Here is a 72089-nt window from a genome sequence, read left to right on the forward strand (position 1 = left end):
ACATCTATTTATTTAATTCCATAAATAGCATCCACTTTTTCTTCTCATCCCTGTCCTTCGCACTCACTTTCTTCCTCCCCTTGCTTGGAAAAAATTAGATGTGTCGCTCGCTAGCTATAAGCTAATTTACTGTTTTACAGTGTTCACTGTGACATTCGCTACGCCAACTAGCGGTGGGATAATTGAAACTAGGGATGTCCGATAATGGCTTTTTGCCGATATCCGATATTCCGATATTGTCTAACTCTTTAATTACCGATACCGATATAAACCGATACCGATATCAACCGATATATTCAGTCGTGGAATCAACACATTATTATGCCTAATTTGGACAACCAGGTATGGTGAAGATAAGGTACTTTAAAAAAATAAAAAAAATAAAAAAATAAGATAAATAAATTAAAAACATTTTCTTGAATAAAAAAGAAAGTAAAACAATATATAAACAGTTACATAGAAACTAGTAATTAATGAAAATTAGCAAAATTAACTGTTAAAGGTTAGTACTATTAGTGGACCAGCAGCACGCACAATCATGTGTGCTTACGGACTGTATCCCTTGCAGACTGTATTGATATATATTGATATATAATGTAGGAACCAGAATATTAATAACAGAAAGAAACAACCCTTTTGTGTGAATGAGTGTGAATGAGTGTAAATGAGGGAGGAAGGTTTTTTGGGTTAGTGCACTAATTGTAAGTGTATCTTGTGTTTTTTATGTTGATTTAATACAAAAATTAAAAAAACGATACTGATAATAAAAAAACGATGCCGATAATTTCCGATATTACATTTTAACGCATTTATCGGCCGATAATATCGGCAGGCCGATATTATCGGACATCTCTAATTGAAACCCTTTTTTTTTTTGTTAAAGTCAATATTTTCAGCCACCTGTTGTGTTCCCTTTCCTGCATGGATGATACTTTCAAGAAACACACTTTTTTTTTATCTCCATGGAGGCGATGATTGGTGATTTAAAAGTAGCTAAAACACTGCCGACTGCGGGTGGACCTTAGCCGCTAGCTAACTTTGTTTTAAAGCACCTGTTACAGAGCGGCACTTCAGCGTTTAAAGCTTCACCTTTTCCGTTAGTTTTGAAGCCAAAATATGTCAATTCTCCCTCTTTTGTTAAAAAGTTATAGTACCAATGATTGTCACACACACACTAGGTGTGGCGAAATTATTCTCTGCATTTGACCAATCACCCTTGGTCACCCCCTAGGAGGTGAGGGGAGCAGTGAGCAGCAGCGTTGGCCGCGCCCGGGAATCATTTTTGGTGATTCAACCCCCAATTCCAACCCTTGATGCTGAGTGTCAAGCAGGGAGGTAATGGGTCCCATTTTTATAGTCTTTGGTATGACTCGGCCGGGGTTTGAACTCACAATAATTACTCAAAATAATTTCGCCACACCTAGTGTGTGTGTGACAATCATTGGTACTTTAACTTTTAACTTTAACCTAACCATCTCAGGGCAGACACTAGGCCACTGAGTGTCTCTACACCGTAATGCTTGTAAGTGCTCCGTGCGTGTGCTTTGCCGAACATGACTCTTTGCTCGTTTAACCAGCGTGTCGTCATGTCCAGAAAAAACTTTATTAGTACTTTATTAGTATCAGTATATCGTACAACCCTAGTGGCCACAATAATTTATGTTACTAAATGAAGCTCATGATGGGGTAAGTGAAAATACGACTTTTTATATCAAACCAAAAAACAGGAAAATTAGATTTTTATGTTAAATAACGGATGGCCACGACATTCACGGTGTCAGGCTTGTCCCTGACAGTTTGGTTATGTTTTAGTTTTTCCTCTGTTTGTTTTATTTCCTGTCAGCGCTCTTATTTTGGTTCAGTTTCCTACTTGTCTCCCCGAGCGCTGTTTCCCCTCAGCTACTGCTGATCGGCACCTGGCCACACCTGGTGTCAATCAGCCGGCTGCTATTTAGACCTGCCTTGCCCTCCAGTGTAGGCTGGAGTATTGTCGTTGTAGCTGTAAGCTACTATCTGTAAACTGTATCCTGTATCCTGTAGCTGTTTGCAGCTTGCTGTCTTTTTGTTCCTCGTTTCCTGTTCCCTGTTTCCAGTTTGTGTTTTTTCTTGATTTTTGGACATGAAATCATGTTTTCCTGCACCAAGCCTGCCGTCTCTGCATCTTGGGGTTCGTCACCAACACCTCGTGACACACGGACCATTTGATACTGGTTTATATTAACGAATGTGCTGTTTTAGACAGCAATATTGTTCAATTAAGAACACTTATTACGTATGTCGACCTTTTGTAAATGACTTGACTAAAATACAAGAAAAGACCAACCTTGTCTGCAAATTGGAGGACGTTTAGATGTTAACTGACTGTCTAGCTTTGGACAAGTAAGCACTCTGCAGGACTGCTTGTATCAGAGATTATATCAGAGAATTTAGATGCCATCATGCCAGCCAATACAATCACATTTTTGTTCTGATATCGCATTGATATCAGTATCAGATGGGGACACTCCTATTATTAACTGTGCTGTCTTACTTTCGTATTCCTGTCTTTCCCTGTTAGATCATAATAATATGTTAACACAATGCAAGAAGTGAACAAATGATTGATTGATTGATTGAATTATTTATTTCAAACCTGCACAGTACAACAACACACTTTTTTTTTTTTTAAACATTTTGGCAGGGACATTTATGCAAGGCTTGAAAAGGGGTTGGATGAAGCAGATGCTTATAATATCCCAACCCCTCTCACTCATTCCACATTTAACAAACAATATAATACAAGAACAATACTATACAAACAAAAACAAGAAAAGCTCCTGTACACTAACAATACAATAGTACCACAGTTAGTATGAGACAAGACAAGACGAGACAAAACACACACACACACACATACACACACACACAGGCCCAAACACTCTCTGACCATACACTCTCCCATCGCTCTGTGCTGATGGCATCACTCTCTTTCCTCCTCGTACTTCTTCAGTACTTCTTTTTTAAACAGTCTTTTAAATTGAATCATGTTAGAACAGGTTTTTAACTCGTCCCCTAAGTTGTTCCACAGACTGACTCCACGCACTGAAATGCACATTGATTTTAAAGTTGTTCTAAATTTAGGAAAATACAATTTGTTGTTTCCTCTTAGACTGTAACTATGGTGAGCATCTCTATCCTGGAATAGGTTCTGTATATTGGATGGTAGAGAGTTTTGGGATGCCCTAAACATAATTTGAGCAGTTTTAAAATTGATCACATCGTGCAGTTTAAGTTGCTTTAACTCCATGAATAGTGGATTTGAATGATGTAAGTAGTGAACATTGGACACAATCCTAATGGCCTTTTTCTGCAGAGTGACTAAAGGCTGTAGATGGGATTTATAACAATTTCCCCAGACTTCAACACAATAGTTTGGATATGACATAATAAATGAATGATACAATAAAAGCAGAGCATTGGTGTTCAATAAATGACATGATCTCCTCATCATTCCAACACATTTAGCAACTTTTGTCCTTAGGTAACTTATATGAGGCTTCCATGATATATTTGCATCTATTACCACTCCTAAGAATGAATTTTGTTGAACATATTCTATTGGTATATCATCAATAACAATCCTGATGGGTATTTCACTTTTGCGATTGTTAAAGAGCATGATTTTGGTCTTCTTTCAAGTGTCCTTAACATTATCAATAGTAGCCTCTCTTCTGGAATAGTTCCAGTAGAGTTTAAACATGCAGTGGTACGACCTCTACTTAAAAAACCCAGCCTCGACCCCTCTCTCCTCTCTAACTTCAGACCTATCTCTAATCTTCCATACATTTCCAAAATATTAGAGAAGGTTGTCTACAGTCAGTTGTTGCCCTTCTTAGAGGATAATGGTATCACTGAGCTGTTCCAGTCCGGTTTTAAAGCCCTCCACAGCACAGAGTCAGCGCTTCTAAAAGTTTTTAACGATGTCCTCCTGTCCACTGATTCTGGTAAATATGTTGTCCTGGTGCTTTTAGATCTGTCTGCTGCGTTCGACACCGTCGACCACGCCACCTTAATCACTCGTCTTGAGAACTGTGTGGGCATTAAGGGCGCCGCCCTCAACTGGTTCCGGTCGTACCTAACCGACAGGAGTTTTTGTGTAAAAGTAGACAGTTTTATGTCGTCCACAGCTCCTTTACCACATGGGGTCCCCCAGGGCTCAATCCTTGCCCCAATTTTATTTGCACTTTACCTTCTCCCCCTTGGTTCTATTTTTAGGAAGTACAGTATTGCATTTCATTTTTATGCCGATGATTGCCAGATTTATTTTCCCATGGCACAAAATAACACGGTTCAACGTCTTATTGACTGCCTGCACGACATCAAAGTCTGGCTTTCAGCTAACTTCCTGAGCCTAAATGAAGATAAAACAGAAGTTATGTTGTTCGGTCCAAGTCGCTCTCCCTCCCCCAACGTTGACCTCGGCACTCTGACCCCGTATCTCAGCGACTCTGTCACAAACCTGGGGGTAAAGTTTGACTCAGATTTTAAATTCGAAAAACAAATCAGCAGCGTCGTTCAAAAAAGCTTTTATCAATTACGCCAAATAGCGAAAGTGAAACCGCTTCTATCAAGACATGATCTTGAGAAATTAATCCACGCTTTTATCTCGACTCGTCTTGACTACTGCAATGCCCTGTATGTTGGCATTAGCCAGGCCTCCCTCGCCCGCCTGCAGCTCGTGCAGAACTCTGCTGCTCGTCTGCTAACACAGACCCGCAGACGTGAGCACATCACCCCTATTTTAGCGTCCCTTCACTGGCTCCCTGTGCGTTACCGAATACATTTTAAACTCCTTTTATTTGTTTTTAAATGTCTAAACAACCTCGCGCCAACCTATCTCTCCGACCTCCTTCAGCCTTACTGCCCCACCCGATCCTTAAGATCAGCCGATCAGCTGCTGTTGACGGTCCCTGACACAAGGCTGAAGCTTAGAGGTGACAGAGCTTTTGCCGTTGCTGCTCCCAAGCTCTGGAACGACCTACCCCTGAGTGTTAGACAAGCCTCCTCTCTTCCTGTTTTTAAATCTCTCTTAAAAACATACTTTTATTCCATGGCTTTTAACACTGAGTGATATCCATCCTGCAATGGCGCCCCATAATACACCTGCTGTGATCCTGTTTTTATGTTTTTTATGTTTTTATTAATTCTATTTTATTTATTTATTTTTTATCGTGTTCTGTTTGTATTGTGTTGTGTTTGCTCGGTACTCGTTTTATCTTTTAACCTGTTCATTGTACAGCACTTTGGCTACCCCTGTGGTAAATTTTAAATGTGCTCTATAAATAAAGTTGATTTGATTTGATTTGATTCTTTAAATTCAGAGACAATTTGTTGGTATTAAACCAAGTTTTTAACTTGATCATCTCCTCAGTTACAGAGGCCAGAAGTTACTTCAGGTCGTCACCTGCACATGTAATGGTTGTATCGTCAGCAAAGAGGATGAACTTCAGCAGTGTTGATACTTTACATATTTCATTGATATACATTATAAATAGTGTGGGTCCCAGTATCGACCCCTGGGGGACTCCACAGGTTATGTTCATGAATGTAGATTGATGTTGGTCGATCTGAACAATCTGCTGTCTCTCATTCAAGTAGCTCTTCAGCCATTTCCCTGCCACTCCCCTTATGCCATAGTTTTCCAGTTTATTTACCAAAATCTGGTGGTCAATGGTATCGAAAGCCTTTTGCAGGTCAATAAAAATTCCTAAAACAAATTTGTTTTTCTCGATACCATTAGTAATGTTCTCTATTAGATCACTTAAGGCTAATGAAGTTGACCTATTTTGTCGGAACCCATATTGACAATCGGATAATAATGTGTGCTTTTCAATGAAGCCACGAAGTCTATTATCAAATAATTTTTCCAATATTTTTGACAACTGTGGCAGAAGGGAGACGGGCCGGTAATTTGTGAAGTGGTGTTTGTCTCCAGATTTGAAGATGGGGATGACTTTTGAGAGTTTCATTTGTGAAGGAAATTGTCCAAGTTGAAAAGATAAATTGCAGATGTATGTGAATGGTTTGATGATTTCTTCCGCTACATTCCGGACCGTCCTCATGTCAAGGTCATAAATGTCACGTGATGTTTTGTTCTTGCTTTTCTGAATAATCTCTAAGACTTCCTTTTCGACAGTCGGAGTAAGGAACATCGAGTAAGGATTTTTTCCAATAAGTTCCATGGGCTGTTCATCATTAATTGGGATTTTTTTTGCCAGCTCAGGGCCAACTTTAACAAAAAACATATTGAAGCTGTCCGCAATCATCTTCTTGTCACTTATGATTTGGTCGTTCTCAACAAAAAACTCCGGATAACAAGGACTGTTTGAACCATGCCCAATAATTGTATTTAATACCTTCCAAATTCCCTTTATATCATTTTTCTTTTGGATTAATAGTTTGGTGGTGTATTCTTTTCTGCTTGCTCTTAATATGCTGGTTAATTTATTTTTATATGTTTTGTACTTTTGTTCTGTTTCTATGGTTTGATGCCTAAAAAAAGTCCTATATAAATAATTTTTCTTTTTGCAAGCATTCGCAAGCCCTTTAGTTATTCATGGAGTTTTTGTGGAGTTAGTTATAGTGCATTTTTTGATGGGGCAGTGTGTATCATAAAGTGAGAAAAAAATGTCATGAAATAAATTATAAGCTGCATTTATATCTGACGTTTGAAAAACAGAATCCCAGTTGTGTTTCGCTAAATCATTCTTTAGTGCTGTTAATGATCTTTCTGTTGTGGCTCTACGATAATATTCACTATTTACAGGTTTGGATGTTTTGCAGTTAATATTGTAAACCATGAACACGGGTAAATGATCACTGACGTCACTCACTAACAAGCCTCCAGTTACAGTCTGATCTACAATGTTACAAAATATGTTGTCAATAAGTGTGGTGCTGTGTGTTGTGATTCTTGTGGGTCGTGTGATAAGTGGGAATAAGCCCATGGAGAACATGGTGTCAATAAATTCTGCTGTGTGTTTGTGTTTATTAGGATTCAAAAGGTTGATATTAAAGTCACCACATACTATATATTTTTTGTTTCTCTTAAATAATTTTTCCATCCATTCATTAAATATTTTTAAGTCGGATCCTGGTGTTCTATAAATGCAGCTTACAATAATGTGTTTCCTATTTGAAAATGACAATTCCACAGTGACGCATTCGAAGAGTTCCTCAACAGTTAAACACATATCATTTACAATACTACAGCTGATATTTTTGTCCACATACAGAGCCACACCTCCTCCTCTCTTATTTTTACGGTTGGTGCAAAACATTTCATACCCATTTAATTCAAACTCATTACTTGTATTCTCATTCATCCATGTCTCTGAAATACCTATAATATTAAATGGAGATTTGAATTGCTTCAAATAGTCCTGGATATCATCAAAATGAGAGTATAGACTCCTGCTATTAAAATGTACTAGAGATATGTTATTATCTTGCATAAATGTTTTATCAAATGTGACGTCAGTATAATATAAACAATCATTGTTGGTGTTTTGAGGAGCATTTCTATCTGGATCCATTTCGCTCATAAATCTTTGTGATTTGTAGTTGATGTGGTCTGAGAAACTGATCGATTCCAAATTGTGGGAGTTTATCAAATCATCATTCTCCTCTATTTCAGAGGAGAATTCACTATCAGAACTATCCATATAGTGTTATTTCAAAAACATGAAAAGAAGAAGAGGGTGTGTGATCATGGTCAGATAAATCATTCCTCTGTTCATGTAACATGAACAAGAGAAGAGGGCATATGGTCAAGGACTGTGGGCCACAGACACACAACACAAAAATGCACACAACTGGACCATTCAAGCAAACACATAAACAATCTCTCATCCACACACACACAAACATACACTCGTACACTGCAGGCAATAAAATAAACATGGAAAACAAAAAAACAAAACGAAACAAAAAGCTCCCCCCAAGAGCTACTAAATATCCAATTGCAAAAGTAAAAAACTAAAGAAGTAATATTAACAAAAATATACACACAAACATATACATACACATACACATACACATACACATACATATACATATATATACATACACATATACATACATATACACATACATATATATATATATATATATATATATATACATACATATATACATACACATGCACATCATACATGCATGAGGTGTGGCAAGTATCACATATTTAATATGGAACAACTTCAAAATGCAAAAATAGTTTCCTAAATAATTCCCATTCATCACACCATTTGCATAGTTAGGTTCGGATATCAAAATAGAAACAAATAAAAATAAAACTCATATATCTTCTGTGTACAAAATAATATTGTGGTTTAGTGAAAAACAGAAAAAAGAAAATCAGTCACGTGGCAACATGACGCGTCAACAACCCAGGAAGTAAACAGATCCATGCCTGTCTCCAGCGCAGAAGCACTGCGATGAAAAAGTTTCATTGAAGAAAAATCTAACAAAAATAGTCTTACCAGGTGTTGTATGTCCATGTCTCTGTGTGAGTACCCCCAAGTTCAGTGGAGTTTACAAGGCTGCGGAGATGAACTTTTCAGCCTCTGCTGGATTGTCAAAAAAGTGTTGTTGGGAGCCTTTGGAGAGTTTGATAGTTGCTGGATAAATGAGAAAGGCTTCAAAACCAGCTTTTCGATTGCTGTACATTGTGGAGTAGCAGGGTCGTCTCAGCTTGGCCGTCGCGTCACTGTAGTCCGGGGCAAAGCGAACGGAGTTACCGGAGAGCCGAAGAGGAACTTTCCGAGCCTCCTTCAGGATGCGGTCCCTATCCGTGTACCTCAGACATTTCACAATAATCGCCCTGGGACGGGGAGATTGTCGCGGGGGGCCAATGCGATGAGCCCGCATGAGCTCCGGAGGATTGGCAGCCAAGGCAGGGAACCACTTGGGGATGTTGGCGGACAGGTAAGACAGCGCGTTATTTCCTTCTTCGCCTTCTTTGATGTTGATGATTCTAATGTTATCCCTCCTGCTTCTGTCCTCGAGATCTATCATTTTTTTCTCAATCTTCGTGAGCATGCTAGTGAAATTGAGCACAGCGTCCTCATTGCTCTGGACACGTGTTTCAATAGAAGACACTTCATTGAGGACAGATTCTATATCGGATCAGGAAGAGAGTACCGTATTTTTCAGACTACAAGTCGCAGTTTTTTTCATAGTTTGGCCGGGGGGTGCGACTTATCCTCAGGAGCGACTTATGTGTGAAATTATTAACACATTACCGTAAAATATAAAATAATATTATTTAGCTCATTCACGTAAGAGACTAGATGTATAAGATTTCATGGGATTTAGCGATTAGGAGTGACAGATTGTTTGGTAAACGTATAGCATGTTCTATATGTTATAGTTATTTGAATGACTCTTACCATAATATGTTACGTTAACATACCAGGCACGTTCTCAGTTGGTTATTTATGCATCATGTAACGTACACTTATTCAGCCTGTTGATCACTATTCTTTATTTATTTTAAATTGCCTTTCAAATGTCTATTCTTGGTGTTGGGTTTTATCAAATAAATATCCCCAAAAAATGTGACTTATACTCCAGTGCGACTTATATATGTTTGTTTTTTTCTTTATCATGCATTTTCGGTAGGTGCGACTTATACTCCAGTGCGACTTATACTCCAAAAATTACGGTAAATCAAATGTGCTTCTTCCTCCTTCTTTTTGGGCATGTTGCATTGTGTGAGTGTAACTTTGTTAAGCGTGTTTCAAATAAAGTCAAAAGACTTATATGTGCTTCAAGAGAAATACTCCACCAATTTTCTTTTCTTTACTTCCCTTCCTACAGAATATTCATGAGGAATATGTGTTGAAAGGGCAGAGTGTAGATTATCAACCAATGTTAGTTAATTAGTCAACATTTTGCAGGCACTGCAGGCAAGACTTCTGACATAATTCCTCGGGATTAGTTGTATAGATATAGAATATGGAACATTGCTAGATAGAATTTCCTACTGGGGTGTAACACCAAACTGTACAAATAATTTACCAATGATATGTTTTATTATAATTTCCAGCGATGTTATGGTGTGGCATCCTCTTAGGCTTGTGGTGTGTGTTGTCTTTCATCTGCAGTGATGAACCTACAACCACACAAACACAGTGCGACTCATCTATAGCATGTTTCACACACGTCTCTCTTACAATGCAAACAAGCATAGGTTATATGTGCACAAACACCAACAACATAGCTGATCTCACTGCTTCTATAGTGTTATCAGTGAGGAATGTACGGTGGCTGATAAGGCAGCAACGTCCAAACGCTCCAAAACAGAAATGATCCAAGACCAAAAACACACAAATGCAAAGGAAAAATGCTGCAAATGTCAAAAACACACACAAAGAAAAAATGCTCATGTAACAAAACAGTCACTTTAAGATTGCGTGGGCTTTTTTAGTGACTGTTGCGGCCTAACATGGCTGAATTCGCAACAGCTTTTTCAGAAAGTTTTGGCGAAAGTTGCAATGTTTTGAGGTTTAAATTTTTTAATAACACTGAATCAACTTTTTGTTTTAAGTAATTCTTGACCTCAAAAAGCACAGAATTTTAACACAAATTGTAAAACAAGTACTGTATTGATGTTTTACTTGTTGTACAGCACACAGATAAAATAAGATACCAGATGGCAGTAAAAACACTTACTCAAAGCGCATTGTCAAATTATTGTACTGTTTTAATTCATCATATCAATAACAGTAGTAATTGATAAAAAATTACAGAAAAAAACACTATCTATGGCAGGGTCCGCAACCCAAAATGTTGAAAGAGACATATTAGACCAAAAATACAAGAAAACAATCTGTCTGGAGATGCAAACATTTTATATTAGCTATAATAGCCTACTATCAAAATGACTATGTGTCGCAGGTTGACGCACATCTTTGTTGACAAAAAAGGTGAAATGTAATATTTATTATACACATTGTTACAACATTAGAAAACATTACTAAAACGGAGGCTTCTCAGAGGGTGAGATAACTCCTAGAAAAATCATGTCTTAGAATGGCCAAAGGTAAAGATGCGTGTGTCCAAGCTAAAGGAAACAGCAGGCTGTCCTCTTCTAATGGATTTATTACAATCTTTGCCAGCTGAGTAACGTTTGCTGTGGTCTGGAACAACATGGCACACAAACAGAACAAAATCAGAAATGCAGCCAATGTCACATACAGACAATGTATGTAACATGCAAATATAGATTAAATACACGGAGTACATATGTAAAATAAATTAAATGATCTCAAATATACCTACAAACGAGGCGTAATGATGCAATATGTACATACAGCTAGCCTATACAGCATCGAATAGCTTGCAGTCATGCACTGACCAAATATGCCTAATTCTCACTCCAACAAGCCAAAAAAAACCCTAACAAAGCTCACTTTTGTGCATTCACGCACAGCATAAAAAGTTTGGTGGACAAAATGAGACAAAGAAGGAGTGGCATAAAACACGTATTTCTGTGGCAGTGTAGACAAACTTCAGTGAGTTCAAGGACAGCCGAAAATAGTAGGACAAAACGGCCAAATACTCTAATCAGTGAAGCGTATAACATAAACAGTGGGATTTCTAACAATTAGGAGGGTTTGTGTCATGTTTGTCCTCCTAGAGAAACCATCTTAAAACAAAAAGTATATTTTTTCCATCATCTTTTTCCATTTGAATCCATTTTTAAAAAAGCTACAGGGAGACACAAGGATAGCGCTAAAGAGCCGCAGGTTTCCAACCCCCAACCTAAGGCTTACTTATTGGCCGCTGTCTGCTCTGTCGTCCACAAGTTGCAGACATTCTCCGTGTATGTTTTACGCTTGATAAATGTTTGTCGATCTTAAACATTAATTTCTGTTCCAACACATTTATCCCTGCACGTTGAGAGCATTTGTGAACTGTTGAGAGCGATCTATACCGCTAATTTTTGCTGGTAAATGAAAGACAATAAGAGATTATAATCACACTTCAACATCTCTGTCACGTAAATGCAGCCTGTTAGCATTGCAAATGAAAATATGTTCCTAATTGTCTTACCCTGGATAAATGAATATTAAATATATAAATACATGTAAACTAGAAAGTAAACGTTTGTATACTACATTACCCAGAAGGCTTAGTGTCCCCGACAGGAGCAGGAAGTAGGTCTGGGCTACGCAATGGGACGAAAATTGTGCTGTTTGATCGATAAAGTGTGGATATATTGTTACACCTTGTTCCTGCTTTGTCCACACAAGAAACAAAGCGTGTTCAAGCGCCGCTCACAGACACATTTGATTGGTGAAAATGATGATATTGTGAGATTTGATGTCAGTTGTGTGATTGATCGAGATGGCTGAAAAAAACGTGGCGATTTCAACTCCCAATGGTAAAATGCAATAGTTTATTATGTGCAATATTGGACGCTTACTGAAAAAATACACTTTAACTAAGGCACCATTTTGTCACCATTTTTTCAATTTCAAAAATGTTTATGTTGCTAGAATTACCCCTGTGCATTGAAAATATGACATAATTTGATCATTTCTGTACCGATTTTCAGGATTTCCTTTACGTCGAAACATGTGCTAATAATACACAACATTTCACCAGTGAAATGTTATTCCCGTATTTCACCTGTATACTGTACGACACAGTACGCTATGACATAGTATGCAAGCGTATGCAGCACAATGTGCATTCTTGTTCTTTCAGTTTTCGTGTCTTCTACAACCAAAACGCCCTGACAGTTTTGCCACCACGAGCTTAGTTCCAAAGTTTGTGTTCCATTTACCAATTAAGATCTAAGGCTAACCTGGCTACCTTTGAGCTTGTTTGCCGTGGGCCAGTATAGATTAGTATTCATAAATTGTTTGGCCTGGAAGTGGAAGTAAAGACCGTCTATCGTTGGTCTAATCTCACCTTAAAGACCACTATTACTTTCTTCGCCATGAGCATCTCTTCTTCTTACAGATGCTCTGTCAGCTATAAGAGAAAGGACCGAGAAGACAACTTGAATCAAAGCATTAGTGCATTTCCAAACGTAATCCACAAGAACCCAGACCTATTTGTGCTTTTTGTGGGGATATACCACAAACCAGGTGGAACAAATACATCATACTACTAATTCATGTCAAAGACGTGTTAGAACATTTAAAGAGATCGATAAGTAATTCCCCATAACCGGTCACACCTACCAATAAAATATTTGTTATTATTACCCCAAATGGGCTTTGGCTTTTTCTTCTGTGAGCTTTCAAGATCATCATGTTGTACGTCATCAGACTTCTTGTAGTAATATTGCTGATCAGGGGGGCCAAACCTCTAAATCCAAACAGGAATAGAGTTAGACGCCGTGTACTGTAGGACTAGTATCAGTCTAGTCAAACAAGTAAGTGCACCTTGTCGGGCCACATGAAGCTAATGAAAAGAATGATGGGAAGTCCAACGATGAAGACGTAGACCGCCCAGAGCCAGGGACGCTGATGGGTGGCCAAAAAGAGACTCTCGATGACGCCGGGCTGAAACAAGCAACTTGCAATTAGCATAAGCATAAAGTCAAATTAATATTTTTTTTGAAAAATGTATATTGGAATTTGCTGTGTACAAAAATATAAGCATAGGGACTGATTAGGCCTTCTGTAATTGGCTGTTTGATTACAGACTCAGTATATTTCCATGCACTAAACTCCGGTGTTGTGTCAAATTTGGCTGCTTTTTCATAAAAAGCTACCAATGGCGTAACTCAACAGTGAGGTCTGTTGAATTACGCTACTACGAATTGTGTTTTACACGCGTGCTGCTTAGCAGTCGGGCACGACTCGTTGTAGGTCGGCGGTGCAAACGCAACCTTTGTTTTCACTGAAATTAATATTCCTGTTCAAATGGTGATTCGAATAAAAATGTAAGCTAACATTGTTTGCCTCAATGGGCACTTTCTCTTGCTGTATTTTGTCTACTTGTTTGCTGGTCAGAAGGTACAATTAAAGAAACATCATTTAAAATGAGTACCGCATTTTTCGGAGTATAAGTCGCACCGGAGTATAAGTCGCACCTGCCGAAAATGCATAATAAAGAAGGAAAAAAACATATATACGTAAGTCGCACTGGATTATAAGTCGCATTTTTTGGGGAAATGTATTTGATAAAACCCAACACCAAGAATAGACATTTGAAAGGCAATTTGAAATAAATAAAGAATAGTGAACAACAGGCTGAATAAGTGTACGTTATATGACGCATAAATAACCAACTGAGAACGTGCCTCGTATGTTAACGTAACATATTATGGTAAGAGTCATTCAAATAACTATAACATATAGAACATGCTATACGTTTACCAAACAATCTGTCACTCCTAATCGCTAAATCCCATGAAATCTTATATGTCTAATCTCTTACGTGAATGAGCTAAATAATATTATTTGATATTTTACGGTAATGTGTTAATAATTTCACACATAAGTCGCTCCTGAGTATAAGTCGCACCCCCGGCCAAACTATGAAAAAAACTGTGACTTGTAGTCCGAAAAATACGGTACTCATTTGTACATGAAGCATGCGAGGCAAGATCACAGTGTAACAATATCAATTTAATATTACAATTATTTCCTGCTACTGCCTCGGATTTAAATCGTTTGGTTTTGCCCTAAAGTCCTCCTGTGTCCAGGGACTTATTTCCTGAGTTTGTAGCAAAAACAACAAAAGATTAGAAAATCAATTTAACCACTGTTGTATCGACCTGTACTGATACTATACTTGATATCGTTACTGTCGATATTTTTATTGACCCGCCTACCTTTGTTTACATTCAAGAGCTCTAGCTTAGTAAGTAAGTAAGTAAGTACATTTTATTTAAAAAGCGCTTTTCACAGATAAAATCACAAAGCGCTGTACCAAACATAGGTGAAGTAAAACAACAATTTAATTTAAAACAACAGGGGCAACATCATAAAACGGATACAAAATGGATTAAAAATGATAGTTAAAAGGTGCATTAACTAAAAGCTTTACTGAAAAGAGAAATTTTCAAAAGTTTCAACACAGTGAAGATCACGGAGGAATTGGTGCAAACTGTTCCAGAGTCTGGGAGCTACAGCCTGAAATGCCAGGTCTCCACGGGTTTTAAAACGAGTTTTTGGGATCTTTAGAAGACACTGGCCTGAAGACCGGAGGCTGCATACAACTGTATTAGGCTAGCATATAGCGGTTAGCGTAACCTTGTGCTGTGGAGGAGCATTTAAAGTGTGTTGAGGAAGCGTTTGTTAATTTTGTTCGTTCATATGTTATCAACATACATTATCACATAATAACGATAGTATTAGAAGCTCTATCATCGGACCGTTTCATCCATCCATCCATCCGTTTTCTATCACTTGTCCCTTTTGTATGGTTTATATATTGTCTATATCGTGCATCACTAAATAACGAATTGATAACGATGTTTGTGCAGATGTTTTGAATGAATGAGATCAAGGCAGGGCTACTTCATGTGGTCTACCAGTATTCATTCTTTAATATTTATTTATTGTTGTCTACTGACTAACTGACTGAAGAAACATATATTTTTTTAGTCTTTATTAATTCCATTGTGTATAAAGAACGTTTTAGTATGAAAATCTGGATGTTTATAAGTTTATCTTCATTGAGCTTTTTTTTTTAAAATATTGACTTATTCAATAACACTTAAACTTGTTGGTGTGATGCTATGTTTTAAGTAAGGACATCTTGATCCCATATTTATATCAGATATCGGTCTGATATTTCCAGAAAAAAACAAGTGTCCGATGATACCAGCGTGAAATCTCTGATACAAGCTCCGGTACAAGCAGTTCTGCAGAATGTTTGCTTGTGCTTAGCTGGACAGCCATCCATCTATCCATTTTCTAATGCTTGTCCCTTTTGGGGTTGGGAGGGGCACAATGTTTTCATTTCATTTCATTTATTAAACAGGAACTATTAAAAGCAACAGTTGTGTTAAAGTGAATAGGGCCTGACTCAGTTAAAAACTGGTTTACAGCAGGTTCCTTCTCTGCAGCACAAAAAGAAAAATACAATCAAAACAAGACGCACACAAAGAGTAAAGCAACAAGTGACATCATGCTTGCTTCACATCTACACAGAGTTCAGACCAGGTCTGTCGGTACTCACAGGAGAAACTGTCCAACAGAAATCTTTTTGAATTGTGAAAAAGTATGTCTTGTCCTTATTTGGAAAAGAATGCTGTTCCACTCTTGTATCAGACAATTCCCGAAAATTGTTTTTAAAAGCCGGGACAAGGAGAAGTTCCTGAGAGCGTCCCAGCAGAAAGTACAACCTGGACAAGTTGGCTGGTTAACATCAAATGTCCATCAATAAGCACACAGGGTTGGTATTTTCTTGTATTTTAGTCAAGTAGGCTGTAGGCTACTAGGAGCTGGCCGCTACACAACAGCTAAGCACACAATATCAAAAACAAGCTAGACATAAATTGAACAATTTTGCAGTCCAGAACAGCCCATTTGTCAATATAAACAGGTATACCATAATTGGAGTTTCATATTACTTACACATACAAAGTCTCCGAAGCAGAGGCGTATCAGAAAGTACCCAGTAACAAACGTGTCCACATCATTCCACTTAAAGCGTCATGACCTGTGCTTAATAAATGATTGTGGCCACTAGGTGTTGCCCAAACAATTACTACTCCAAAGACAGAATTCAGCATCAAAGGCCATTCCAGATGGTTAATAATAGATAGGTTAGCAGGTTTTCATATTTAACATTGTTCTGTGACTACTTTCACGCTTTTTAACATTCCACACTACCAAATAAAAAAGTGTAGGATTCTTGCTGATATTGTTTCGGATCAATATGGGTACCCCCAGTTTTAAGTGTAGTATAGTAACTGTTAGTGGTATAAATAAAACCGTTTTTTAATTAATAAAAACTTTGATGACACATATTATGCATAATCGTGTTGCAGTTTTGTTGAGACTGTTCCTTTTAGAATAGGTTACACTAAAAAAAAGCCAAAGAAAAAGCAAAGCACCTTCCTTTTATGCTGGCTGAACTGTGCACGGATGTGATGATTTCCTGGGGCGCATGAACTCTAACGTCACATGTGGCACATCCTGCCATCAGATTGTGCAGCAAGTGTAGACTTTCTGCTGCACAACACAACAAAACACAATTTTAAGCAGGTTTTACCGGTTCTGCCGCAGACACTGATGCCACGCCGGCTGCCATCAACGCAAGGCTTAGCGCCATTTCTGAAACACACATGCAAGCACACACATACTTATGCACTGTACACTCTTTTCTACTCAGAAGAGCACAAACAGAGGAATTACAACATTTGAGCAATAATACTCATTTCTAAATGGCTGGCGAACACACCACTGCACCAGGATTTATTAACACAGCGAATGAAATCATCAAAAAAATAATAATGTCATGTAAACGTATTTAATAATGTTGAACGATACACAAACCTCCAGCTAGGTGGCAGCAGTGCTCCAATTACCGTATTTTTCGGAGTATAAGTCGCACCGGAGTATAAGTCGCATCTGCCGAAAATGCATAATAAAAAAGGAAAAAAACATATATAAGTCACACTGGAGCCCAAACTATGAAAAAAACTGCGACTTATAGTCCGAAAAATACGGTAATCAACAGGCTGAGCAGAAAACATGAAAAAGTAAACAATCCTTGGTTTTAGTGAATATGGGCGTTAAAATGGATATATCATATCTTTAAGTAGAACAAGCTCTTTATGGAGAAAATCGGCAACTAGCTTGACACAAATACAGTAGATAAATAAATATGATCATCTTATCAATAGCTTTCAATCGGGGGGCTTAATGGGACTGTTTTCAACGCATTAGCTTTGTGTGTCGTTATCTAATGATAGCGATTTGGCTAACTAACGTTGATTGATTGATTGATTGTTGAGGCATTTATTAGTAGATTGCACAGTACGGTACATATTCCGTACAATTGACCACTGAATGGTAACACCCGAATAAGTTTTTCAACTTGTCCACTTAAATTGATTCATGATACATATATATACTATCAGATATACACTATCATCATAATGCAGTCATCACACAAGATAATCATCAGAGTATATACATTGCATTATTTACATTATTTACAATCTGGGGTGTGGGATGTGGAGGGGGGGGGGGGGGGGGTGTAGGTTTGGTTGTTATCATCACTTCAGTCATCAACAATTGCATCATCAGAGAAATGGACATTGAAACAGTGTAGGTCTGACTTGGTAGGATATGTGCAGCAAGTAGTGGACATAGAGAGAGAGAGATCCGAAAGCTATCATTAGTTAGCTATCATTGTGTTACTGCTATAAAATGCCCACAAATATAGAGCATGGTTTACTAAGATCCAAATAACACAAGCTAAACAGCGTGTGCAAACTATTGTGAACTCTGTACTATTTGTGGGCGTGTTGCGTGTGATCTACTAAGACTGTGTGCACAATTGACTAAAGTGCAAAAGTGGTGCAGACCGCCATGTGTGCCCAATAAAACAATAGTTACCCTCCATATTCATGCTCTCCAACATGTGGTGTTTTGCAGTTTGAACAAGCATCTATAATCTGTAACATATTTTCTGCAATTATAGAATCGCAGGAACTATTTTAAGCATGCTGACAATGCGCTGTGCAGGGCATTACAACACATTTCTGCATCTGGAAGTATGCAAACGTAGATTGATATAGGAGATATATTACAATAATTAGGGGTGTAACGATTCATCGATAGACTGATTTATATTCCTAAACGTCAAGTTTATTGATTTGTGCTCGGCAAGTTTGCCTTTTCGAGAGATAGGTATTGATCCAAGATCGTTTTAAAAGAGAATCGATCAATGTATGTTAACAATACTAAAAAAAGGGAAAACATTGGATTTAAGAACAGTAGATTTTAAATGAAGTTTAGCACTTTTAATAAAAGAAAACGTTAAGTCTATTTTCCCGTCTGTGGCGTCATCAAAACAAAAATGGTGGATATCTACTCTACAATGGTCAAGAAAGGTCACTTGACACAAGCTAACATTAGCATGTTAGCTTTTTTAGCTATTATTGCAGGTTTACAACTCAAGAGTCCTACATTTTAGTACATGACGCATGCTAACAGTTGGCATGCTAACATTTCATGCTAGATTTTATAGCTCATTTTGGTAGGATACACCGAAGAGTTTGATTTTCATTATCGGATGATATCTGGCTAGCAGTCTAATTGTTAGTATTTCAGTTAGGCTTTGGTTATCCGGAACTTGTTAGTTCATTTCCTGAGGACTGCTTTTGTGTAAGTGAAGACTCTTCTTGCTTGTGAGTGTGACTATACATTCACAGCTATCAAAGCCAATGTGTGTGTGATACATTCGTACATCAAGCGCTGTTTACCTCACTACATGATAAAAGCTGGAAGAGGGTAGGGTGTTGTGCTTAAAACACTTGGCAAAGTTAGCATAAGGCATCCGTGTAAAGGTTCATATAATGCGTAAGGCATACTTGCCAACCTTGAGACCTCCGATTTCGGGAGGTGGGGGGGTGGAGGGTGGGGGCGTGGTCGGGGTGGGGGGCGTGGTTGGGGGCGTGGTTAAGAGGGGAGGAGTATATTGACAGCTAGAATTCACCAAGTCAAGTATTTCATACATATATATATATATATATCCTGAAAATATGCAAACAAAACTGTGTTTAGATAATTGATACTTCAAACTTGCATAAATAAATCTTAAGGAATGTAACATAACTTGGCTTCTGAGAGCTTCAAAATGTAATGAATAAGATGCTAAAGTTGTTGATAAACAAGCAATTATTTTAATAATTAAATATGGTCATTTTAAATGAATTATTATGATAAAATAAAATTAATTATTTCAAATATGTTTATTTTAATTCTATGGCTGGATGTAATAAGGAGTCAGAAAAAATACAAATAAAAATACAATTAATTTTGATGTTTTTAGCAAAATATAGTAAAAATGTATTTTTTTTTTTTTTTTTTTTAATTAATAAATATATTTATTTTTAGGTAAGATAAACATAATAATACAATGTGTCTCTAGTCTGGATGATTTAGTTATTGTCACCCTGTTGTCCTCCCATTGTGAAAAAAGGCTGTCCTCACTCAGGTCCGCATGGAGCTGGAGGGGGCGTGGCCTCCAGCTCCGGCTGAAAATCGGGAGATTTTCGGGAGAATATTTGTCCCGGGAGGTTTTCGGGAGAGGCACTGAATTTCGGGAGTCTCCCGGAAAATTCGGGAGGGTTGGCAAGTATGGCGTAAGGGAATGTACAGCATGTAACATGACAATCCAGTTTTGCCTGAAAGGGAGTGGGAAGAAGATAATTCACTTAATCCCACCCCCAGTCCTCTATTTAGTGATGAATACATTAAAATTCACTGTTATTTTGTTCAAGGATTATTACACAAATGTTATGTCATGGTGGCATTACCACAGGTATTACGTTGTAACAATAGTTTATAGCAACAATGTAAGAAGAATGAACAATACCAACAATGGTAAAAGACAATATACCCACGATGGTAAGGAAACATTGAGCACATGTTAACACTATGAGAAAGAGTACAACAGCAATTCAAATTAAAGACCCTCATCTAATATTTGAACCAGACCTGATGTTTACATGACAGTTTAAAGCAGAACTTGGCATTCGGCCCCCTTTGTGCGTTCCTGTCCGGCCTGCGTGAGGCCAATCATAAATTACAAAATACATTTTTAAAAGTATCTATGTCGAGTGTGCAATACAACGGTGCTGCTTTGGTTTTGAAAAGCGTTATTTGTATTACTTCCGTGTGGTTATATGCTTGTGCGCGATTGTGAGTGAATGTGAACAGCGGCAATCACAAATTACAAAGTAAATTTGAAAAAACGTCTATGTCGTGCGTGCAATACAACTGTGCTGCTTTTATTTTGAAAAGGGTTATTTATGGGCGTATGTCCGTGTGTAACCTGTGAGTGAAGGTGCACAGCGACAAGTGATGCCCGGTTATCCCCGAGACGCTAAAAAGAGAAAAGTTGATGACGAATGCCGTGTTTTCAACAAGACATGGACTGCCAAGTATTTCTTTAGAAAAATTGAAGGTAAAGCCGTGTGCTTAATTTGTGGTACACAGGTTGCTGTGTTTAAAGAATGTAATTTGAATCGCCACTACACGACGAAGCACGAGGAAAAATACCGGAATCTGTCTGATGAAGCGCGCGCAAGGGAGACTGATGTGTTGATGGTAAAACTGCAAACCCAACAAGGACTTTTTGCCAAATTTCACAACCCCAGAGATGCAACCATCAGGACAAGTTTCGTAATTTCTCACGAAATCGCCAGAAAAAGTAAGGCGTTTTCTGACAGAGAGTTTATTAAGGAGTGTTTATTGGACTCTGTAGCGCTGATATGCCCGGAGAAGAGGGGCGCATTTGAGAACGTGTCACTCTCCCGACGCACTGTAACGAGGCGGGTTGAGACCATCGCTGGAAACTTTGACTGTTTTTTGCTGGCTTTGGATGAGAGCTGCGATGTACGTAACACCGCCCAACTGCTCATCTTCTTACGTGGGATAACTGCAGACTTTCAAATCACGGAGGAGCTGGCAGCCATGCAGTCAATTAAAGAGACAACCATAGGTAATGACTTGTTCACATAGGTAAATGCATGTTTGGACATGTTAGGACTGAAATGGGACAAGCTGGCAGGTGTGACAACAGATGGTTGTCCAAATCTGACGGGGAAAAATGTTGGACTTTTAAAGAAGATGCAGGATAAAGTGACAGAAATTGACATTTTTGCATTGTATTATACATCAGGAAGTTTAGTGTAAGACAGTGTTAAAAATAAAACCATCAAAAGCAATCTGCTTTTGTATAAAGTTAAGTTAGGTTGAATGAAATTATTATTATTATTATTATTTATCTTACGGTATATCGAAAATAATATTGAGCAAAATTTAATTGAAATATTGTCGGTGTGGCCCTCCAGCAGTGCTCAGGTTGCTCATGCGCCCCCCGGTAAAAATTAATTGCTCACCCCTGGTTTAAAGCAATGACTAGTTTGACATTGCTTGTGTTGTAAGTCCAGTTTGTTCCAGAGTTTTACTCCGCATACAGACACACAAAAACGTTTACAAATGGTTTGAGCTCTCAGCAGAATCCCTTTGAACAGAAACGCCATGGACAAATGGTAAAAAAACAAAAACAGGATATGCTTTCTGTTCAAGCCACGAAACAGGAAGAACATTTTCAACCTGCAAGCACCTGCAGTGAGCGAACTTGTCGAAAAGATGGCGCCATAGTACAAACGAAAATACACATTTTCAGTGCCTCTGTCGGTGTTGAAAACTATTTGTTGAATACAAACTATTACGGCCGTTAGCGAAGAAAAATCCATAAATTCGCCACATCGTTTTATAAGCCGCAGGGTGCAAAGCGTAGGAAAAAAAAGGAGCGGCTTGTAGTTCGGAAAATGCAGTATGTTCTGTTAAACCACTAATAGTAACATAAGCTAGGTGGCGGTGTTGTTGTTACATTTTTCAGTTTAAAAAGTTGCACACAACACTTTTGACGTCACACCGCTAACATACTAGCAGCAAGCTTTATTGAGCACAGCGCAGTTTGACTCGGTAAAAAACGTGAAAACCTGTAAAAAAAAAACGATACCGATGTGATCCAACATCACATTTTGAGTCAAATGAAAACACAATGATAATATATTTTACGAAAATGTATGAAAAGAACATACCGGTAATTGCAGGTGAACACAATAGCATTAATAAAGACTGTGTAGAAAAGGTAATTACCTTTTTCTCTTCGCCGTCTTCTCACCAAACAAACACATGCATGACTTCCTGAACAGAGTAATGTTGGACTTTGCTCAGTGCCTGTTCATATACATATATTCTGACTTGCACAGGGAACTGTGCTCTGCTTCCACTTCCAGCCTCAGGTGGAGCTCTGTTATGCCTTTTAAATGCTCAAAAGTAAATATTGAATAAGGGTTAGTAATCATTAATATTAATGATATTGTAATTGTAGGAGCCTAAATGCTGTTTTAAGTTCATTTACATTTTATGGAAGGTGCTTTATGTTTATTCAGCCAAAATGGGACTATTTACTTTATTTGCATGCTTAGAATAATTATAAGGTATACTTTATTTGTAATTATTACATTTGTCCATTGGCGTTGCTAGGCCTATTTTAGGGGGGCTAAAGCCCCCCTAAAATAATTTGGTGTTAAAAAAAAAATTTTTTTTTTTTTTTTTTTTTTTTTACAAATACATGCCGACATATTCATTATAAAGTGGCCCGAATATGAGTTTAAATAATATTTGACAGCTTTGGCTCTTTTTCAGATCAGCAGACGGACTCTAAGTCTTTCTTATTTACAGTATATATAAACGTTTCTCATTTCTATTCAGACTTCCATATATATTTAATTTTCTTAACGACTTGCCATAATATACATATATATATAAATATATTATATATAAGCCAAATTATCCCGATCCAGATATTACTTTAATTCAAGTAATTAAGTAATATTTCCAGGGCTTGAATTTACAACCATTTTAGTCACATATGTGCCCAATATGTAATCTGTGTAACTTCAAAATATTTGGGAACAAACAATTATTGTATTGTGAGCGAAAGTCGTAGCATTAGCCTCTATGTTGTGAAGTAATAACATAGAGGCTAATGTCATGACTTTCATTGTGTTTCAGTGTATCTTAAAGGATCATGCAAGTAATTGTTTCTTGTTGATGCTGTAAACAAAATGTCACTGTGCAAACCCATGTTTGTTGTTGTACTGAACACAGATTGAAAATAAACCGACTGAAATAATAATAACAATGAATAATGTCTAAGTCTTTGTTAGCCGTTTGTGAGGTTTTGTGCTCGTGCGCTACGTTCGCTCACATCCTGTGCATCTCCTGGGGGCTAAGCCCCCCCTGTCCTTAAAAGCTAGTGACGCCCCTGCATTTGTCTAAATTATTCGATGACGTAACTGCTTAATTGCATATATGGCGGAAGGATCTGTGTGGTAAGATGGTTTCGAAGACAATGCATTGTGGGTAATGGCAGTCAGGTATGGGGGAATCGAGCCACACAGTATTTTGACCTTACTCTTACTTTTTCTAACTCTTTCTTGCTGTAACAAACTCGCTTTATTTTTCCATTCATTTGTTCCCACGTCGTTATTGTTTTACGTTTTTGAATGATTAAGTTCACAAGTAAACGATACATAACGAAGAGGAGCGTCTGGAGTTTGGTTTGCCGTTGCCGCAGCAAGCGGAGCAGGAGAAAGTAGAGGAGCGTCAAGCTAAGGAAGGCTACATTAGGAATCTATAGTAATAATACAATTCATATTCTTAGAGAATAACAGTTAAGGATTTGCTATTCAAAATACAATGACTAAAGGTGCAAGAATATATTTTATAAATAATTGTAATCATTAATAATATTATATAACATCGTGGCAGAAAAGAAGCATGTGGGGGACTTTTTTTTTTTTCAAATTAGTATTCTCTTTTAAATTCCCTGTACATGAACCCAATATTATATATGATACATGAGCATAAAAGATGCTAAAAGCAAACCAATTGAATTAGGGATGGATACCTGAGGCGGATACAATACCATTGCCCGGTACCTGGGAACCGATACCATTATTTAACAGGACCAATTTTTGGTACTTTTACGTCTATTCATGTGGTAATAAATGTTCTCTTGGGCAATATCTGGAAATATCAACCCAATAACATAAACCTCTCTTTAATTGTGTTGGTTTTATTGAACACCCTGAAATTTTCAAATGTGTCATCGTGGAATGGATTAAGTAAAGAAATCAAACAAAGCACCAATACGATTCAGTTTAACAAACTGTTCAAACTACAAGTGTTCACAAAGTACAAAGAAGAGCAATTATGATGAACATGTTGAACCTTTCTGCGATGAGGTGGAGACTTGTCCAGGGTGTACCCCGCCTTCCGCCCGATTGTAGCTGAGATAGGCTCCAGCGCCACCCGTAACCCTGAAGGGAATAAGCGGTAGAAAATGGATGGATGGATGTTGAACCTTTAAAAAAAAATTAGATCATGATTTTTTATGTATTTAATATTTGTTTACTTACTTATGGTATATTTATGTATTTATTATTTATCTTTTCACTGTTTTGTTACAAACAGAGAACAAGGAAATGGGATACAACTGCTATGTTATCAAAAGGGGTAGGATTAAATAAGCTCTCCTACTCCTTTATTCTATCGTATGCATGTTCAAAATGCAGCTGAGATAGGCTCCAGCACCCCCCGCCTCCCCGAAAGGGACAAGCGGTAGAAATTGGATGGATGGATGGATGGATGAACTGAACTGAACTGAACTAACAAGAGTATCACTCCAAACTACACTGTGTGCAGTGTTAAATAGCCAATACATTACTGTCATCTAGTGTCTTAGAAATGCAACTGTATGCAAAATCCACCATTCAACAATTTGTTTAGCAATAATATACAAATATTCTTTATTTAAGTAAGTAAGCTGCTGATGATAACTGTGCTGTCCAGCTGTTATACCTTATTTTCTTACACTTTTGAGTAGTGATGTGTGTCAATACCAATACCAATATTGATGTTCCTTATCGATATACCGGTATTCATTAGTATTTTTATCAGTGCTGCATGTAATTTGTGTAAATAAATACACATTTTTGTTAACATTTTTATTCGCTTTATTAATTGTATAATTATTACTTCTTTATTTGTGATTATTCCAAGCGGATTATCAGATCCTAAGGCTGGGCAATGTGGCAAAAAAAGAGACAAAAATCATCCGATCTGAAAGAACATCACCATTTTTTATACATTGTTTTTAACCTGCCACTTTTAAAGCACGTTTACTAAAAAAAACAAATAAACTCGGGATTAGTTCCACATTTTATTAACATTCTGAGCTAATAAAAAAGTAAACTGAACAAGAAAAAGCAGTTCCATAACAATGTACCAATACATTTGACTTTACATTATTTCAAGTAAAAGAAAGTACAAAAAAAAGATACATCAGTTATAAACTATAGTATTAGCTGTCAAGATATCAATAACTTACCTATGAAGATCGGTGGTTGTGTCCACAAGGTCCTAGCACTGTGTTTTTCACACAGTTGTTGGACGACAAGTAATCATGAAATTTGCAAAAGAAACATAACCCTGACACGTAGAAGTCATTTGGAAACGGTTGGGCTCTGTATTTTGCAGTTAGTATGGTAGTTTGAGGTGACTGCGTGTCAAAGAGTCAGGTACAGAGATGGCCCGAGGAAGGTGCAGGGCTGGCGGCTAGAGTGCTGGCCTTAGCTGGCCAGGCTCCATACAGATGAGTGTTTGCAAATTATTATCTTCTTCTTCCTGTTCAACGTCAGTGGCTACCGACATTCTCTTCTCCTGCTCTAATGGTTGTTTCTGTGACTCCTCTGCTGGCTGAGGAGTTCAATGCGTGAGCGACCCCTTCTGCCGCAGGTCAGACTCTGATGGACTGTGCCGGCGGGGCGCTGCTGCAGGCTGGTGTCTCTTCTGCAGCAGTGCGATCGTACTCGATGTCGAAGTGAAACATACCATCAGTGAGAGTGGCTTGCCAGATGTATCTGTTGGCTGCAGGGGTTTTCAGTCAGCTAAAGGAGGGATGTTGCAACGCTTGAGGGTGCCCTTGATGTGGTCCTTCTTCTGCCCTCCCACGCTCTGGCGACCTCTGGCGAGTTGGCCATGCAGGACTCAGCGAGGCAGATGGTTGGTGGGCATCCTGATGACATGGCCCAGCCAGCGGAGTTGATGGCGGACGAACAAGAACTCAAGCGACGTAATGCCTGCTTTTCTTCTGATCGCAACGTGAGTAACCTTATCCCACCAACGCAGGCCGACAATCTGCTTGAGTAGTCTGATGGAGAAAGACTCCAGGAGCTTAGCGTGTCGGTGCAGGGAACCCACACTTTGTAGACATAGAAGAGGGTAGAAATGACAACTGTAATGTAGACAGCGATCCTGGTGCTGATAGTGAGGTTCCTGTTGGTGAAGACACAATCATTGAGACAACCAAAGGAGGCTAAGGCGAGGTTGATACGACGCTCAATCTAATCAAACAGGTCGCAGAAGAACGACAAGGTGGCGCCCAGGTAGATGAAGCTGCTGATGTTCTTCAGCTGCATACCGCTGATGGTGAAGATGGGTGCATTGTCCAGTGGCACACTGAGGAGGATGTAGGTCTTTTTGGTGTTGAAGAAGAGGCCAGCCCAACGGAAAATAAAATGTTGTTTTTTTTCAAATTCAAGACAAAGTTATATGTTTTTGGTAACACTTTAGTATGGGGAATATACTCTAAGTATTAAAGACTTAATTTAGAGTTTTTTGGACACAAGGGGAACATATTCTAAGTAACAAAGACTTAATTCAGAGTTATTCGGTTAGGGTTAGGGCCAGGGTTAGAGGGTTAGGGTTATAATAAGGCCATGCCGAATAAGGCATTAATAAGTACTTAATAATAATTAGTTAAAAGCCAATGTGTTACTAATTTGCATGTTAATAAGCAACTGATTAATGGTAAATATGTTCCCCATACTAAAGTCTTACCATGTTTTTTTACTGGTGCACAAAATGAACCGTGCATGATCATCTCCTTGTTCAAAGAACAAATCCAACACAGTGCATGAACTCACAACAAATTACACACCTGCAAATCAGTCTGACTTCTGCTGTTGTCGTATCCGTAATATGGTGATAGGGAGAAGTTTTTATTTACACGATGAGTCGGGTGTGTTTTGACCTCTGCCGAACCCCTGAGCCCAACTCACCGAACCTCTAGGGTTCGATCGAACCCAGGTTAAGAACCACTGATCTAGGGTGTGGCTGGGGAAGGCTGTATCATATGCATACTGTCGATCGAAGATTATCTCAGAGTAGATCTTTATCTTGGCCTAAAGACGCTGAAGGTTGAAAAGACTATCGTCAAGGCAGTACTGGATTGTGACACCAACTGCAGGGTTGGAGGTCACAACGCGAGACGAGGGTGACTGTGACCAAGAACAGGTCGAAGATGACTGGAGACGTCTTGTGCAACAAAATATCAAAATATGGTTATGCTTGATTTTACGTGAATCGGTACGCAGTAGGGCCAATGAAATTAAGTCAGTAACTATAAAAGTACCAAAACCGGTATTCTACCCTAAATAAACCTTGCTACATTGCGCTTCAAAGTTTGCGACTTCACTCTATCGCAGATTTTTAGGCATATTCTACAAATGTTTTTGCCTAAATTAAGCATTTTAAAGCATAACAAAAGCCAAAAGAACTAAAAACATCCATATTTAATTAAGTCTTTTAGCCTTTAATTTTACATATATATTTTTGGTCAATCTGTTCATTATTGTGGCCAATGATTAGCTCAACCTCAAACAGCATAACCATATTGGGTTAAAAGAGTGTAAAAAATGAGCAAAGAGTGTTAATTAATGTCTACTGGGCGCTCATAATGCTAAAAAAAAAAAGATTTAGAAAGTCGTAAATGGATTTCTTATGCTCTAGTTATGAAAATAGTTAATTTATAAAAAATTAACCGACATTCTCTTCTCCTGCTCTAATGGTTGTTTCTGTGACTCCTCTGCTGGCTGAGGAGTTCAATGCGTGAGCGACCCCTTCTGCCGCAGGTCAGACTCTGATGGTAAGGCCCGAAGCTAATTAACATGGATAAACAAGGGTTTACTGTATATGCTAACTGTTTGAACAAAACAACAGATTCTGTTTTATAGCTGATAAAACAAATAGAATAAAGTACCTTCGTTTTTGTATGCATCGGGTTTTGACAAAAATTCCAGACAAAATTTTACCCCAGTTTTTGTATACTGACGCAGTAATTGTATGGCCAAAAATTGAGCCATGTGTAAAATTCCTCAGATCGGAGTGTCCAAACCAAGAATTCCACATATTTGTGATTCAGTCTCTGTACTTTTGTTTTTATTGAGTATTACTACAAAAGAATCCACCATGGGACCCAAGAAAGTAGCGAGTGCCAGCACTTTGATAAAGAAAGTTAGAAAACATTCAAAAAATTCAAGAAAGACCTCAAAGCAAAGTACACAGGTGTCGTAGATTACTAATAAAAAACATTGTAGTTACTTGTGTAGTATATGTTAATGTATCTTACTAATAATGAATACATTTTACTGTAGCAAAGAGCCAATGGCCAATTAGACACAATAAATATCTGATAGGGCATATATATTTAATATTTATTTGATGTTGTAACGGTCCCACGATACACTCTTTCTTACACAACAAGAACTAAAAAAGAAATATTTATGTTTTGAATGTGAATGTGATTATAACTGAATTCCATTAAATAGTTTTGTTATTTTTAGTGCCTTTACATACAAAAAAACTGACAGGACTGAATACAAAAAACACAGAAACATAAAAATAAGACTGTGACTATAGAGTTTGTTATTTTCATAGATGGCATTGTTAAAGGCGAATATTGATTTCGCTGCGCATTCCATCACCACCAGAGGCGCTGTCGTTGCAGTCCGTATCTGACAGAAAGCCACTGCCGGTGGTTGCCGTGGTGATGTGCTCAAGGGCCGTGATTCGCTGTTTTATTCGAAGCTGAGAAGAGTTGAACTCACTCTGCAGACGCGCCAAGCTGGTCTGAAAATGAGAAAAAATGTTCATAAAGTTTTGTGGTAAGTCATGTGGGGGGCGGGGCTACTGACCTGTAACCGGTCCAGACTGGTCTCCAACCTCTCCACCTTCTCCCCGAGCTCCTCCCCTGCAGACACGTTGATTTCCTCCAGGAGCCCCTCCTTCTGCAGGATATCGCGGCCCCTCTGCTCCAGCTGGGCCCTGGCGTGAGGGAACTCCTGCAGCGCGTCCATCAAGTCTTGTTTGGAAAGGCAGAAAAGGTCTGAGTATCCCAGACTGCGAATATTCGCCGTGCGGCGGTTGCCCATCTTGCTGCCGCTGATGTTCAGGATGCTGATTTCTCCAAAGCAGCTGCCTGCCGTGAGAACAGCAAACTGGGTGGCTCCGTCGTCCCCCACCACTGCAAGGTGGCCATCTTTGATTATGTACATCTCTTTACCCACATCTCCCTTGACGAGGAAACAAGACATGAGTAGCAACATGTAAAGGCAATTTTGGTGGCGTCAAGTAATACAAAGTACAAACCCCGTTTCCATATGAGTTGGGAAATTGTGTTAGATGTAAATTTAAACGGAATACAATGATTTGCAAATCCTTTTCAACCCATATTCAATTGAATGCTCTACAAAGACAAGATATTTGATGTTCAAACTCATAAACTTTTTTTTTTTTTTGCAAATAATAATTAACTTAGAATTTCATGGCTGAAACACGTGCCAAAGTAGTTGGGAAAGGGCATGTTCACCACTATGTTATATCACCTTTTCTTTTAACAACACTCAATAAACGATTGGGAACTGAGGAAACTAATTGTTGAAGCTTTGAAAGTGGAATTCTTTCCCATTCTTGTTTTATGTAGAGCTTCAGTCGTTCAACAGTGCGGGGTCTCCGCTGTCGTATTTTACGCTTCATAATGCGCCACGCAGTTTCGATGGGAGACAGGTCTGGACTGCAGGTGAGCCAGGAAAGTACCCGCACTCTTTTTTTACGAAGCCAGGCTGTTGTAGCACATGCTGAATGTGGCTTGGCATTGTCTTGCTGAAATAAGCAGGGGCGTCCATGAAAAAGACGCCGCTTAGATGGCAGCATATGTTGTTCCAAAACCTGTATGTGCCTTTCAGCATTAATGGTGCCTTCACAGATGTGTAAGTTACCCATGCCTTGGGCACTAATGCACCCCCATACCATCACAGATGCTGGCTTTTCAACTTTGCGTCGATAACAGTCTGGATGGTTCGCTTCCCCTTTGGTCCGGATGACACGATGTCGAATATTTCCAAAAACAATTTGAAATGTGGACTTGTCAGACCACAGAACACTTTTCCACTTTGCATGAGTCCATTTTAGATGATCTCGGGCCCAGAGAAGCCGGCGGCGTTTCTGGATGTTGTTGATAAATGGCTTTCGCTTTGCATAGTAGAGCTTTAACTTGCACTTACAGATGTAGTAACCAACTGTATTTAGTGACAGTGGTTTTCTGAAGTGTTCCTGAGCCCATGTGGTGATATCCTTTAGAGATTGATGTCGGTTTTTGATACAGTGCCGTCTGAGGGATCGAAGGTCACGGTCATTCAATGTTGGTTTCCGGCCATGAATATATGTGAAATAACAAACTTTTTGACTCATATACCTGCAAAATTAGCTGAAAAGCTAGCATGTTAACGTGAGCCACTTACATGGTAACAGTTAACATGCGGGTAGTAACAAAATATTTAACTCTGAGATAACAAAATATTTGACTATGAGACGTATACCTGAGAAATTGGCTAAAAAGCTACCATGCTAATGTTAGCATGCTAAAAGTTATCATGTGTGAAATAATAAAATATTTGACTCTGAGACGTATATGTTGTGTTTTTATGTTGCTCCTCTTTGTTTTATGCATTATATCTCGACAATGAACATTAGGAAAAGTCAGCTAACAATGGAGCTAATTGGACTCACTCTATTCTGCCTATCAAGTGCTCTAAGAAAAACATCCAAAAACATCCATCAATGTTTTATATATACGCTGTAAGTATATATGTAATGTAGTGACAGGGACTTTCATAATAACATGTAATATTTACCTATTTTGGTCATTTTAAGCACACGGTGGCATAATAATTTTGTCACTGCGTTTGTGATTGCGTTCCCTTCAATAACAACTACTGATGCTGGCAGACTTCATGAGAGCCAACAAGACTACTTTGAGACAAATTATGATCCAGAATCTTTTATTTTGTGCCTGAATATAGGGGGCTGTATTTTGTTCTTATGTCTGTACAGCACTTAGGCCATTTGGGGTTGTTTTTAAATGTGCTATATAAATAGATAAATAAACTGAACTGGTGTTAAAATATCCACATACGATTCCTGCAAAAACTAACCTTTCTACAGATGTAGTCCCCTGGACTATAAACCTGCGGTCGAAGTTTTAGCACCAACTCTACCAAGAGGCCTGCCTCACAGTCCTGGAAAATCCGCACCTGTGCATGCACACATCGAAAAATTAAAACTGGGTCCTGAACATACTGTATCTTTATCCTGGTTCATGTCTTGACCTTACCTTTTTCAGCGTGTCCAGATGGACATTGATCGCAATCTCTGCTCTTAGTTTGCTGGGCAAGCTCCTCAGCACTTCCTGTTCATCTATCGTCTTCTTATTGGTCCAGAGGTAGTCAAACCAGCGAATCACACGCTGTTCGAGCACCTTGTTGACATGTCTGAAGTGCATGTAATGTTTCAGAGCATCCACACGAGCCTGAAATGATGCTCTGGTAGCATTCATGTTCGATATCATGGATCCAACGTTCCCCACAATAGATGCAAAAATCAGCACGCCTACCTGGAACAGAAAAATAGCCAGATCAGCAGTTAGATCTAGACTAGCCCTCTGTTGATTCAACAGAATCACCTACCAGAAAGTCAAATATCAGGAAGAGATATTCCTCATCTCGAACAGGAGGTGGAGTCTCTCCAATGGTAGTCAGGGTCAATGTAGACCAGTACAGGCAGTATATGTAACTTCTGGTCAGGGAGGCAAACTCTGGATCCGAAGCATTGGGATACACCCAAGAATCCGATCCCAACCCAAGGATTTTGGAGAAGCTGTAGTACACACAGGCATTCCAGTGGATGATCACCAGGATGTACACCACAAGTTTACAGATGCGGAAAGTGTTCGGGTAGCCCGTTCTTGTCTCGGTGCGTTCAAAGAACTCAAAGAGCCTGGGAAGGCGCAACAGACGATTGAACCGAAGAAGGGGAGTGTAACCGACGCCAAAGGTCAAATACAGCAGGTCAGTCGGAAGGATGGAGCAGATGTCCAGCTTGCACTGTAAAGTTCGTATATAAGTTTCCCTCAGACGTTGGCCATCTTTCACCATCAACCCCTGGTCCAAGAAACCTTTACAGACACAAATGAATGCCTAAGATTGTATGATTGTGCATTTTGTCTCATCTTGACAATGTCTTCATGACAGAATAAAACAACTTCAACAGAAAACAAGTACAGTGGTACATCGAGCTTATAGTTATTTGGGAAACTTGGGAAATTGTTACGAGCAAAACTTCATGTTACGAAACTTACCCACACCTAGTAGTCTTAGCAAATGTCGCAGTGACCAAAACATCTGATCTCACTTGCTAGCATTAGTTTATAGCGAGGGATGGACATAACTTTGTTTTTCCAAGCATGGAAAGGAAGAAAGTGGAAGAAAGGTTCATCAACAAAGTATTGAGCAAAGCCTGTGAATACTTATGTACTTATGTTTTTTATTGGTTTGTTTTTTATTTTTAATAAATTTGCAGAATTAAAAAAAGAAAACTTCACACATTGTCATTATAAGGTATTGTGTGAAGAATGTTGAGGAAAAAAATTAATTAATTCCATTTTGGAATAAGGCTGTAACATAACATGTTGAGAAAGTGAATTGCTGTGAATAGTTTCCGGATGCACTGTAAAAAAATTTAAATGCCCCTTTCATTAATGGAGGATTTGTATATTCTCCAGAATTATTTATTAATCTAACAGTACAATATCCTCTTGTAAGGGTAGTGTATCAATCAGTCTAGTATTATTTCATTAATGGACATGAAAAGTACCAGTGTGGAGCCGAACAGCTATGTCCAGAATGTAGACTCCATCACAGATGTAGTCCATGACCAGCCACAACATCACGTTCCTCATCTGCAGCTCGTCAAAACAGGCCCTACAAAGCAGATATTTGAAGTTGGTATTTGACAGCAAGTGCAAACATAAACAAAACCCGCTGCCCACCTGACAACTAAAAGGGTGCTGTTATAAAAAACGGCAGGCCCGATCACCATCAGCCAGTGGTAGTACGCATCATCCGAAGGTGACAAGATAATATTGTTGCACGTCGTCCTAAAGCACAAGTAGTCAGATGAATCTTCAGTTACAAAATCAGATTACCGTTTCAACAAAATCTATGCATGAAAAGTTCTCACTTTCTACGAGCGCGTCTCATCTGGCTCTCAGTTTCAGAGCTGTTGTGGCTGTGACTAAAGCGACTAGGCGGGGCTTGAATGTCCATGTGGGCGGGGCCTCGGAAACGCTCCAGAAAAGAATCCGGCCGCTCTGTCTCTTCTGCCATGCTCTTCTGAGCCCATTCTCTCAGAGTCATCACCATGTTGACGATCCTCCGGACCAAGCAGAAGAAAACTTTTCACATCTTCTTACGTTCGCCTGTTACTTTGGAATAGAAGTATGTTATACCTGGACAGAGCGCCTCGGCCACGGAAGGAATTCTGGGAGTTGACATCTCTCCGATCACCCGCCGCCATCCTCTGTAGTTCAGAGGAAGTGTCATCGCACATGGACTGTCCTCTACAAAAGGCACAGGATAATATCAGGTGTCTAGTGGAAGTTATTGTTATTCATTTTATTATTCAGACAACAAACTAACCTGCTATCACCTTAAAAGGACCATAAATAAATCAACTTCTTGTTTTGCAGCTTATTTCTTCAAATGTTTCTAAATCCCTCTCACAGGCAAACTGAACCAATATTTGCAAGCTTGAACCACCAGACCAGGACTGCAAACATTTCCTGCCTGCACTTGCATCCAACTTGTGTTCTTGGACGCAAAATTAGGACCATCTTGCAGATGCAGTCACCATCATCTTCAAACTCTCACTACAACAGTCTGCCACTACAGATATCGAACTCTAACTGTCTGAACGACTACTGCGCATCTTCCCTAAATGCTTTAAGAGTTGCATCCTCTCACAAATCAAATCTGCCTTCCCTGCTGACCTTGACCAACACTAATTTTCACCAGCATTTAAAAGTTCCACCTTTAGCACCGTCAGTTGTAATTTGGGACTTTCTGAGCAACCATCCACCAAACGTGAGGATGGGAGAACGCACATGCTCCACTCTCATCCAGAACACTGGCAGACCACAGGGGTGTGTTCTCAGTCCCTCTTCCTCAAATCCTTTTTTATGCGCGACTGCTCCCCTACCCACCCTGCCAACACCATCGTCAGACTGATAACTGGCAACAACGGGTCAACCATGAGGTCCAACACCTCACTGACTGGTGTTCCCATAACCTGGACTTAAAACACAATGAAACCCAAGGGACCGCATGTAGATTTTAGGGTGCACGCACACAATGGTGTCCCTCTCTGCATGAAAGGAGAGGAGGTATAGCCTACGAAGAGAGAGAGCTTAAGCTTTTTGGAATGCACCCGGTACATTAACGAGTCCCATCAGGTTGGGGATGCCCAACAGAGACTTGCTGACCATCTTCTGTAGAGCAGCTATTGAGACCCTTCTGGTCTACTCCTGTACAGTATGGTTCTCCTGCTGCATTGTCAATGAACAGGAAAACCTACAGTGGGTGATGAGAGTGGCAGACAGAAAGGACTATCAGGACCACACTGTCTGTTCTCACAGACATTTTCTGTGATTGACAACAAAACAAAAATTCAGAACTCTCAGGAAGGATCTCACTTACTCTGGAAAATCTCTGGTCCTGCAGCGTGTTTACTTGGGCAGACCTTAGGCAGTTAACATCTAAATGTCCTACAACAAGCACCTAAGGTTGGTCTTTTCTTGTATTTCAGTCAAGTCATTTACAAAGGTAAACATGGTAGGCTAAAGACTACTTGGAGCTGGCAGCTACACAACAGCTAAGCACACAATAGCGCATAAGCTAGACATACGTAATAAGTAGAAGTGAAACAATTTATCCCCCTCATTGGTCTATCGATTTATATTCCTAAAATTCAATTACAGTAATCTGTGCGCTGCAATGTGGCCTTCGAGAAGATATATATCAAGCTAACATTGTTTTAAAAGGTAATCAATCGATTTTTCCGATACTAGAAAAGGAAACACTGAATTTAAGAACAACATACTTTATATAAAGTTGTTTTTCGCACTTTTGATGATACATACATTAAACATGATACTAATCTGTCTGTCTGTCATCAAAACAAGATTGGATGAATAATTGTGGCCATTGGGTGTCGCCAGAAAAACAATTACTACTCAATTTTAACTTAAAGACAGCATAAGTCCATTACAGACGGTTATTAATAAATAGGTTAATGTTTTTATACCTACCATTATTCTGTTTGATTAATGTCACTGGATCAAACCTTTTGTAACATTCCACACGACAAAATAATAAAAGTACATGTATGATTCTTGTTGATATCGTATCAATATCAGTATCGGAAAAGGTGTATTGGGACACCCCCGACATTACAGTGAAGTGAATTCAATTTGTATGGGGCTTTTTCTCTCATAACTCAAAGTTCTTTACATTGAGATTGCCATGATCTACAAACCCCGTTTCCATATGAGATATTAACTTAGAATTTCATGGCTGCAACACGTGCCAAAGTAGTTGGGAAAGGGCATGTTCACCACTGTGTTACATGGCTCTTTCCTTTTAACAACACTCAGTAAACGTTTGGAAACTGAGGAGACACATTTTTTAAGCTTCTCAGGTGGAATTCTTTCCCATTCTTGCTTGATGTACAGCTTAAGTTGTTCAACAGTCCGGGGGTCTCCGTTGTGGTATTTTAGGCTTCATAATGCGCCACACATTTTCAATGGGAGACAGGTCTGGACTACAGGCAGGCCAGTCTAGTACCCGCACTCTTTTACTATGAAGCCACGTTGATGTAACACGTGGCTTGGCTTGTCTTGCTGAAATAAGCAAGGGCGTCCATGGTAACGTTGCTTGGATGGCAACATATGTTGCTCCAAAACCTGTATGTACCTTTCAGCATTAATGGCGCCTTCACAGATGTGTAAGTTACCCATGTCTTGGGCACTAATACACCCCCATACCATCACAGATGCTGGCTTTTACACTTTGCGCCTATAACAATCTGGATGGTTCTTTTCCTCTTTGGTCCGGAGGACACAACGTCCACAGTTTCCAAAAACAATTTGAAATGTGGACTCATCAGACCACAGAACACTTTTCCACTTTGTATCAGTCCATCTTGGATGAGCTCAGGCCCAGCGAAGCCGACGGCGTTTCTGGGTGTTGTTGATAAACGGTTTTTGCCTTGCATAGGAGAGTTTTAACTTGCACTTACAGATGTAGCGACCAACTGTAGTTATTGACAGTGGGTTTCTGAAGTGTTCCTGAGCCCATGTGGTGATATCCTTTACACACTGATGTCGCTTGTTGATGCAGTACAGCCTGAGGGATCGAAGGTCACGGGCTTAGCTGCTTACGTGCAGTGATTTCTCCAGATTCTCTGAACCCTTTGATGATATTACGGACCGTAGATGGTGAAATCCCTGAATTCCTTGCAATAGCTGGTTGAGAAAGGTTTTTCTTAAACTGTTCAACAATTTGCTCACGCATTTGTTGACAAAGTGGTGACCCTCGCCCCATCCTTGTTTGTGAATGACTGAGCATTTCATGGAATCTACTTTTATACACAATCATGGCACCCACCTGTTCCCAATTTGCCTGTTCACCTGTGGGATGTTCCAAATAAGTGTTTGATGAGCATTCCTCAACTTTATCAGTATTTATTGCCACCTTTCCCAACTTCTTTGTCACGTGTTGCTTACATCAAATTCTAAAGTTAATGATTATTTGCAAAAAAAAAAAAGATCAGTTTGAACATCAAATATGTTGTCTTTGTAGCATATTCAACTGAATATGGGTTGAAAATGATTTGCAAATCATCGTATTCCGTTTATATTTACATCTAACACAATTTCCCAACTCATATGGAAACAGGGTTTGTACATTTAAGCTATGAGTGTGTGTGACACTGGGAGCAAGATGGGTGAAGTACCTTGCTCAAGGGCACAACAGCAGCGACAAGGCTGGCGGAAGCAGGATTCGAACCAATAACACTCAAGTTCCTGGTCGGCCGCTCTACCAGCTGAGCCACGCCGTCCCACAGCACTGCCATTTTTATCAGCTATTCCACATACTTTTCGCATTTTTATTAATTTCAAGTTGATTTGTGTTTTTTAAAGTTGTGCATCCGCAGGAGTTGCCTAAACTACACGTCACCGCTTGTGTTGTGTCAGAACGTTTCAAAAGAAGCTGATCAGTGTAAGTGTGTGTACCTGCTGAGTGTGCTGTCAGCGCGCTCACTTTCCTCCTCTGTCCATGTTTTCACAGACAACCTCTGTGAATTCATACTGCACACACACACACACACACACACACACACACACACACACACACACACACACACACTAATTAACATATTTTCAATTAATTTAGTCACTATATACCGTATTTTTCGGACTATAAGTCGCAGTTTTTTTCATAGTTTGGTCGGGCTCCAGTGCGACTTATATATGTTTTTTTCCTTCTTCATTATGCATTTTCGGCAGGTGCGACTTATACTCCGAAAAATACGGTAGTTGTTTCAGTTGTAACAATCGACAGACACTCACATCACAGCAATCATCTCAAAGAAAAGGAAGGTTAACGGTGCAGCAAGAAGATGTGCAGTTGTCATGACAACAGGTCTTCATCAAGAAACATAAGTCTACACACCTGCTTAGTTTCCCGAGTGTTCGACCGATGGCGAGGTGTCCTTATCTGCCAGCGATATCATCAACACTGGAAAAAGGCTGCGGTGAAACGTCTGCAATGTCCACCAGGACGGTCTCATGACATTCAAGCGGGGACAAAAGCGTCGTTTCAATTGCAAATTGTGTCGCGCGTGTGCGTGTGTCTTTTTTTTCATTTCAACTTCAAGAGCCTTGTTTGAAGTGGCCTCTGAACCACGAGTGTGTGTGTGTGTGTGTGTGTGTGTGTGTGTGTGTGTGTGTGTGTGTGTGTGTGTGTCTCCTCATTAGCGAAGGCGCACGTGGGCGCGGGGATGTGAGCATGTGAGGAGATCATCAACATGTTGCTATCATCGACATGAAAGCGCGCTTAGGTGATGGAACACAACATGAGGACGCAGGCAGCAAAGCGGAGACTGAGGAGTTTGATAATGTTAGTGTCAACAGGCGACACTAACATTATCCTTTCTAAAGGGCGTGGAAGATGGATGCTGTAATTGTTCAGTCCCACCAGGATCTCGCTAGATTTTATTGACTAAAATGGTCCTAAAATGGCCGAATTTCTCTGCAGCTTTTTCAGAAAGCTGTGGAAAAAGTTGCAATGTTTTGAAGCTTTTTTTTGGGATTTTATGAATTTTTGTGTCACGCTTTGTTGTGACCCTTGGTTTACAATTAGCTTCCTGTCATTTAATCTTTTATATTGACTGCCTTGTTTTTATGCTTCCTAGGTTCCCGCCTACCTGTGTTGGCCAGAGTTGCAGCTGTTTCCATTCATCAATCAATCAAAGTTTACTTATATAGCCCTAAATCACGAGTGTCTCAAAGGGCTGCACAAGCCACAAAGACATCCTCGGCTCAGATCCCACATCAGGGCAAGAAAAAAACTCAACCCAGTGGGATGACTATGAGAAACATTGGAGGGGACCTAACATAATAGTGTGAGAGTCCAGTCCATAGTGGATCTAACATAATAGTGTGAGAGTCCAGTCCATAGTGGATCTAACATAATAGTGTGAGAGTCCAGTCCATAGTGGATCTAACATAATAGTGTGAGAGTCCAGTCCATAGGGGATCTAACATAATAGTGTGAGAGTCTAGTCCATAGTGGATCTAACATAATAGTGTGAGAGTCCAGTCCATAGTGGACCTAACATAATAGTGTGAGAGTCCAGTCCATAGTGGATCTAAAATAATATTGTGAGAGTCCAGTCCATAGTGGATCTAACATAATATTGTGAGAATCCAGTCCATAGTGGATCTAACATAATAGTGTGAGAGTCCAGTCCATAGTGGATCTAACATAATAGTGTGAGAGTCCAGTCCATAGTGGATCTAACATAATAGTGTGAGAGTCCAGTCCATAGGGGATCTAACATAATAGTGTGAGAGTCCAGTCCATAGGGGATCTAACATAATAGTGTGAGAGTCCAGTCCATAGTGGATCTAACATAATAGTGTGAGAGTCCAGTCCATAGTGGACCTAACATAATAGTGTGAGAGTCCAGTCCATAGTGGATCTAAAATAATATTGTGAGAGTCCAGTCCATAGTGGATCTAACATAATATTGTGAGAATCCAGTCCATAGTGGATCTAACATAATAGTGTGAGAGTCCAGTCCATAGTGGATCTAACATAATAGTGTGAGAGTCCAGTCCATAGTGGACCTAACATAATAGTGTGAGAGTCCAGTCCATAGTGGATCTAAAATAATATTGTGAGAGTCCAGTCCATAGTGGATCTAACATAATAGTGTGAGAGTCCAGTCCATAGTGGATCTAACATAATAGTGAGAGTCCAGTCCATAGTGGATCTAATATAATAGTGTGAGAGTCCAGTCCATAGTGGATCTAACATAATAGTGTGAGAGTCCAGTCCATAGTGGATCTAACATAATAGTGTGAGAGTCCAGTCCATAGTGGATCTAACATAATAGTGTGAGAGTCCAGTCCATAGTGGATCTAACATAATAGTGTGAGAGTCCAGTCCATAGTGGATCTAACATAATAGTGTGAGTCCAGTCCATAGTGGATCTAACATAATAGTGAGAGTCCAGTCCATAGTGGATCTAACATAATAGTGTGAGAGTCCAGTCCATAGTGGATCTAACATAATAGTGTGAGAGTCCAGTCCATAGTGGGGCCAGCAGGGGATCATCTTGAGTGGAGACAAGTCAGCAGCGCAGAGACGTCCCCAACTGATGCACAGATGAGTGGTCCACCCTGGGTACCGACTTTGGACAGCTAGCGCTTCATGTGTGATCACCGAATCTGTGCCCCTCCTCTCCACGAAGGAGAGGGGGGCAGAGCAAAAAAGAAACGGCAGATCAACTGGTCTGAAAGGGGGTCTATTTAAAGGCTAGAGTATACAAATTAGTTTTAAGATGGGACTTAAATGCTTCTACTGAGGTAGCATCTCTCTGTTACCGGGAGGTCATTTATCATGTTTAGTATTTTGAGTAGTCCTGGGTTCAATCCCGGGCTCGGGATCTTTCTGTGTGGAGTTTGCATGTTCTCCCCGTGACTGCGTGGGTTCCCTCCAGGTACTCCGGCTTCCTCCCACCTCCAAGACATGCACCTGGGGATAGGTTGATTGGCAACACTAAATTGACCCTAGTGTGTGAATGTGAGTGTGAATGTTGTCTGTCTATCTGTGTTGGCCCTGTGATGAGGTGGCGACTTGTCCAGGGTGTACCCCGCCTTCCGCCCGATTGTAGCTGAGATAGGCTCCAGCGCCCCCCACGACCCCGAAGGGAATAAGCGGTAGAAAATGGATGGATGGATGGAGTATTTTTGGGACTTCCTCGGTGCCATCCAGTGTAACTTTCTGCCTTCACGTCCTGCAACTCAGTCCTCGCTATGTCGATTGTTTGATTTTGGTCTACTTCTCTCCCTGTGCCTTTCTGTTCTTTTCGTGGCACTGTTGTTTTTTTGTTTCCACTACTCCCCGTGGAGGACGTACTATTAAAACACACTTGTGACTCCGCATTGTGGGATTTCATTCAGCGCCTCACATTTTGTCGCCAATGTTTTAAGTATTCCTTGTAACTTTAACCTCAAAACCCCACAGGATTTCAGCAAAAATTGGTTTTGATGTTTGACTTGTTTTATACTTAAAAGTAAACACTAAATGGCAGTTAGAGAGATTATGGCCCACCAAAAAAGGGGGTCCAGCGGGAATGTGGGGGTTTGTTTTATGACCGGAAGTGAGGGGGGTTTAAGACCCACCCAGGAAGTGGGCATGGTTTCCACATACCTCTAAAATAGGGGGGTCAGCGGGGGATTGATTTATGACCCCAGGAAGTAGGCATGGCCTAAACCGGAAACAGGAAGTATATAATTGCTTCGGCAGAAACGTTATTACTATGATACTGTTTCGGCGGTATATCATATGCGACCGTGTTAAAGGCAATCCCAGTTAGGGGAAAATATATTTTTTAAATACCCTCCTGTCTGAGCTGCAACCTTACCGTGGTAGAGGAATTTGCGTGTCCCAAAGATCCTAGGAGCTATGTTGTTCAGGGGCTTCCATGCCCCCTGGTAGGGTCTCCCAAGACAAACAGGTCCTAGGTGAGGGATCAGACATAGAGCAGCTCGAAGACTTCTGTGGAATTACAAAAACCAAGACTCCGATTTCCCTCGCCCGGACACGGGTCATCGGGGCCCCCCTCTGGAGCCAGGCTCGGAGTTGGGGCACGATGGCGAGCGCCTGGTGGCCGGGCCTGTCCCCATGGGGCCCGGCCGGGCACAGCCCGAAGAGGCAACGTGGGTCCCCCCTCCAATGGGCTCACCACTCATGGGAGGGGTCATAGAGGTCGGGTGTGTTGTGAGCTGGGCGGAAGCCGAAGGCAGGGCACTTGGCGGTCCGATCCTCGGCTACATAAGCTAGCCTTTGGGACGTGGAATGTCACCTCGCTGGGGGGGAGGGAGCCTGAGGTAGTGCGCGAGGTGGAGAAGTTCTGGCTGGATACAGTCGGACTCACTTTGACGCACAGCAAGGGCTCTGGAACCAGTTCTCTCGAGAGGGGATGGACTTTCTTCCACACTGGCGTTGCACGCAGTGAGAGGCAACGGGCTGGGGTAGCAATTCTTGTTGCCCCCGCGGCTCAGAGCCTGCACGTTGAAGTTCAACCCAGTGGACGAGAGGGTAGCTTCCCTCCGCCTTCGGGTGAGGGTGGCGGGTCCTGTCCTCATGTTGACAACGACAGTGAAACCTGGAGAGGCGTGATTGGGAAGAATGGCCGCCCGGATCTGAACCCGAGTGGTGTTTTGTTATTGGACTTTTGTTCTCGTCACAGATTGTCCATAACAAACACCATGTTCAAACATAAGGGTGTCCATATGTGCACTTGGCACCAGGACACCATAGGCCGCAGTTCCATGATCGACTTTGTAGTTGTGTCATCGGATTTGCAGCTTCATGTTTTGGACACTCGGGTGAAGAGAGGGGCGGAGCTTTCTACCGATCAACACCTGGTGGTGAGTTGGCTGCGATGGTGGGGGAGGATGCCGGACAGACCTGGCGGGCCCAAACGCATTGTGAGGGTCTGCTGGGAACGTCTAGCAGAGACTCCTGTCAGAGAGAGTTTCAATTCCCACCTCCGGAAAAACTTTGAACATGTCATGAGGGAGGTGCTGGACATTGAGTCCTAGTGGACCATGTTCTGCACCTCTATTGTCGAGGCGGCTGATTGGAGCTGTGGCCGCAAGGTAGTTGGTGCTTGTCGTGGCGGTAATCCTAGAACCCGTTGGTGGACACCAGCGGTGAGGGATACCGTCAAGCTGTGGACCAGCTCTATACTCTCGGCAGGGTCCTTGAGGGTGCATGGGAGTTTGCCCAACCAGTCTACATGTGCTTTGTGGACTTGGAGAAGGCATTTGACCGTGTCCTTTGGGAAGTCCTGTAGGGAGTGCTCAGAGAGTATGAGGTATCGGACTGTCTGATTGTGGCGGTCCGCTCCCTGTACGATCAGTGTCAGAGCTTGGTCCGCATTGCCGGCAGTAAGTCGCACACGTTTCCAGTGAGGGTTGGACTCCGCCAAGGCTGCCCTTTGTCACCGATTCTGTTCATAACTTTTATGGCCAAAATTTCTAGGCGCAGTCAAGGCGTTGAGGGAATCCGGTTTGGTGGCTGCAGGATTAGGTCTCTGCTTTTTGCAGATGATGTGGTCCTGATGGCTTCATCTGGCCAGGATCTTCAGCTCTCACTGGATCGGTTTGCAGCTGAGTGTGAAGCGACTGGGATGAGAATCAGCACCTCCAAGTCAGAGTCCATGGTTCTCGCCCGGAAAAGGGTGGAGTGCCATCCCGGGTTGGGGAGGAGACCCTTCCCCAAGTGGAGGAGTTCAAGTACCTTGGAGTCTTGTTCACGAGTGAGGGAAGAGTGGATCGTGAGATTGACCGGTGGATTGGTGCGGCGTCTTCAGTAATGCGGACGCTGTATCGAACCGTTGTGGTGAAGAAGGATCTTTCTGTGTGGAGTTTGCATGTTCTCCCCGTGACTGCGTGGGTTCCCTCCGGGTACTCCGGCTTCCTCTCACCTCCAAAGACATGCACCTGGGGATAAGTTGATTGGCAACACTAAATTGGCCCTAGTGTGTGGATGTGAGTGTGAATGCTGTCTGTCTATCTGTGTTGGCCCTGCGACTGTCGACTTGTCCAGGGTGTACCCCGCCTTCCGCCCGATTGTAGCTGAGATAGGCTCCAGCGCCCCCCGCGACCCCAAAGGGAATAAGCGGTAGGAAATGGATGGATGGATGGACTTTACAGTCACACTCCATATGACAGTTATTTAAAAATAACTTCTAAACCACACATGCAAAATGGCTAATAATGCCTGTAGAAATGTATCTTTGTGAGTTTTACTGGGAAAAAATATTTTTTAAGGTTTGTAAAGACACAAGTTAGTTTTTTTTATTCAATATAACACTGTCATACATATGAAAGTTATAGTAACATAACTCCAAAACCAAACATGTAAAATGTCTAAAAATGCCTGTAATATTGAATCTATGTGAGTTTTACCAGAATCAGGTATTGTGGTAAGGTTAACATTTACAAAAATTACGTTTTACTCATGATAACAGTATAACTGCCACATTCAATTTGACATTTATTTAAACATAACTCCTAAACCACACAATGGCTAATAATGCCTGGAGAAATGTCTCTTTGTGAGTTTTACTGGAAAAAATTATTTTTTAAGGTTTGTACAGATACGAGTTAGTTTTTTTTATTCAATATGACAGTATTACTGTCATACTAATTATGAAAGTTATATAAACATTACTCCAAAACCAAACATGCATTATGTCTAAAATGCCTGTTATATTGTATCCATGTGAGTTTTAGTAGAATCTTTTGTTTTCATAAGGTTTGCAATTACAAAATATGGGTTTTACTCACTATGACAGTATACTGTCACACTCAATCTGACGGTTATTTAAACATAAGTCCTAAACCACACATGCAAAATTGCTAATAATGCCTTGAGTTATGTATCATTGTGAGTTTTACTAGAACAAATATATGTTGTAATGTTTGCAAAGACACAAGTTAGTTTTTTTACTTAATATGACAGTATAACTGTCATACTAAATCCATCCATTTTCTTCCTGCTTATCCGAGGTCAGGTTGCGGGGGCAGCAGCCTAAGCAGAGAAGCCCAGACTTTCCTCTCCCCAGCCACTTCGTCCAGCTCTTCTCGGGGGATCCCGATGCGTTTTCAGGCCAGCCAGGAGACATAGATAGATAGATAGATAGTACTTTATTGATTCCTTCAGGAGAGTTCCCTCAGGAAAATGTTAATTCCAGCAGCAGTGTACAAAATTGTAAAAAGTGAAAAGTAAATAATGGGGGTATAAATTGAAACAAAATAGAAACATATTACAATAGAATAAAAATAAAAAGCAACAATGAGAATAAAAATATAACAGTAAAATAAGAATATAACAAGAGAAACTAGGCAGGAGTGACCATGTTTTGAAAAAATATTGCACTCTTATTGTTTTGCATCCCCTGTCATCCTAGTAGCCCCCCTCCCCCCAGAGAAGAGTTGTACAGTCTAACGGCGTGTGGGACAAAGGACAGCCGCCTCAGGAAGTACAGCTCTGTCCTTTCCTGTACAAGTGGTCTGTGTTAACAGTCCAGTCCAGCTTATTGTCCACCCACACCCCAAGGTACTTGAATGATAGTCTTCCCAATGTGTCCTGGGTCTTCCTCGTGGCCTCCTGCCGGTCGGCCTTGCCCTAACGAAAATAGCAATAAAAAATGTATTCAAACACAACTCCTAAACCAAACATGTAAAATGTCTAAAAATACCTGTAAAATTGAATCTATGCGAGTTTTACTAGAATCAGTTGTTTTAATAAGGTTTGCAAATACAAAATTAGGTTTTACACATAATGACAGTATAACTGCCACACTAAATATGACAGTTATTTAAACATAACTCCTAAACCACATATGAAAAATGTCTAATAATGCGTGAAGAAATGTATCTTTGTGATTTTTATTAGAAACGTTTTCTTTTGTGAGGTTTGCAAAGACACAAGTTAGTTTTTTTACTCACTATGACAGTGTAACTGCCACACTCACTATGACAGTTATTTAAACATAACTCCTAAACTCATACTTGCCAACATTGAGACCTCCGATTTCAGGAGGTGGGGGTGGGGAAGGCGTGGTCGGGGGTGGGGTGGGGGCGTGGTTGGGGGTGTGGTTAAGAGGGGAGGAGTATATTTAGAGATAGAATTCACCAAGTCAAGTATTTCATATATATATATATATATATATATATATATATATATATATATATATATATATATATATATATATATATATTTTATATAAGTATTTATATATATATATATATATATTTTTTTTTTTTATTTAAGTATATATATATATATATATATATATATATATATATATATATATATATATATATATATATATATATATATATATATATATATATATTTATATATATATAATCCGCCTTCCGCCCCCAAAGGGAATAAGTGGTAGAAAATGGATGGATGGATATATAAATAAAATAAATACTTGAATTTCAGTTTTCATTTATTTACACATATACACACACATAACACTCATCTAATAATAATAATAATAATAATAACTGGGATTTATATAGCGCTTTTCTAAGTACCCAAAGTCGCTTTACATGTGGAACCCATCATTCATTCACACCTGGTGGTGGTAAGCTACTTTCATAGCCACAGCTGCCCTGGGGTAGACTGACAGAAGCGTGGCTGCAATTTGCGCCAACGGCCCCTCCGACCACCACCTATCATTCAGTTCACCGGTGTGAGTGGCACCGGGGGCAAAGGATGAAGTGTCCCGCCCAAGGACACAACGGCAGCGATTTTTGGATGGTAAGAGGCGGGGAGCGAACCTGCAACCCTCAGGTTTCTGGCACGGTTGCTCTACCCACTACGCCATGCCGCCCCAATCTACTCATTGTTGAGTTAAGGGTTGAATTGTCCATCCTTGTTCTATTCTCTGTCACTATTTTTCCAACCATGCTGAACACCCTCTCTGATGATGCATTGCTGTGTGGGACGCACAAAAGTGCTTTCATCAAATGCACGAGAGTCTGGAATTTTCCATCCATCCCGAGCATGGCCAAAAACCGGTCAATCTTTGCTTCCTGAGGAAGATCTTCACTGCCAAGCACTTGGTACTCCACTACTTCTTCCCGGCGGCTAAGTTTCAAGCCGCAGCTGCGGCTTGAAACTTATAAGCGTGTTTCTTCATCTTACTCGTCGTCGGCGTCGCCATGGCTGTATCTTCCTCGTTCTTCTGCTTCGTCTCCTTGTTGTGTGCGCAGTTGTGCACTGCACTCTCTAAAAGCCCTGGATGTTATTGTCACATATGCATGTACAGTAGATGGCAGTATTGCCCTGTTTAAAGAGTGTCACAACATTGCTGTTTACGGCAGACGAACTGCTTTACGGTAGACGAAAACGTGACTGCTGTTGTTTTGTGTTGTTACCGCGCTGGGAGGACGTTAATGAAACTACCGAACAATAAACCCACAAAAGAAACCAAGAACTCGCCCTCGATCATTCTACAGTTATAATGTGATTGGGCAGGCATGCTGTTTATATCGTGGGAAAGCAGACGTGAATACAGGCTGTCCTCACTCAGGTCAGCCTGAATTTCGGGAGATTTTTGGGAGAAAATTTGTCCCAGGAGGTTTTTGGGAGAGGCGCTGAATTTCGGGAGTCTCCTGGAAAATCCAGGAGGCTTGGCAAGTATGCCTAAACTACACATAAAAAAATGGCTAATAATGCCTGAAATAAGGCATTCTTGTGAGTTTTACTCAAAACATATGCTTTTTTAAGGCTTACAAACACAAAAAGTAAAGTTCTTAAAATCCTGAGATAATGCGAAATAAGCAATAACAATGTATTCCATCATAATTCCTACACCAAATAAGCAAAATGTCTAAAAATGCCTGTAATATTGAATCTGTGTGAGTTTTACTAAAATCAGTTGTTTTGGTAAGGTTTACAAATACAAAAATGAGGTTTTACTCTTTATGACAGTTATTTAAACATAACTCCATCCATTTTCTTCCGCTTATCCGAGGTCGGGTTGCAGGGGCTGCAGCCTAAGCAGGGAAGCCCAGACTTTCCTCTCCCCAGCCACTTCGTCCAGCTCCTCCCGGGGGATCCCGGGGCGTTCCCAGGCCAGCCGGGAGAGATAAGCTTCCCGTTTCCTGGGTCTTCCTGGGCCTCCTACCGGTCGGACGGGCCCGAAACACCTCCCTAGGGAGGCGTTCGGGTGGCATCCTGACCAGATGCCCGAACCACCTCATCTGGCTCCTCTCGAAATGGAGGAGCAATGGCTTTACTTTGAGCTCCTCCCGGATGACAGAGCTTCTCACCCTATCTCTAAGGGAGAGCCCCGCCACCCGGCGGAGGAAACTCATTTTGGCCGTTTGTACCCGTGATTTTGTCCTTTCGGCCATGACACAAAGCTCATGACCATAGGTGAGGATGGGAACGTAGATCGAACGGTAAATCGAGAGCTTTGCCATCCGGCTCAGCTCCTTCTTCACCACAACAGATCAATACAGCGTCCGCATTACTGAAGACGCCGCACCGTTCCGCCTGTCGATCTCACGATCCACTCTTCCCTCACTCGTGAACAAGACTCTGAGGTCCTTGAACTCCTCCACTTGGGGCAAGATCTCCTCCCCAACCCGGAGATGGCACTCCACCCTTTTCCGGGCGAGAACCATGGACTCGGACTTGGAGGTGCTGATTCACATCCCAGTCACTTCACACTCGTCTGCGAACCGATCCAGTGAGGGCTGAAGATCTTGGCCAGATGAAGCCATCAGGACCACATCATCTGCAAATAGCAGAGACCTAATCCTGCATCCACCAAACCGGATCCCCTCAACGCCCTGACTGCGCCTAGAAATTCTGTCCATAAAGGTTATGAACAGAATCGGTGACAAAGGGCAGCCTTGGCGGAGTCCAACCCTCACTGGAAACGGGTCCGACTTACTGCCGGCAATGCGGACCAAGATCTGACTCTTGCAAAGGGAGCGAACCGCCACAATAAGACAGTCTGTTACCCCATACTCTCTGAGCACTCCCCACAGGACTTCCCGGAGTAAATGGTCGAATGCCTTCTCCAAGTCCATAATGCACATGTAGACTGGTTGGGCAAACTCCCATGCACCCTCAAGGACCCTGCCGAGAGTATAAAGCTGGTCCGCAGTTCCACAACCAGGACGTAAACCACACTGTTCCTCCTGAATCCGAGGTTCGACTATCCGGCGTAGCCTCTTCTCCAGTACACATGAATAGACCTTACCGGGAAGACTGAGGAGTGTGATCGAAACACACCCTCTGGTTCCCCTTCTTAAAGAGAGGAACCACCACCCCGGTCTCCCAATCCAGAAGTACCGCCCCCGATGTCCATGCGATGTTGCAGAGTCTTGTCAACCAAGACAGCCCCACAGCATCCAGAGCCTTAAGGAACTCCGGACGGATCTCATCCACCCCCAGGGCGTTGCCATTGAGGAGCTTTTTAACTACCTTGGCATCCTCAACCCCAGAAATAGGAGAGCCCACCACAGATTCCCCAGGCACTGCTTCCTCATAGGAAGACATGTTGTTGGGATTAAGGAGGTCTTCGAAGTATTCCCTCCACCGATCAATAACAGCTGCAGTAGAGGTCAGCAGCGCACCATCCTCACCATGCACGGTGTTACAGTGCACTGCTCCCCCCCCTTGAGCCGGCGGATGGTGGTCCAGAATCGCTTCGAAGCCGTATGGAAGTCGTTTTCCATGGCTTCTCCAAACTCCTCCCATGTCCGAGTTTTTGCCTCTGCGACCGCTGAAGCCGCACTTCGCTTGGCCTGTCGGCTGCCTCTGGAGTCCCATGAGCCAAAAGGACCCAATAGGCTCTTTCTTCAGCTTGACGGCATCCCTCACTGCTGATGTCCACCAGCGGGTTCTAGGATTACCGCCACAACAGGCACCAAACTCCTTGCGGCCACAGCTCCAATCAGCCGGCTCGACAAGAGAGGCACGGAACATGGTCCACTCAGACTCAATGTCCAGCGCCCCCTGGTGACATGTTCAAAGTTCTTCCGGAGGCGTTCCCAGCAAACCCTCACAATGCGTTTGGGCCTGCCAGGTCTGTCAGGCATCCTCCCCCACCATCGCAGCCAACTCACCACCAGGTGGTGATCGGTAGAAAGCTCCGCCCCTCTCTTCACCCGAGTGTCCAAAACATGAGACCGCAAATCCGATGACACAACTACAAAATCGATCATGGAACTGCGGCCTAAGGTGTCCTGGTGCCAAGTGCACATATGGACACCCTTATATTTGAACTTGGTGTTTGTTATTGACAATCTGTGACGAGCACAAAAGTCCAAGAACAAAACACCACTCGGGTTCAGATCCGGGAGGCCATTCTTCCCAATACACGCCTCTCCAGGTTTCACTGTTGTTGCCAAGATGAGCGTTGAAGGCCCCCAGTAGAACGAGGGAATCACCCGGTGGAGCACTTTCCAGTACTCCCTCGAGTGAATCCAAAAAGGGTGGGTACTCTGAGCTGCCGTTTGGCGCGTAAGGCCAAACAACAGTCAGGACCCGTCCACCCACCCGAAGGCGGAGGAAAGCTACCCACTGGTCCACTGGGTTGAACTCCAACGTGCAGGCTTTGAGCTGGGGGGCAACAAGAATTGCCACCCGAGCCCGTCGCCTCTCACTGCTGGCAACGCAAGCATTATAACTCCAAAACAACAGATGCTAATAATGCTTGGAAAAATGTATCTTTGTTAGTTTTACTAGAATAATAATCTTTTGTAAGGTTTGCAGACACGTTTTTTTTTTTTTACTCAATATGACAGTATAACTGTCATACTAAATATGAAAGTTGAAAAAAACATATCTCCAAAACCAAATATGCAATCCATCTAAAGATGCCTGAAATATTGAATCTATGAAAAATAGTTGTTTTACTCAATATGACAGTATAACTGTCATACTAAATCCATCCATTTTCTTCCGCTTATCCGAGGTCGGGTTGCGGGGGCAGCAGCCTAAGCAGAGAAGCCCAGACTTCCCTCTCCCCAGCCACTTTGTCCAGCTCTTCTCGGGGGATCCCGAGGCGTTCCCAGGCCAGCCTGAGACATAGTCTTCCCAATGTGTCCTGGGTCTTCCCCGTGGCCTCCTGCCGGTCGGACTTGCCCTAAACACCTCCCTCGGGAGGCGTTCGGGTGGCATCCTGAGCAGATGCCCGAACCACCTCATCTGGCTCCTCTCAATGTTGAGCAGCAGCGCTTTACTCTGAGTTCCTCCCGGATGACAGAGCTTCTTATCCTATCTCTAAGGGAGAGACCCGCCACCCGGCGGAGGAAACTCAATTTGGCCGCTTGTACCCTTGATATTGTCTTTTCGAGTTTCACTCGAAACATATGCTTTTTTAAATCTTGCAAACACAAAAAGTAGTTTTTACTCAATATGACAGTAATATTCTTAAAATCCTGAGATAATGCGAAAAAAAACAATGAAAATATATTCAATCATATTTCCTAAATCAAACATGCAAAATGTGTAAAAATGCCTGTAATATTGAATCCATGTGAGTTTTACTAGAATCAGTTGTGTTTGAAATGTTTGCAAATACAAAAATTAGGTTTTTTTCACCAAGACAATGTACACTAAATATGACAGTAAATTAAACATAACTCCTAAACTACACGTAAAAATGAGCTAATATTGCCTGAAATAATGCATTCCTGTGAGTTTTCCTCGAAACATATGCTTTTTTAAGGCTTGCAACACAAAAAGTATTTTTTTACTCAATATGACAGTAATGTTCTTAAAATCCTGAGATAATGCGAAAAAAGCAATAAAAATGTATTCCAACATAATTCCTAAACCAACAATGCAAAATGTCTAAAAATGCCTGTAATATTAAATCCATGTGAGCTTGTCTAGAATCAGTTGTTTTAGTAAGGTTTGCAAATACAAAAATTAGGTTTTACTCTTCATGAAAGTAAACTGTCACACAAAATGACCGTTATTTAATCAGAAATCCTAAACTACACATGCAAAATGGCTAATAATGCTTGAAATAATGCATCATTGGGAGTTTTCCTCGAAACATGTGCTTTTTTTAAGGTTGCAAACACAAAAAGGGTTTTTTTTTACTCAATATGACGGTAATGTTCTTAAAATCCTGAGATAATGCGAAAAAAAAAGAAGTATTCTATCATAATTTCTAAACTAAACATGCAAAATGTGTAAAAATGCCTGTAATATTGAATCCATGTGCGTTTTACTAGAATCAGTTGTTTTTGTAAGGTTTGCAAATACAAAAATTAGGTTTTTTTTCACCATGACAATGTACACTCAATATGACAGTAAATTAAACATAACTCCTAAACAACACATAAAAATGAGCCTTAAAAAAGTGAATTTTTGTGAGTTTTACTCAAAACATATGCTTTTTTAAGGCTTGCAAACAAAAAAACTAGTTTTTTTACAAAATATGACAGTAATGTTCTTAAAATCCTAAATAATACGAAAAAAGCAAAAAATATGTATTCCATTATAATTCCTAAACCAAACATGCAAAATGTGTAAAAATGCCTGTAATATTGAATTGTATGTTTTACTAGAATCAGTTGTGTTTGAAAGGTTTGCAAATACAAAATTTAGGTTTTTTTCACCATGACAAGTACACTCAATATCACAGTAAATTAAACATAACTCCTAAACTACACATAAAAATGAGCTAATATTGCCTGAAATAATGGATTCTTGTGAGTTTTACTCGAAACATTTGCTTTTTAAGGCTTGCAAACACAAAAAGTAGTTTTTTTACTCATTATGACAGTAATGTTTTTAAAATTCTGAGATAAAGCTAAAAAAGCAATGAAAATGTATTCCATTATAATTCCTAAACCAACAATGCAAAATGTCTAAAAATGCCTGTAATATTGAATCCATGTGAGTTTTACTAGAATCAGTTGTTTTAGTAAGGTTTGAAAAAAACAAAAATTAGGTTTTACTCTTTATGAAAGTAAACTGTCACACTCAATATGACAGTTATTTAATCATAACTCCTAAACTACTCATGCAAAATGGCTAAAATGTTTGAAAAAATGGATCATTGGGAGTTTTCCTCGCAACATATGCTTTTTTAAAGCTTGCAAACACAAAAAGTATTTTTTTACTCAATATGACAGTAATGTTCTTAAAATCCTGAGATAATGCGAAAAAAGCAATAAAAATGTATTCAATCATAATTTCTAAACTAAACATGCAAAATGTGTAAAAATGCCTGTAATATTGAATCCATATGAGTTTTACTAGAATCAGTTGTTTTAGTAAGGTTTGCAAAAACAAAAATTAGGTTTTACTCTTTATGAAAGTAAACCGTCACACTCAATATGACAGTTATTTAATCATAACTCTAAAACTACACATGCAAAATGTCTAATGATGCCTCAAATAATGCATTCTACAGAGTTTCACTCGAAACATATGCTTTTTTAAATCTTGCAAACACAAAAAGTAGTTTTTTACTCAATATGACAGTAATATTTCTAAAATCCTGAGATAATGCGGAAAAAAAACAAATGAAAATGTATTCAATCATATTTCCTAAATCAAACATGCAAAATGTGTAAAAATGCCTGTAATATTTAATCCATGTGAGTTTTACTAGAATCAGTTGTGTTTGAAATGTTTGCAAATACAAAAATTTGGTTTTTTTCACCATGACAATGTACACTCAATATGACAGTAAATTAAACATAACTCCTAAACTACACGTAAAAATGAGCTAATATTGCCTGAAATAATGCATTCCTGTGAGTTTTACTCGAAACATATGCTTTTTTAAGGCTTGCAAACACAAAAAGTAGTTTTTTACTCAATATGACAGTAAAGTTCTTAAAATCCTGAAATAATGCGAAAAAAGCAATAAAAAGGTATTCCACATAATTCCTAAACCAACAATGCAAAATGTCTAAAAATGCCTGTAATATTAAATCCATGTGAGTTTTACTAGAATCAGTTGTTTTAGTAAGGTTTGCAAATACAAAAATTAGGTTTTACTCTTCATGAAAGTAAACTGTCACACTCAATATGACAGTTATTTAATCAAAAATCCTAAACTACACATGCAAAATGGCTAATAATGCTTGAAATAATGCATCCTTGGGAGTTTTCCTCGAAACATATGCTTTTTTTAAGGCTTGCAAACACAAAAAGTGTTTTTTTTTACTCAATATGACGGCAATGTTTTTAAAATCCTGAGATAATGCGAAAAAATAAATAAAAATGTATTCCATCATAATTTCTAAACTAAACATGCAAACTGTGTAAAAATGCCTGTAATATTGAATCCATGTGCGTTTTACTAGAATCAGTTGTTGTAAGGTTTGCAAATACAAAAATTAGTTTTTTTTTCACCATGACAATGTACACTCAATATGACAGTAAATTAAACATAACTCATAAACTACACATAAAAATGAGCTAATATTGGCTTAAAAATGTGAATTTTTGTGAGTTTTACTCAAAACATATGCTTTTTTAAGGCTTGCAAACAAAAAAAGTAGTTTTTTACAAAATATGACAGTAATGTTCTTAAAATCCTGAGATAATGCGAAAAAAGCAATAAAAATGTATTTCAACATAATTCCTAAACCAACAATGCAAAATGTCTAAAAATGTCTGTAATATTAAATCCATGTGAGTTTTACTAGAATCAGTTGTTTTTGTAAGGTTTGCAAATACAAAAATTAAGTTTTACTCACTATGACTTTATACTGTCACACTCAATATGACAGTTATTTAAAAATAACTCCTAATTACACATGCAAAATGGCTAATGATGCCTCAAATAATGCATTCTACGGAGTTTTACTCTAAACATGCTTTTTTAAATCTTGCAAACACAAAAAGTAGTTTTTTACTCAATATGCCAGTTATATTCCTAAAATCCTGAGATAATGCGAAAAAAGCAATAAAAATGTATTCAATCATATTTCCTAAATCAAACATGCAATATGTGTAAAAATGCTTGTAATATTGAATCCATGTGAGTTTTAGTAGAATCAGCTGTGTTTGACATTTTTGCAAATACAAAATTTTTGTTTTTTTACCATGACAATGTACACTAAATATGACAGTAAATTAAACATAACTACTAAATTACACATAAAAAATGAGCTAATCTTGCCTGAAATAATGCATTCTTGTGAGATTTACTCGAAGCATATGCTTTTTAAGGCTTGCAAACACAAAAAGTAGGTTTTTACTCAATGTGACAGTAATGTTCTTAAAATCCTGAGATAATGCGAAAAAAGCAATAAAAATGTATTACAACACAATTCCTAAACCAACAATGCAAAATGTCTAAAAATGCCTGTAATGTTAAATCCATGTGAGTTTTACTAGAATCAGTTGTTTTTGTAAAGTTTGCAAATTCAAAAAATTATGTTTTACTCACTATGACAGTATACTGTCACACTCAATATGACAGTTATTTAATCATAACTCCTAACTACACATGCAAAATGGCTAATGATGCCTGAACTAATGCATTCTACGGAGTTTTACTCGAAACATATGCTTTTTTAAATCTTGCAAACACAAAAAGTAGTTTTTTACTCAATATGACAGTAATATTCTTAAAATCATGAGATAATGCAAAAAAGTAATAAAAATGTATTCCATCATAATTTCTAAACCAAACAGGCAAAATGTCTAAAAATAACTGTAATATTGAATGCATGTGAGTTTTACTCGAATCGGTTGTTTTTGTAAGGTTTGCAAATACAGAAATTAGGTTTTACTCTATATGAGAGTATACTGTTACATTTAATATGACAGTTATTTAAACATAACTCCTAAACTACAAATGCTAAATGGCTAATGATGCCTGAAATAATGCATCCTTAGGAGTTTTACTCGAAAAATATGCTTTTTTAATCCTTGCAAACACAGAAAGTAGTTTTTTTACTCAATATGACAGTAATATTCTTAAAATCCTGAGATAATGCGAAAAAAGCAATAAAAATGTGTTCCATCATAATTTCTAAACCAAACATGCAAAATGTGTAAAAATGCCTGTATTATTGAATCCATGTGAGTTTTACTAAAATCAGTTGTTTTTGTAAGGTTTTCAAATACAAAAAAATAGGTTTGACTTACTATGACAGTTATTTAAACTATATGTATTTTTGTGAGTTTTACAAGAAAAAATATATTTTGAATGTTTACAAAAACAACAGTTGTTTTTTTTTTACTCAATATGATAGTATAACTGTCATACTAAATCCATCCATTTTCTTCCGCTTATCCGAGGTGGTGTTGTGGGGGCTGCAGCCTAAGCAGAGAACCCCAGACTTCCCTCTCCCCAGCTACTTCGTCCAGCTTTTCTCGGGGGATTCCGAGGCGTTCCCAGGCCAGCCAGCTGATATAATCTTCCCAATGTGTCCTGTGTCTTCCCCGTGGCCTCCTGCCGTTTGAACTTGCCTTAACGTAAAAAGCAATACAAATGTATTCAAACACAACTCCTAAACAAAACATGTAAAATGTCTAAAATGCCTGTAATATTGAATCTATGCGAGTTTTACTAGAATCAGTTGTTTTTGTATGGTTTGCAAATACAAAAATTAGGTTTAACACTTAATGACCGTATATCTGCCACACTCAATTTGACAGTTATTAAAACATAACTCCTAAACTACACATGAACATTTTCTAATAATGCATGAAGAACCGTATCTTTTGTGAGTTTTACTAGTAACAATTTCTTTTGAGAGTTTTACTAGTAACATTTTCTTTTGTGAGTTTTACTAGTAACATTTTCTTTTGTAAGGTTTGCAAAGACACAAGTTAGTTTGTTTTACTCACTATGACTTTACTGTCACACTCAATATGACAGTTATTTAAACATAACTCCTAAATCGCACATGCAAAATGGCTAATAATGCCTGTAGAAATGTATCTTTGTGAGTTTTACTGGGAAACAATATTTTGTAAGGTTTGTAAAGACACAAATTAGTTTTTTTTACTCAATATAAACATAACTCCAAAACTACACATGAACATTTTCTAATAATGCATGAAGAAATGTATCTTTGTGAGTTTTGCGAGAAACATTTTCTTTTATAAGGTTTGCAAAGACACAAGTTAGTTTTGTTTACTCTGACAGTATACTGTCACACTCAATATCAGTTATTTAAACATAACTCCTAAACCACACATGCAAAATGGCTAATAATGCCTGTAGAAATGTATCTTTATGAGTTTTACTGGGAAAAAATATGTTGTAAGGTTTGTAAAGACACAAGTTAGTTTTTTTTACTCAATATAACAGTATAACTGTCATACTATAAACAAAAGTTATATAAACATAACTCCAAAACCAAACATGCATTATGTCTAAAAATTCAGCACTGCAACTACACATGCACCGGATTTAAACTAAATGTCCCTGCTGCTGAGGTCCGAGTTGCAGGGCTGGCCACCACACCAACATCATCCAGGGCCCCAGAAACATTTGTAGGTCAATGCCCCACAATACAAGTAGACGCTGGAGGCACTATTCTGCCATAAACATAAATCCTAAACAACAAATGCAAATAGCTAATAATGCTTGGAGAACTGTATCTTTGTTATAGAGAGCCTGCTGACCAACAGCATCTCTGTCTGGACTGGAGCCTGCAGTGCCTCAGACTGGAAGTCTCTCCAGAGAGTGGTGAGGACGGGGGAAAAGATCTTCAGGACTCCTCTTCCATCTATCCAGGAGATCGCAAAAAGCGCTGCCTGACCAGGGCTCAGAAAATTTGCAAAGACTCCTCCCACCCCCACCAACGACTGTTTTCACTGCTGGACTCTAGAAAGAGGTTCCGCAGCCTCCGAAGCAGAACCTCCAGCTTCTGTAACAGCTTCTTCCCTCAGGCCGTAAGACTCTTGAACGCATTATAATTAAAGTATCCCCTCAACTCCCCTCAAAATGGATTAACTCGCTGGAATAAAAAAAACAATATAACATACACCCATAAACGTGGGCGCATGTGGAAAAAGTGCAATATATTTATCTGCACAGTAATCTTTTTATTTATTTATTTTTATATATTTAAGTATATTTATATTATTTATATTTATTTATTTATATATGCACCTTACTGCTTTTTTATCCTGCGCTACCATGAGCTTTTGTAACGAAATTTTGTTCTTATCTGTGCTGTAAAGTTCAAATTTGAATGACAATAAAAAGAAAGTCTAAGTCTTTACCAGAATAATGATCTTTTGTAAGGTTTGCAAAGACACAAGTTAGTTTTTTTTTTACTCAATATGACAGTATAACTGTCATACTAAATATGAAAGTTGTAAAAACATAACTCCAAAACCAAACAAGCAATCCGTCTAAAAATGCATGTAATATTGAATCTATGTGAGTTTTACCAGAATCAGGCATTTTGGTAAGGTTTACAATTACAAAAATTAGGTTTTACTCATGACAGTATACCTGCCACATTCAATTTGACATTTATTTAAACATAACTCCGAAACCACACATGCACAATGGCTAATAATACCTGGGGAAATGTCTCTTTGTGAGTTTTACTGGAAAACAATATTTTTTAAGGTTTGTACAGACACAAGTTAGTTTTTTTACTCAATACAAACATGGCCCTAGTGTGTGGATGTGAGTGTGAATGTTGTCTGTCTATCTGTGTTGGCCCTGTGATGAGGTGGCGACTTGTCCAGGGTGTACCCCGCCTTCCGCCCGATTGTAGCTGAGATAGGCTCCAGCGCCCCCCGCGACCCCAAAGGGAAAAAGCGGTAGAAAATGGATGGATGACAGTATAACTGTCATACTAAATGAGAAAGTTATATAAACATAACTCCAAAACCAAACATGTTATGTCTAAAAATGCCTGTAATATTGTATCCATGTGAGTTTTACGAGAATCAGTTGTTTTTGTAAGGTTTGCAAATACAAAAATTAGATTTTACTCACTATGACAGTTATTTAAACATAACTCCTAAACAACAAATGCAAAACTGTTAATAAAGCCTGGATATATGCATCTTTTTTAATTTTACTAGAAAAAATATATTTTGTAAGGTTTGTAAAGACACAAGTTAGTTTTTTTTACTCAATATAACAGTATAGCTGTCATAAATGATAAATGATAAATGGGTTGTACTTGTATAGCGCTTTTCTACCTTCAAGGTACTCAAAGCGCTTTGACACTACTTCCACATTTACCCATTCACACACACATTCACACACTGATGGAGGGAGCTGCCATGCAAGGCGCTAACCAGCACCCATCAGGAGCAAGGGTGAAGTGTCTTGCTCAGGACACAACAGACATGACGAGGTTGGTACTAGGTGGGGATTGAACCAGGGACCCTCGGGTTGCGCACGGCCATTCTTTCACTGCGCCACGCCGTCCCTCTATATATGATTATATAAACATTACTCCAAAACCAAACATGTCTAAAAATGCCTGTAATATTGTATCTGTGTGAGTTTTACTAGAGTCAGTTGTTTTTGTAAGGTTTGCAAATACAAAATTTAGGTTTTACTCACTATGGCAGTTATTTAAACATAACTCCTAAACAACAAATGCAAAATAGCTAATAATGCTTGGAGAGATGTATCTTTGTTATAAAGAGCCTGCTGACCACACTGAAAAAAGTGACTTTTTGGTGCTGTAAACTCTATTAGAGTAACTGTCATAATTTATACCTAATAATTTTAACATTCAGTAAGAACTAGAGTTTCTTAAGTAAAATTAAACATTTTTGTATTCATTTAATACATGAATTATGGGGGAAGAGGAAGTTTTACTTATGTTTCCTCATACTATTTAAATGTTTAATAGTTGTACGTACATAAACCTAAAAATATTACATTAACTTTACTCTGAAAATCTAGTGTTTTGAAACTCATGCACGACGACGCATGCGCACAGCACAACAGGCCCTGGCCGTTAGGATCACTCCACAGAGTACTGCAAGGTGTAGCGCGCGCAAGTCATTCCACAGGTAAGTTATTACGTTCTTTTTTATACGTCTGCATGTAGTTTGACGCAAGATATGTAACTGCTCATAAGTTAAGTAAGTAAGTTAAGTAAAAAAGTTAGCATAACGCTACATTGGTCCGTGCTGGCCTGTAGTGGGAGGGCTGCAGTTTTTCCTGATAAAAACTAAAGTTAACTAATATAACGTTAGGATATTTAAAAAACCACCAACCTAACGGTATAACTTTTATCAACTGACGTCAACATAGTAGAACATGGTATTGTTTTCTGTAAAACTTTTGGCGGCGACACTGAAGTAACGTTAACGTTAGTGAATTAATGTTAATTAATGTGCATTGGGAATGAGGGGGCGATACTGCTGAATGTTTGGGAGAAATGCCCCAGAATAGGTTTTTAAAACACACATTTACTGACAGAAGCGCCAGAGGTCTTTGAGAGCATCAGCTTGCGATTACAAAGAGACTTCGCTGGCAGTTTTCTTTCTTTTCTTTTTTTTGACAAGAAGCTAGTTATCGGTGTGAAGCCCACAGCAACATGTTTTTGTAATTCAATGAAAGAATGGATTGTTCATTACAACTTCTACTCACAAATAAATCTGTCATGTGTTAATTGTTTTATTTAGCTAGACAAAACAAAATGTTCATTAATGTTTATGATGTAGTTTATTTCTTATTAAAATATTTTTCCATCAACAGGAAGCAAATCAGAACAGAACATTATTCTCATAATTCAGGCAAGTAGAAAATAATGTATGCATTATATTGCTTTGTTATTTTCCCTTATTCATCATAATGTAATATTAAAATTGTGGCTGAATATTTTAGACCATTGTTTTACTACCACAAATTGTGTCTCTTCATTTTCAGGGTTCCCTTTGGAGGAGCCAGTGGACTTTGTGGACAGTTGGAGTTGAGGGCTAGGGAGAGGAGGTCGAGGAGAAATTCATCAGGGAGAAAGATTACTGCTCAAAGTTTAAGAGGCGGTTTCTGTCCTGACCCTCTCCCAGAAGTTGTTGTTGAGTATTATATTTCTGCAATGAATGTAGAAACTCTGTTTCAGAGGGTTGTAAGATTGAATTAAAAATAAACTGTTTAATTGCATTGTAATTTAGTTGTGTGATATGTGATACATATATATTAAATGCATAGAGTATTGGTTAAAATTATTTGGTAACATTTATCAAAAGAAAACTGGCAATGATTATCTAATTTTAGTGAGTAATGTAACGTAATGCAACCAAGTCAATTAAAATGTCAAGCACAAGAAAATAATTAAAATCTACTGAATTACTCCATAAGAGCAAATAGTACAGATATATAAAATGTACTTAAAATTTTGAGTAAAATGATGTTCCTGCCGATGAAAAACTGGGTTGAACTCCAACGTGCAGGCTTTGAGCCGGGGGGGCAACAAGAATTGCCACCCGAGCCCGTCGCCTCTCACTGCCGGCAACGCAAGCATTATAAGTCCAAAACAACAAATGCTAATAATGCTTGGAAAAATGTATCTTTGTTAGTTTTACTAGAATAATAATCTTTTGTAAGGTTTGCAGACACAAGTCTTTTTTTTTTTTACTCAATATGACAGTATAACTGTCATACTAAATATGAAAGTTGTATAAACATATCTCCAAAACCAAACATACAATCCATCTAAAGATGCCTGTAATATTGAATCTATGAAAAATCGTTTTTTTTACTCAATATGACAGTATAACTGTCATACTAAATCCATCCATTTTCTTCCGCTTATCGAGGTCGGGTTGCGGGGGCAGCAGCCTAAGCAGAAAAGCCCAGACTTCCCTCTCCCCAGCCACTTTGTCCAGCTCTTCTCGGGGGATCCCGAGGCATTACCAGGCCAGCCTGAGACATAGTCTTCCCAATGTGTCCTGGGTCTTCCCTGTGGCCTCCTGCCGATCGGACTTGCCCTAACGAAAAAAGCAATAAAAATGTATTCAAACACAACTCCTAAACCAAACATGTAAAATGTCTAAAAATGCCTGTAATATTGAATCTATGTGAGTTTTACTAGAATCAGTTGTTTTTGTAAGGTTTGCAAATACAAAAATTTGGTTTTACACATAATAACAGTATAACTGCCACATTCAATATGACAGTTATTTAAACATATTTCCTAAACCACACATGAAAAATGTATAACAATGCCTGGAAAAAAATATTTTTGTGAGTTTTACTGGAAAAACATGGTTTGTAATGTTTGTAAAGACACAAGTTAGTTTTACTCAAGATGACAGTATAACTGTCATAATACATATGAAAGTTATATAAACATAATTCCAAAACCAAACATGCATTATGTCTAAAAATACCTGTAAAATTGTATCCATGTGAAATTTAATAGAATCATTTTTTTTTTTGTCGTTACTAAATCCATCCATTTTCTTCCGCTTAACTGAGGTCGGGTTGCGGGGGCAGCAGCCTAAACAGAGAAGCCCAGACTTCCCTCTCCCCAGCCACTTCTTCCAGCTCTTCTCGGGGGATCCTGAGGCGTTCCCAGGCCAGCCGGGAGACATAATCTTCCCAATGTGTCCTGGGGCTTCCCCGTGGCCTCCTGCCGGTCGGACTTGCCCTAAACACCTCCCTCGGGAGGCGTTCGGGTGGCATCCTGAGCAGATGCCCGAACCACCTCATCTGGCTCCTCTCAATGTGGAGGAGCAGCACTTTACTCTGAGTTCCTCCCGGATGACAGAGCTTCTTCTCCTATCTCCAAGGGAGAGACCCGCCACCCGGCGGAGGAAACTCAATTTGGCCGCTTGTACCCGTGATCTTGTCTTTTCGGTCATAAACATGACCATGGGTGCAGGATGGGAATGTAGATCGACCGGTAAATTTAGAGCTTTTAATTCTGGCTCAGCTCCTTCTTCACCACAATGGATCGATATAGCGTCCTCATTACTGAAGACGCTGCACCGATCCGCCTGTGGATCTCATGATCCACTCTTCCCTCACTCGTGAACAAGACTCCTAGGTACTTGAACTCCTCCACTTGGGGCCATCTAGTATGTGCCATCGCCTCCTCAACCTAGAAATGGCACCCCACCCTTTACCGGGCGAGAACCATGGACTCGGACTTGGAGGTGCTGATTCTCATCCCAGTTGCTTCATACTCGGCCATCCAATGAGAGCTGGAGATCCTGGCCAGTTGAAGCCATCAGGACCACATCATCTGCAAAAAGCAGAGACCTAATCCTGCAACCACCAAACCGGATCCCCTCAACGCCATGACTGCGCCTAGAAATTCTGTTCATAAAAGTTAGCAACAGAATCGGTGACAAAGGGCAGCCTTGGTCCGCCAAGGATGCCCTATTTGTGGTTTAGTCCAACCCTCACTGGAAAGAGGTCCGACTTACTGCCGGCAATGCGGACCAAGCTCTGACATCATACAGGGAGCGACCCGCCACAATCAGACAGTCCGATACCCCATACTACTGTCATACTAAATATGAAAAGTTATAAACCTAACTCCAAAACCAAACCTGCATTATGTCTAAAAATGCCTGTAATATTGTGTCTTTGTGAATTTTACTAGAATCGGGAGGTTTATGAGGTTTAAAAATACAAAAATGAGGTTTTACTCATAATGACAGTATAACTGCCACACGCAATATGACAGTTATTTAAAAACTCCTAATCCACACAAGCAAAATGGCTATTGATGCCTGAAATAATGCATCCTTGGGAGTTTTACAAAAACATATGCTTCTTTAGATCTTGCATACACAAAAAGTAGCTATTTACTCAATATGACAGTAATGTTCTTAAAATCCTAAATAATACGAAAAAAGCAAAAAATATGTATTCCATTATAATTCCTAAACCAAACATGCAAAATGTGTAAAAATGCCTGTAATATTGAATCAATGTATGTTTTACTAGAATCAGTTGTGTTTGAAAGGTTTGCAAATACAAAATTTAGGTTTTTTTCACCATGACAATGTACACTCAATATCACAGTAAATTAAACATAACTCCTAAACTACACATAAAAATGAGCTAATATTGCCTGAAATAATGGATTCTTGTGAGTTTTACTCGAAACATTTGCTTTTTAAGGCTTGCAAACACAAAAAGTAGTTTTTTACTCATTATGACAGTAATGTTTTTAAAATTCTGAGATAAAGCTAAAAAAGCAATGAAAATGTATTCCATTATAATTCCTAAACCAACAATGCAAAATGTCTAAAAATGCCTGTAATATTGAATCCATGTGAGTTTTACTAGAATCAGTTGTTTTAGTAAGGTTGGAAAAAAACAAAAATTAGGTTTTACTCTTTATGAAAGTAAACTGTCACACTCAATATGACAGTTATTTAATAATAACTCCTAAACTACTCATGCAAAATGGCTAAAATGTTTGAAAAAATGGATCATTGGGAGTTTTCCTCGCAACATATGCTTTTTTAAAGCTTGCAAACACAAAAAGTATTTTTTTACTCAGTATGACAGTAATGTTCTTAAAATCCTGAGATAATGCGAAAAAAGCAGTAAATTTCTAAACTAAACATGCAAAATGTGTAAAAATGCCTGTAATATTGAATCCATGTGAGTTTTACTAGAATCAGTTGTTTTAGTAAGGTTTGCAAAAACAAAAATTAGGTTTTACTCTTTATGAAAGTAAACCGTCACACTCAATATGACACGTATTTAATCATAACTCTAAAACTACACATGCAAAATGTCTAATGATGCCTCAAATAATGCATTCTACAGAGTTTCACTCGAAACATATGCTTTTTTAAATCTTGCAAACACAAAAAGTAGTTTTTTACTCAATATGACAGTAATATTTCTAAAATCCTGAGATAATGCGGAAAAAAAACAAATGAAAATATATTCAATCATATTTCCTAAATCAAACATGCAAAATGTGTAAAAATGCCTGTAATATTTAATCCATGTGAGTTTTACTAGAATCAGTTGTGTTTGAAATGTTTGCAAATACAAAAATTAGGTTTTTTTCACCATGACAATGTACACTCAATATGACAGTAAATTAAACATAACTCCTAAACTACACGTAAAAATGAGCTAATATTGCCTGAAATAATGCATTCCTGTGAGTTTTACTCGAAACATATGCTTTTTTTAAGGCGTGCAAACACAAAAAGTAGTTTTTTACTCAATATGACAGTAATGTTCTTAAAATCCTGAAATAATGCGAAAAAAGCAATAAAAAGGTATTCCAACATAATTCCTAAACCAACAATGCAAAATGTCTAAAAATGCCTGTAATATTAAATCCATGTGAGTTTTACTAGAATCAGTTGTTTTAGTAAGGTTTGCAAATACAAAAATTAGGTTTTACTCTTCATGAAAGTAAACTGTCACACTCAATATGACAGTTATTTAATCAAAAATCCTAAACTACACATGCAAAATGGCTAATAATGCTTGAAATAATGCATCCTTGGGAGTTTTCCTCGAAACATATGCTTTTTTTAAGGCTTGCAAACACAAAAAGTGTTTTTTTTTTACTCAATATGACGGCAATGTTTTTAAAATCCTGAGATAATGCGAAAAAATAAATAAAAATGTATTCCATCATAATTTCTAAACTAAACATGCAAAATGTGTAAAAATGCCTGTAATATTGAATCCATGTGCGTTTTACTAGAATCAGTTGTTGTTGTAAGGTTTGCAAATACAAAAATTTGTTTTTTTTTCACCATGACAATGTACACTCAATATGACAGTAAATTAAACATAACTCCTAAACTACACATAAAAATGAGCTAATATTGCCTTAAAAATGTGAACTTTTGTGAGTTTTACTCAAAACATATGCTTTTTTAAGGCTTGAAAAAAAAAAAAGTAGTTTTTTACAAAATATGACAGTAATGTTCTTAAAATCCTGAGATAATGCGAAAAAAGCAATAAAAATGTATTTCAACATAATTCCTAAACCAACAATGCAAAATGTCTAAAAATGCCTGTAATTTTAAATCCATGTGAGTTTTAGTAGAATCAGCTGTGTTTGACATTATTGCAAATACAAAAATTTTGTTTTTTTACCATGACAATGTACACTAAATATGACAGTAAATTAAACATAACTACTAAACTACACATAAAAAATGAGCTAATATTGCCTGAAATAATGCATTCTTGTGAGATTTACTCGAAACATATGCTTTTTAAGGCTTGCAAACACAAAAAGTAGGTTTTTACTCAATGTGACAGTAATGTTCTTAAAATCCTGAGATAATGCGAAAAAAGCAATAAAAATGTATTCCAACACAATTCCTAAACCAACAAGGCAAAATGTCTAAAAATGCCTGTAATGTTAAATCCATGTGAGTTTTACTAGAATCAGTTGTTTTTGTAAAGTTTGCAAATACAAAAATTATGTTTTACTCACTATGACAGTATACTGTCACACTCAATATGACAGTTATTTAATCATAACTCCTAAACTACACATGCAAAATGGCTAATGATGCCTAAAATAATGCATTCTACGGAGTTTCACTCTAAACACATGCTTTTTAAAATCTTGCAAACACAAAAAGTAGTTTTTTACTCAATATGACAGTTATATTCCTAAAATCCTGAGATAATGCGAAAAAAGCAATAAAAATGTATTCAATCATATTTCCTAAATCAAACATGCAATATGTGTAAAAATGCTTGTAATATTGAATCCATGTGAGTTTTAGCAGAATCAGCTGTGTTTGACATTTTTGCAAATACAAAAATTTAGTTTTTTCACCATGACAATGTACACTAAATATGACAGTAAATTAAACATAACTACTAAACTACACATAAAAGATGAGCTAATATTGCCTGAAATAATGCATTCTTGTGAGATTTACTCGAAACATATGCTTTTTAAGGCTTGCAAACACAAAAAGTAGGATTTTACTTAATGTGACAGTAATGTTCTTAAAATCCTGAGATAATGCGAAAAAAGCAATAAAAATGTATTCCTACATAATTCCTAAACCAACAATGCAAAATGTGTAAAAATGCCTGTAATGTTAAATCCATGTGAGTTTTACTAGAATCAGTTGTTTTTGTAAGGTTTGCAAATACAAAATTATGTTTTTTTCACCATGACAGTATACTGTCACACTCAATATGACAGTTATTTAATCATAACTCCTAAACTACACATGCAAAATGTCTAATGATGCCTGAAAAACTGCATTTTACGGAGTTTTACTCGAAACATATGCTTTTTTAAATCTTGCAAACACAAAAAGTAGTTTTTTACTCAATATGACAGTTATATTCCTAAAATCCTGAGATAATGCGAAAAAAGCAATAAAAATGTATTCAATCATATTTCCTAAATCAAACATGCAATATGTGTAAAAATGCTTGTAATATTGAATCCATGTGAGTTTTAGTAGAATCAGCTGTGTTTGACATTTTTGCAAATACAAAAATTTAGTTTTTTCACCATGACAATGTACACTAAATATGACAGTAAATTAAACATAACTACTAAACTACACATAAAAGATGAGCTAATATTGCCTGAAATAATGCATTCTTGTGAGATTTACTTGAAACATATGCTTTTAAGGCTTGCAAACACAAAAAGTAGGTTTTTACTTAATGTGACAGTAATGTTCTTAAAATCCTGAGATAATGCGAAAAAAGCAATAAAAATGTATTCCTACATAATTCCTAAACCAACAATGCAAAATGTGTAAAAATGCCTGTAATGTTAAATCCATGTGAGTTTTACTAGAATCAGTTGTTTTAGTAAGGTTTGCAAATACAAAAATTAGATTTTACTCTTCATGAAAGTAAACTGTCACACTCAATATGACAGTTATTTAATCAAAAATCCTAAACTACACATGCAAAATGGCTAATAATGCTTGAAATAATGCATCCTTGGGAGTTTTCCTCGAAACATATGCTTTTTTTAAGGCTTGCAAACACAAACAGTGTTTTTTTTTACTCAATATGACGGCAATGTTTTTAAAATCCTGAGATAATGCGAAAAAATAAATAAAAATGTATTCCATCATAATTTCTAAACTAAACATGCAAAATGTGTAAAAATGCCTGTAATATTGAATCCATGTGCGTTTTACTAGAATCAGTTGTTGTTGTAAGGTTTGCAAATACAAAAATTGGTTTTTTTTTCACCATGACAATGTACACTCAATATGACAGTAAATTAAACATAACTCCTAAACTACACATAAAAATGAGCTAATATTGCCTTAAAAATGTGAATTTTTGTGAGTTTTACTCAAAACATATGCTTTTTTAAGGCTTGCAAACAAAAAAAGTAGTTTTTTACAAAATATGACAGTAATGTTCTTAAAATCCTGAGATAATGCGAAAAAAGCAATAAAAATTTATTTCAACATAATTCCTAAACCAACATTGCAAAATGTCTAAAAATGCCTGTAATTTTAAATCCATGTGAGTTTTAGTAGAATCAGCTGTGTTTGACATTTTTGCAAATACAAAAATTTTGTTTTTTTACCATGACAATGTACACTAAATATGACAGTAAATTAAACATAACTACTAAACTACACATAAAAAATTAGCTAATATTGCCTGAAATAATGCATTCTTGTGAGATTTACTCGAAACATATGCTTTTTAAGGCTTGCAAACACAAAAAGTAGGTTTTTACTCAATGTGACAGTAATGTTCTTAAAATCCTGAGATAATGCGAAAAAAGCAATAAAAATGTATTCCAACACAATTCCTAAACCAACAAGGCAAAATGTCTAAAAATGCCTGTAATGTTAAATCCATGTGAGTTTTACTAGGATCAGTTGTTTTTGTAAAGTTTGCAAATACAAAAATTATGTTTTACTCACTATGACAGTATACTGTCACACTCAATATGACAGTTATTTAATCATAACTCCTAAACTACACATGCAAAATGGCTAATGATGCCTAAAATAATGCATTCTACGGAGTTTCACTCTAAACACATGCTTTTTTAAATCTTGAAAACACAAAAAGTAGTTTTTTACTCAATATGACAGTTATATTCCTAAAATCCTGAGATAATGCGAAAAAAGCAATAAAAATGTATTCAATCATATTTCCTAAATCAAACATGCAATATGTGTAAAAATGCTTGTAATATTGAATCCATGTGAGTTTTAGTAGAATCAGCTGTGTTTGACATTTTTGCAAATACAAAAATTTAGTTTTTTCACCATGACAATGTACACTAAATATGACAGTAAATTAAACATAACTACTAAACTACACATAAAAGATGAGCTAATATTGCCTGAAATAATGCATTCTTGTGAGATTTACTCGAAACATATGCTTTTTAAGGCTTGCAAACACAAAAAGTAGGTTTTTACTTAATGTGACAGTAATGTTCTTAAAATCCTGAGATAATGCGAAAAAAGCAATAAAAATGTATTCCTACATAATTCCTAAACCAACAATGCAAAATGTGTAAAAATGCCTGTAATGTTAAATCCATGTGAGTTTTACTAGAATCAGTTGTTTTTGTAAGGTTTGCAAATACAAAAATTATGTTTTTTTCACCATGACAGTATACTGTCACACTCAATATGACAGTTATTTAATCATAACTCCTAAACTACACATGCAAAATGTCTAATGATGCCTGAAAAACTGCATTTTACGGAGTTTTACTCGAAACATATGCTTTTTTAAATCTTGCAAACACAAAAAGTAGTTTTTTACTCAATATGACAGTTATATTCCTAAAATCCTGAGATAATGCGAAAAAAGCAATAAAAATGTATTCAATCATATTTCCTAAATCAAACATGCAATATGTGTAAAAATGCTTGTAATATTGAATCCATGTGAGTTTTAGTAGAATCAGCTGTGTTTGACATTTTTGCAAATACAAAAATTTAGTTTTTTCACCATGACAATGTACACTAAATATGACAGTAAATTAAACATAACTACTAAACTACACATAAAAGATGAGCTAATATTGCCTGAAATAATGCATTCTTGTGAGATTTACTCGAAACATATGCTTTTTAAGGCTTGCAAACACAAAAAGTAGGTTTTTACTTAATGTGACAGTAATGTTCTTAAAATCCTGAGATAATGCGAAAAAAGCAATAAAAATGTATTCCTACATAATTCCTAAACCAACAATGCAAAATGTGTAAAAATGCCTGTAATGTTAAATCCATGTGAGTATTACTAGAATCAGTTGTTTTTGTAAGGTTTGCAAATACAAAAATTATGTTTTTTTCACCATGACAGTATACTGTCACACTCAATATGACAGTTATTTAATCATAACTCCTAAACTACACATGCAAAATGTCTAATGATGCCTGAAAAACTGCATTTTACGGAGTTTTACTCGAAACATATGCTTTTTTAAATCTTGCAAACACAAAAAGTAGTTTTTTTACTCAATATGACATTAATATTCCTAAAATCCTGAGATAATGCGAAAAAAGCAATAAAAATGTATTCAATCATATTTCCTAAATCAAACATGCAAAATGTGTAAAAATGCCTGTAATATTGAATCCATGTGAGTTTTACTAGAATCAGCTGTGTTTGAAAGGTTTGCAAATACAAAAATTTGGTTTTTTTCACCATGACAATGTACACTCAATATGACAGTACATTAAACATAACTACTAAACTACACATAAAAATGAGCTAATATTGCCTGAAATAATGCATTCTTGCGAGATTTACTCGAAACATATGCTTTTTTAAGGCTTGCAAACACAAAAAGTAGTTTTTTACTCAATGTGACAGTAATGTTCTTAAAATCCTGAGATAATGCGAAAAAAGCAATACAAATGTATTCCAACAAAATTCCTAAACCAACAATGCAAAATGTCTAAAAATGCCTGTAATATAAAATCCATGTAAGTTTTACTAGAATCAGTTGTTTTAGTAAGGTTTGCAAAAACAAAAATTAGGTTTTACTCTTTATGAAAGTAAACTGTCACACTCAATATGACAGTTATTTAATCATAACTCCTAAACTACACATGCAAAATGGCTAATAATGCTTGAAATAATGCATCTTTGGGAGTTTTCCTCGAAACATATACTTTTTTAAGGCTTGCAAACACAAAAAGTGTTTTTTTACTCAATATGACGGTAATGTTCTTAAAATCCTGAGATAATGTGAAAAAAGCAATAAAAATGTATTCCATCATAATTTCTAAACTAAACATGCAAACTGTGTAAAAATGCCTGTATTTTTGAATCCATGTGAATTTTACTAGAATCGGTTGTTTTTGTAAGGTTTGCAAATACAAAAATTAGGTTTTACTCTATATGAGAGTATACTGTTACATTTAATATGACAGTTATTTAAACATAACTCCTAAACTACAAATGCTAAATGGCTAATGATGCCTGAAATAATGCATCCTTGGGAGTATTACTCGAAAAATATGCTTTTTTAATCCTTGCAAACACAGAAAGTAGTTTTTTTACTCAATATGACAGTAATATTCTTAAAATCCTGAGATAATGCAAGAAAAGCAATAAAAATGTGTTCCATCATAATTTCTAAACCAAACATGCAAAATGTGTAAAAATGCCTGAAATATTGAATCCATGTGAGTTTTACTAAAATCAGTTGTTTTTGTAAGGTTTTCAAATACAAAAAATAGGTTTGACTTACTATGACAGTTATTTAAACTATATGTATTTTTGTGAGTTTTACAAGAAAAAATATATTTTGAATGTTTACAAAAACAAATTTTTTTTTTTTTTTACTCAATATGATAGTATAACTGTCATACTGAATCCATCCATTTTCTTCCGCTT

The 72089-nt window shown here is 38.3% G+C and overlaps 1 protein-coding gene across 2 annotated transcripts; it reads right to left on the reverse strand.

Moving 5' to 3' along the window:
• Positions 1 to 29034: 29034 nt before the first annotated feature.
• LOC133576401 (cyclic nucleotide-gated cation channel-like) lies at positions 29035 to 38831 on the reverse strand. 2 transcript variants are annotated; one of them, XM_061929591.1, is made up of 11 exons: positions 38738 to 38831; positions 38299 to 38373; positions 34456 to 34566; positions 34188 to 34379; positions 33997 to 34104; positions 33822 to 33928; positions 32632 to 33123; positions 32284 to 32558; positions 32105 to 32203; positions 29807 to 30184; positions 29035 to 29741 (listed from the first exon to the last, which is right to left on the reverse strand). In XM_061929591.1, the coding sequence occupies exons 2-11, from the start codon at positions 38370 to 38372 to the stop codon at positions 29559 to 29561; spliced, it is 2019 nt and encodes a 672-aa protein (XP_061785575.1). In that variant the 5' UTR covers position 38373; positions 38738 to 38831; the 3' UTR covers positions 29035 to 29558. The 2 variants fall into 2 exon arrangements, with proteins under 2 accessions (XP_061785575.1, XP_061785576.1); XM_061929592.1 differs by having other exon boundaries at positions 29646 to 29736.
• Between the last annotated feature and the right edge of the window lie 33258 nt (positions 38832 to 72089).

This window comes from Nerophis lumbriciformis, linkage group LG34 (assembly GCF_033978685.3).
Source record: "Nerophis lumbriciformis linkage group LG34, RoL_Nlum_v2.1, whole genome shotgun sequence".
NCBI lineage: Eukaryota > Metazoa > Chordata > Actinopteri > Syngnathiformes > Syngnathidae > Nerophis > Nerophis lumbriciformis.

Excerpts from the sequence above, each read along its gene's own strand:
- LOC133576401 (XM_061929591.1), bottom strand. The coding sequence starts at position 38,372 with ATGAATTCACAGAGGTTGTCTGTGAAAACATGGACAGAGGAGGAAAGT. Across the intron at positions 33,929-33,996 it reads AGCACCCTTTTAGTTGTCAG|GGCCTGTTTTGACGAGCTGC; the intron begins GTGGGCAGCGGG and ends TCTGCTTTGTAG. Across the intron at positions 29,742-29,806 it reads CCAGTCTGGACCGGTTACAG|ACCAGCTTGGCGCGTCTGCA; the intron begins GTCAGTAGCCCC and ends TCTCATTTTCAG.